At 44.6% G+C, this 72,089-nt stretch overlaps 2 protein-coding genes across 4 annotated transcripts; one reads left to right on the forward strand and one right to left on the reverse strand.

The window, feature by feature from the left end:
* Nucleotides 1-23,524: 23,524 nt before the first annotated feature.
* On the forward strand, nt 23,525-29,720 carry LOC120917615 (actin, alpha skeletal muscle 3). 2 transcript variants are annotated; one of them, XM_040329050.1, is made up of 7 exons: nt 23,525-23,697; nt 25,095-25,242; nt 27,265-27,589; nt 28,308-28,469; nt 28,680-28,871; nt 28,964-29,145; nt 29,485-29,720. In XM_040329050.1, the coding sequence occupies exons 1-7, from the start codon at nt 23,540-23,542 to the stop codon at nt 29,626-29,628; spliced, it is 1,311 nt and encodes a 436-aa protein (XP_040184984.1). In that variant the 5' UTR covers nt 23,525-23,539; the 3' UTR covers nt 29,629-29,720. The 2 variants fall into 2 exon arrangements, with proteins under 2 accessions (XP_040184984.1, XP_040184986.1); XM_040329052.1 differs by having other exon boundaries at nt 23,556-23,662.
* A 281-nt stretch (nt 29,721-30,001) lies between these two features.
* NAA40 (N-alpha-acetyltransferase 40, NatD catalytic subunit) lies at nt 30,002-51,718 on the reverse strand. Of its 2 annotated transcripts, none has more exons than XM_040329053.1 (8): nt 51,561-51,718; nt 43,167-43,262; nt 43,022-43,074; nt 35,410-35,505; nt 33,906-34,064; nt 32,407-32,490; nt 30,406-30,483; nt 30,002-30,329 (listed from the first exon to the last, which is right to left on the reverse strand). In XM_040329053.1, the coding sequence occupies exons 1-8, from the start codon at nt 51,564-51,566 to the stop codon at nt 30,191-30,193; spliced, it is 711 nt and encodes a 236-aa protein (XP_040184987.1). In that variant the 5' UTR covers nt 51,567-51,718; the 3' UTR covers nt 30,002-30,190. The 2 variants fall into 2 exon arrangements, with proteins under 2 accessions (XP_040184987.1, XP_040184988.1); XM_040329054.1 differs by lacking the exon at nt 51,561-51,718 and adding an exon at nt 43,446-43,556.
* Between the last annotated feature and the right edge of the window lie 20,371 nt (nt 51,719-72,089).

The raw sequence follows: 72,089 nt of genomic DNA on the forward strand, positions 1-72,089 counted from the left end.
AGTGATCCCTTTTATAGGGAAGACTCGATCGATGGTGTCAGTCCTACAGCCACACCCCCCTACACTAGTAAACACACACTAGGTGATCCCTAAATGTTACAGCGCCCCCTGTGTTTAACTCCCAAACTGCAACTGTCATTTTCACAATAAAGAATGCAATTTAAATGCATTTTTTGCTGTGATAATGACAATGGTCCCAAAAATGTGTCAAAATTGTCCGAAGTGTCCGCCATAATGTCGCAGTCACGAAAAAAAAAAAAAAAAAAAAAAAAACTGATCGCCGCCATTACTAGTAAAAAAAATAAAAATGCAAAAAAAACGATCCCCTATTTTGTAAACGCTATAAATTTTGCGCAAACCAACCGATAAACGATTATTGCGATTTTTACCAAAAATAGGTAGAAGAATACGTATCGGCCTAAACTGAGGAAATTTTTTTTTTTAAATATATGTTTTTGGGGGATATTTATTATAGCAAAAAGTAAAAAAATATTGCATTTTTTTAAAAAATTGTCGCTCTATTTTTGTTTATAGCGCAAAAAATAAAAACCGCAGAGGTGATCAAATACCACCAAAAGAAAGCTCTATTTGTGGGGAAAAAAGGACGCCAATTTTGTTTGGGAGCCACGTCGCACGACCGTGCAATTGTCTGTTAAAGCGACGCAGTGCTGAACTGTAAAAACCCCTTGGGTCTTTAGCCAGCATATTGGTCCGGGGCTTAAGTGGTTAATCTGCCCGTTGCAATCCTGCAAAAAAAAAAGCCATAAATCTTTCCCATAGTTTGTAGATGCTATAACTTATGAAAACCAATCAATATACTTATAGATTTTTTACCAAGAATATGTAGAATATATTGGCGTAAACAAAGAAATGTTATTTTATTTATTTGGGGGGATATTATAGCACACTTTTTTTCAAAATTGTCACTCTGTTTATAGCATAAAAAATAAAACTGCAGAGGTGATCAAATACCATCAAAATAAAGCGGTGTGCGACACAAAATTTGTTTGGGTACAGCATCGCACGACCGCACAATTGTCAGTTAAATTGCCAAATTGTAAAAAGTGCTCTGGCCAGGAAGGAAGTAAAACGTTCTGGGGCTGAAGCGGTTAAGCTGCATTTTTCTGCACATAAATTATGTGAACATAACACATGAAAGGTTTTTCCTACAGGCCCTGATCACATCATACATTTGTAGTGAACATGGCAGAACAAGCTGTCAGAGCGGGAAAGGAGAGAACAGTGGGCTGGCTCTGAGAAGCTGAAGTCCGTCCCCAACGATGTGGAAAAGCAAAGTGGAAAGTGGCGCGTCTGGGTTTCAACAGCGCCGAGGGGGTGGAGTCAAAGGTGGTCAGTGAACAGTGGCAGGAGCCAAGGGAAGTAGAAAATCTTGTTTTACTGGCACAGCCAACTTTTCCCACACAGAATGAATGATTCGTTGTTTTTTTTTGGACAGTGTAAGGGAGTCTCTTCCAAAAACAGGAAGTGAGCGGAAGTCCCTAGGGGCCCTCAAGGTCACCAGAAATAGTGTCCCTTCTGGAAGTTTTTCTATATTACTATTCCCAGCGTGTGCAGACGATGTATTACTGGATTTTCAGTATAGGCTCCTATTTTTACACGGCTACGCCAATCTCTTTACTGGAGCCATGGATAGCGGTACTCTTTATATAAAGACTTTGGATAGAGTGGAGAGGGATTAGAACACCATGTCAGTTTTTATTGCTGTTTGGCCCCTGTTAGGGAGATTCATCCCCTCGATTTGTCCTGTTTTCCATTATTGAAAGAAAATCCCAAATTTTGGTTTGTCCCCAATGGTTTGTCCCCATTATGGTTTGTCCCCATAATGGAAAACAGGACAAATCGAGGGGATGAATCTCCCTAACAGGGGCCAAACAGCAATAAAAACTGACATGGTGTTCTAATCCCTCTCCACTCTATCCAAAGTCTTTATATAAAGAGTACCGCTATCCATGGCTCCAGTAAAGAGATTGGCGTAGCCGTGTAAAAATAGGAGCCTATACTGAAAATCCAGTAATACATCGTCTGCACACGCTCAGTTGCTCCCTCTTTACACACGCCTGAATTAGTAGAGGCCGATATGCTGAAAGCTATAGAGCCCATTCACGCTCACAGCGCCCGGGCATCAGCGGTAAAGCAACGCTATTTTTAACAGCCGTTTACCACCATTTTAGCATCGCTTTTTGTCCACTTATAGCCGAAAAAAGGGGTTAAAAGCGGCACTGTTCATCGATCTCAATGGGTAGGGGCACATTAGGAGCGGTGTATACACGGCTCCTAAAGTGCTGCAAAGAAGCCGATTGCAGGACTTTTTAATGCCCCAGTGCATCACACTGGGATTTCAGCTGAGGCTTTTTTCAGGCGCTATAGCGCCTGAAAAACCACCTCCAGTGTTAAAGGGGTCTTAACCCCTTCCTTACCCACGCATTGTAAAATGATGCCGGCAGGAACCCTCCCTCGATCCGGGTGGACGTCATATGACGTCCTTTGTTCCCAGCGATCTAGGGCGCGCCGCGGCACCGCTCGTGACCCAGCACGCGTGCCCGGCGGCTGCGATTGCCGCCGATCACGGCAGGAGTGTGGATCTGTGTGTGTAAACGCACAGATCCATGTCCTGTCAGCGGTGAGGAGACCGATGTGTGTTCCCAGTACAGAGGAACACACATCGGTCTCCTCCCCTTGTGAGTCCCCTCCCCCCTACAGTTAGAACACACTTTAGGGAAAATTTTAACCCCTTCATCGCCCCCTAGTGGTTAACCCCTTCCCTGCCAGTCACATTTACACAGTAATCAGTGCATATTTATAGCACTAATCGCTGTATAAATGTGAATGGTCTCAAAAACGTGTCAAAAGTGTCCAATGTGTTTTCCGCAATGTCACGGTCACAATAAAAATAAAACACACACACAGATCGCCGCCATTACTAGTAAAAAAAAAAAAGCCAAAAATCTATCACCTATTTTGTAGACGCTATAACTTTTGCGCAAACCAATCAATATACGATTATTGCGATTTTTTTTTACCAATAATATGTAGAAGAATACGTATCGGCCTAAACTGAGGATTTTTTTTTTTAAATTGTGATATTTATTTAAAAAAAAAAAAAAAAAAAAAAAAAAAAAATTGTGTTTTTTTTTTTTTTTAATTGTCGCTCTTTGTTTATAGCACAAAAAAATTTAAACGCAGAGGTGATCAAATATTTGTCTATTTGTGGGGTGGTGGGACAGATTTCATTTGGGTACAGTGTTGCATGACTGGGGGGGGGGGGGGGGGGAGAACACCTCTCAGGGGCCCCCACACCTCACTCATGGTGTGGGGGCCCCTGAGACACACAGTGGCCCGCTTCTGCTGCAACTGTCCATAGCAGATGTGTGGGTGCCAGACACTGGTGGTAGAGGGGCCCCCCCACACCTCACTCATGGGATAGAGGGGGCGCACCTCTCAGGGGGCTCCAAACCTCACTCATGATATAGAGGGGGCACACCTCTCAGGGGCCCCCCACACCTCACTAACGGGATAGAGGGGGCACGCCTCTCAGGGGCCCCCCACACCTCACTCATGGGATAGAGGGGGCGCACCTCTCAGGGTCCCCCACACCTCACTCACGGGATAGAGGGGGCGCACCTCTCAGGGGCCCCCACACCTCACTCACGGGATAGAGGGGGCACGCCTCTCAGGGGCCCCCACACCTCACTCATGGGATAGAGGGGGCGCACCTCTCAGGGGCCCCCCACACCTCACTCATGGGATAGAGGGGGCGCACCTCTCAGGGGCCCCCACACCTCACTCATGGGATAGAGGGGGCACACCTCTCAGGGGCCCCCATACCTCACTCAGGGGATAGAGGGGGCGCACCTCTCAGGGGCCCCTACACCTCACTCATGGGATAGAGGGGGCGCACCTCTCAGGGGCCCCCATACCTCACTCAGGGGATAGAGGGGGCACACCTCTCAAGGGCCCCCACACCTCACTCATGGGATAGAGGGGCACATGGCCAAGAAATCAGCTCTGCTCAGTCTGTATGACCTCCATAGATTAGACAGTGATGGGCGCCATAGTCAGGTCTCTGGGCTCAGCCCACACAACTTACCTTGGTGGTGAACGTTCCTCCGGCTGGTTTGGAGGCCAGTCCTCTCCTCGGGATGAACTGTCCCAGGCCGGGGAGGCGGAATAGACGGGTCATAGCGGAGGACATGCTGAGCGATCACTGGAATACAAGACAGAGCCTGCAGCAAGGTCGGTGAGATGAGAGGCGGAGGAGGAGTCTTAGTTTTATATAAGACCTCTGTCACATGGCCGGAAAGGACCTCACGTGACGTCACTACCGTGCTACCACTAGAGGGAAACATCCCCGATATAAAGCCGCCATTTTCTAGAAGTCCAGTGATTCAGTGACACCGTTCAGCTGAGATAAAAATTGGATCCCAAAATGATTTTTGTTACATCCTGCAAATGATCTGACAGTTGTTTTTGCACAGAACACAAAATGGCGTACCTCTTAAAATAAATCTATACACAAATTTCGTTTTTTTATTTTCGGCTATTGAGGAAGGATTAGAACTGATAGTTTCCAACACCCCATTCACACTTGTGTGGCTTGTCATGCAACTAAGCCATGTGACAAGTTGCCATAGGTCCTAACTGTTCCCGATTTGGAGGGACTGTCCCTAATTTGGAACAATGTCCCTCTGTCCCTCTTTCCTCCTCATTTGTCCCTCATTTTGGCCTGATCTATATAGTTGTAAATAAAATGCACTTTTTATCTATCAAAAAGTGTTTCCCAGCGCTAAACCTTTCATCTGATTTCTAAATTGCTGCATTTGTAAATTCCAAAAGTCAATATAAAGTGGTAAATAAAGCACTTGTGGGTTTAACCAATCTTGTTTTTTTTTGTACAATTCTCCTTTAACCACTTAAGGACCGCCTCCTGCACATATACGTCAGCAGAATCGCACGGCTGGGCACATGTACGTACAGGTACGTCCTGTACATCTACTCAGTCGCGGGCGCGCTCTTGCGACCCGGTCCGAAGCTCCGGGACCCGCGGACCCGATCGCCGATGGGGTCCCGCGATCGGTCCCCGAAGCTGAAGAACGGGGAGAGCCGCGTGTTAACACGGCTTCCCCGTTCTTCACTGTGGCGGCTGCATCGATCGTGTCATCCCTTTTATAGGGAGACACAATCGATGACGTCACTCCTACAGCCACACCCCCCTACAGTTGTAAACACACATTAGGTGAAACATAACTCCTTCAGCGCCCCCTGTGGTTAACTCCCAAACTGCAAACGTCATTTCCACAGTAAACAATGCATTTTGGTCCCAAAAATGTGTCAAAATTGTCCGAAGTCAATCGCCGCCATTAGTAGTAAAAAAATTAAAATTAATAAAAATGCAATAAAACTATCCCCTATTTTGTAAACGCTATAAATTTTGCGCAAACCAACCGATAAATGCTTATTGCGATTTTTTTTACCAAAAATATGTAGAAGAATACGTATCGGCCTAAACTGAGGAAAAACATTTTTTTTATATATTTTTGGTGGAAATTTATTATAGCAAAAAGTAAAGAATGTTGCATTTTTTTCAAAATTGTCGCTCTATTTTTGTTTATAGCGCAAAAAATAAAAACCGCAGAGGTGATCAAATACCACCAAAAGAAAGCTCTATTTGTGGGAAAAAAAGGAGGCCAATTTTGTTTGGGAGCCACGTCGCAAGACCGCGCAATTGTCAGTTATATTTGGCACCTTTGGGGCGGGATGGGTACCTGTTTTTGACAGGTACCCATCCCCACTTCTGGGAGACCTCACCGCGGGAAGGTCTCCCAGAAGTTCGGCCCTCGTCCTCCTTTTATTGCCGCTTGGCTATTCAGAAAGTGCAGCTCACTTCACTGCCAGTTTCCCTTACAAGGAATGGCAGCGGCAGCACCCGAGAGCCGAATGAAAAATCAGCTGGGGTGCTGACATTGCGGGATCCCTGGACAGGTAAGTGTCCTAATATTAAAAGTCAGCAACTATAATATTTGTAGCTGCTGACTTTTCATTTTTGGAGGCGGTTAGGGGGGACAAAGCAAGGGGACAATTTCGCACTGGAATGTAAGGGACCACTGTAATAGAGACTCCCATATCCTCTTAATATTGTTTAATTATATTCCCAGCTGGCACTAGTTTGTTATCACCAGAAGCAGATGCCAGGTGAGCAAGTAGGACTACTTACTGAATTTTTATGGTTCCAGGCCAGCTCAGTTAGTATCCAATGGAGTGATATATCTACTACCTGCAAAGAGGGAGGCCGCTGTGACATCCCGCTGACTCCTCCTGGCTGCCCAGGTCCCTCTCTGTTGCCCCTTGCAGTAAAAATAAATAAATATATATATTTATTTACTACACCTATCTATACTGGATGGGTCTATGGTTGCTGTGTGTGGTGCTTTTATTGCTGGTCTCTTGATGCTGGCTTCTTACAAATTAGGTCGGCCTGGATAATAAACTGTATCTCCATTCTTGAACTGTTACAATATCACAAGAGTACTTCTCAAAGACTGGGACTACTTGATTTTGAATTGTATTTTCTGTGTCAGCCAGTGGCGTCACTAGGGGGTGGCTAATGTGGCTATAGCCCCGAAACTGGGAACCATAGCCCCGAGTCCAGGGCCGGCCCTACCGTGATAGTGTCGCGGGATGCCTGACACTGCGCTGTCCCGCACAACCGCAGCACTCTCACTGAGTCTGCAATTGGTGCTTCACGGACAGCCAGAGATCAGTGTGAGAGCCAGTCTCTTCCCTTGCCCAGCCCATATCAGAGTCGTATACCCTAGCCTGTCTTCCATATACACTAGCCTCTCTGTATACCCTAGCATGTCTTTTTTACACTAGCCCATCTTCTGTATACCCTAGCCCATCTTCTGTATACCCTAGCCTGTCCTCTGTATACCATAGCCTCTCTGTATATCCTAGCATGTCTTCTGTATACCCTAGCTTCTCTGTATACCATAGCCCATCTTCTGTATACCCTAGCCTCTCTGTATACCCTAGCCTGTCTTCTTTATACCCTAGCCTGTCTTCTATATGCCCTAGCCTGTCTGTATACATGAGCCTGTCTTCTGTATACCCTAATGTGTCTTCTATATGCCCTAGCCTCTCTGTATACCCTAGCCTGCCTGTATACATGAGCCTGTCTTCTATATACACTTGCCTTTCTGTATACCCTAGCATGTCTTCTATATACCCTAGCCTGTCGGTATACACTAGTCTGTCTTTTGTATACCCTAGCCTGTCTTCTGTATACCCTAGCCTGTATTCTATATACTCTAGCCTCTCTGTATACACAAGCCTGTCTTCTGTATGTCCTAGCCCATCTTCTATATACACTAGCCTCTCTGTATACCCTAGCATGTCTTCTGTATACCCCAGCATCCCTGTATACCATAGCCTCTCTTCTATATACCCTATCCTCTCTGTATACCCTATCTTCAGAGTTGCTTCTCCTCTAACTACAGTGCTGCCAGAAATGCCATCTCATCACTATCATCCCTTTGACCAGCTATTCACCTCCATCTTAGCTTGTTTTCTGTATATCCTAGCCTGTATTCTGTATATCCTAGCCTCTCTGTATACTCTAGTCTGCCTTCTCTATTCCCTGCCTCTATGTATATCCTAGCCTGTCTTCTGTATACCCAAGCCTCTCTGTATGTGACAATCCACATCTGGTGGCAGGTGACGTGACAAGTGACAAGCTGCATCTTGTGGCAGGTAACATGACAAGCTCTCTGGTGACCCCGATGTAAGGGGGGCTCTCTGGGGGCCCTGATGTAAGGGGGAGGCTCTTTACGGACCCTAATGTAAGGGGGAGGCTCTCTAGGGACCCTAATGTAAGGGGGAGGCTCTCTGGGGACCCTGATGTAAGGGGGAGGCGGATTTAATGATAATATATAATTATATATATATATATATATATATATATATATATATATATATATATATATTATAAAGAAATGGAGGAGAACTGCACACGGTATATAACGAGTGCCAGCAAACAGGTCTTCCCACCGACCAATATATATATATTTATATTATATATATATATATTAACATACATGTGTATGCCTGCCCAAGCGTATGACTTTCTTTACTTCGCTGCTATGGGCTCTAGCCCCAGATCTTTTGTAGACCTAACAATGCCCCCGGTGTCATTAGAGAAGTGTCAGGCTGTAAAGCCATACAGTCTTCTGTCTGTCATATAACAAAGGGTGTTGTTTGGATTACAATGTACATAAATGTAAATTAAAGCTACACTTGACAGTTCTACTTAAAGCGTGGGTTCACCCAAAAAAAAATGTTTTAACATGACATTCAGTTGTCATGTTGTCAGAATGACAATCGGCTGTGGTTTTTTTTTTTCAGTGCAGCACATACCGTATTTTCACCGCCGCTTCCAGGTATGTAATCTACGGGACTGGGCATTCCTAAGTGATTGACATCCTTCCGTTCGGCGCATACAGCGTGTCACTAGCTGCCGAAAGAAGCCGGACTGCAAGTCGGCTCTATACGGCGCCTGCGCACCGACGTTCGGCTTCTTTCGGCAACTAGTGACACGCTGTATGCGCCGGTCGGAAGGATGTCAATCACTTAGGAACGCCCAGTCCCGCAGATTACATACCTGGAAGCGGCGGTGAAAATACGGTATGTGCTGCACTGAAAAAAAAAAAAAACAGCCAATTGTCATTCTGACAACTCGGCTGAATGTCATGTTAAAATTTCTTTTTTGGGGTGAACCCCCGCTTTAACTTGTTTACCCAGAAAGTGTTGGTTATCAACCCTGAACATTACGAGACACAAGTGCTGGACCTCTGGAGGTTGAAACCTCCCCCAAAGCTTGACAAAGATATTTGTGGATGAGTATGTGACCATTTGGCAGTAGAACATGAGGGCTGATAGGTGCCTTGCCATATGTTGTGGGAATGCACGTTAACACACAAGTGTGTATGGGCCCTAAAAGAAAACCGTACAAACCTGGTCAGATGAAACTTATCGTGATGAAAAAAATGCATCAGTGGAACATATATACAGTAAGCCTTTTGTCAAAACAGTGACTGGGTAAAATAGGCAGCTGTTCAGGGCCTCAGACTCCGGGGGGTCCCATTGGGATGCTAAAAATAGTTTTGCACTTCAGTGCCGTTTATAGCAAGTACATTTCAGGTTTTCATTTTTTTCAGAAGGTAAAAAATTGCAGCTTTTATAGTCCTCTCAGTAATGGTTGCTTTTAAGATAATCAAACTATCATACACAATACACATGCAAACTCCCTGCATGTGAAAGCGTAACTACAGCAAAATCTTTATTTTTCTATCTTTGAATACAGTAAGGAGGTGTATTTTTTGCTGTGTCTCTTTGGGGTTATTTCCCCTAACTTCCTGTCCCAGAGGCACAACTGGATGTGTGGATTCTACAAAATAAGAATTTCTCTCTTAGATACTGTAAGGGCCATTGGAGCATTTGATCCCATAGAATGATTTCCCCTCAACCCTAGTTCTGGTCACATTTTGGATCTTCCACCACTCTGTCTCAGTGATAATGGTGTAGCACTACCCCCGAAGGAGCTGCTGGTTTAAATTTGGGCCTGCCGTTACCTTACTGTTCCATGCGTTCGTCTCAGGGGTTCTCCTTGAAGAAGTGGTTAAAGGAAGAAATGTCTGCACCAAACACCAAGGGGCAGATCCACAAAGCGAGTACGCCGGCGTATCTATTGATACGCCGGCGTACTTTTAAATTTCCCACGCCGTATCTTTGTTTTGAATCCTCAAAACAAGATATGACGGCATCTGGGTTAGATCCGACAGGCGTACCTCTTCGTACGCCTTCGGATCTAAGATGCAATTTTTCGGCGTACGCTGGGTGGCGTTCACGTCGTTTTCCGCGTCAAGTATGCAAATTAGCTATTTCCGACGATCCGCGAACGTACGAGCGGCCGTCGCATTTTTTTACGTCGCATTTTTTTTCAGCGTATAGTTACAGCTGCTGTTTTGTGGCGTATAGTTACACCTGCTATGTTAAGTATGGCCGTCGTTCCCGCGTTTAATTTGAATTTTTTTTTTTAGTTTGCGTAAGTCGTCCGTGAATCGGGATGGACGTAATTTACGTCCACGTCAAAACAATGACGTCCTTGCAACGTCATTTAGCGCAATGCACGTGCGGGAAATTTAGGTTCGGCGCGGGGACCCGCTTCATTTAAATGAAACACGCCCCCCTACTCGCCGATTTGAATTAGGCGCTGTTACGCCGCGAGAGATAGACTACGCCGCCGTATCTTACGGCGCAAAATCTTTATGGATTCTAACCAAACTGCAGTAAGGTACGGCGGCGTAGCGTATCTCAGATACGGTGCGCCGGGGCAGATCTTTGTGGATCTGCCCCAATGTCTCTTTTTCTCCCCCCTTGCAGAGAAGGCTTTTATTAAAGACAACTTCAGGGGGGGCGTGTCCTGGCTATGGAGGAGTGAGGACATGTTCTGCCTCAGCTCCGATCCACCGCCGCCTTTAATGAAGCTACAGAGGGGGTTGCTTCGCTCTGCAGGCTCCCTCCATGTCCCAGCGACTGCGTCAGTCATCCCAGCCGCCGCGAACGACCGATACCCGGCAGGTGCAGCTGGAAACTTACTTCCCCGGGACCGAGGACAAGGCCGCGAGGCCTCCAAAAAAGGCGCCGACGGGGAAAACCCAGAAGACGCTGAAAACACCTCAGCCAGCCGCGGCACCTCTCTCTACTCTACCGTTTCCCCGGCTTCATCCCCAGGGTCGGTGAGTGATTCGGCCCCCCCCCCCCCCCCATCTCCCCTGCATCCCCGGGAGGATGCTCGGCAGGCTCAGATTTCATAGGGGATGAAGAAATCAGGCCCCATATTATGTCCCTCCCCACTAAAGAGGACCTGGAGCGCTTCACTAGCAGGGTGGAGAAGGCATTCACCGAGGACATTGCTCAATTAAAGTAAACTTAAACGTCGTAACTTCACTGCGTCGGTCGGGCGTACGTTCGGGAATTCGCGTATTTTGCTAATTTGCATACTCGATCGGGAAAACGACGTCGGCGACACCTAGCGGCGAAAAAAAAAATTGCAATTAAGATCCGACAGCGTAAGAGCCTTACGCCTGTCGGATCTAATGGCTATCTATGCGTAACTGATTCTATGAATCAGGCGCATTGATACGACGGGCGGACTCAGAGATACGACGGCGTATCAGGCGATACGCCGGCGTATCTCTTTTGAGAATCTGGCCCTCAGTGTTTATTGCTGGGGGATCCCGCTGTTGAGGTATCCAAAATATTCAGTGTAAGCCAGGGGTTGGCAGCCTGCCAGGCTACAGACACACACCGTATATTTATATATAATCAACAGATCACTTTTCAGAGTTCTGACCCTTTACATTTCTTTGCAGCTGAAAGATTCAAAACTGGCTAAGCAAATATATTTTCATGTACAATTCATGTTACATATACATTCATGCTAATTTGGTAACTGTAGCACTTGTAGGTATTTATGATCATGTAAAGACAACTTCGTAAACCTTCAGATACTGCCTTCATCTTTTCCTATCCTCCCCAAAATCCAGCACCATTTCTGTTCAGGCATCATTCAAAGTGAGTATCCATCACTTAGGGGCCAATTTATAATGGAGAGAAGATAACACTATCCACGCTCTCCCATGGCCGGCCCTATGATGGGACCGGGTGGTACCATGGGTACCAGGCGGCACTTTTAGGGGGGCGGCATGCCAGCCCGTTCCGCCTGCTCCGCTGCATGTGAGGAGCGCGGCGCCGGGCTGCCTGTGAGGACACTAGCAGAGGGGGGGGAGCAGTCAGCGAGTGAGCGGGCAGGCGCCACTGCCTGTGAGGAGCCCGGCACCGCTGCTGTTAGTAGTGACAGGAGCGGGCGGGCAGAACATTTCTATATACATGTATAGAGCCATGTGTATAGGAGTGTAAAAGGACCTGTCAGGGCTCTATACATGTATAAAAGGAGTATAAAGAGGACCTGTCATGGCTCTATACATGTATAGGAGTATAAAGAGGACCTGTCATGGCTCTATACATGTATAAAAGGACCTGTCATCAACTCAACTCGTCGTGTTTAGAGGAGGAGGAATGCTGCCTATGTCCCCAAGAACACCATCCACACCGTCAAACATAGAGATGGAAGCATTATGCTTTGGGCGGAAAGGGGTTCTGCTAAGGAGACATGACAACATCATTGCATCAAAAGGACGATGGACGGGGCCGTGTACCGTCAAATCTTGGGTGAGAAACTCCTTCCCTCAGCCAGGGCATTGAAAATGGGACGTGGATAGGTATTCCAGCATAACTCAAAACACAAGGCTAAGGCAACAAAAAGAGTGGGTCAAGAAGAAGCACATGAAGGTCCTGGAGTGGCCTAGTCAGTCTCCAGACCTTAATCCCATAGAAAATATATGGAGGGAGCTGAAGTTTTGAGTTACCAAATGTCGGCCTTGAAACCTTAAAGCGGAGGTTCACCGCTAAAATGCTTTTTTTACCCTTAGAGTGATGCTCGTTGTGTCTAGGGGAATCGGCTAGTTGTTTTAAAATCGAATCTGTACTTATCGTTTACGATATGCATCTTCTCCCCCACTTCCGGGTATGGGCTGCGGGACTGGGCGTTCCTTCTTGATTGACAGGCTTCCGATGGTCGCATCCATCGCGTCACGATTTTCCGAAAGTAGCCGAACGTCGGTGCGCAGGCACAGTATAGAGCCGCACCAACGTTCGGCTTCTTTCGGCTACTAGTGACGCAATGGATGCGACCGTCGGAAGCCTGTCAATCAAGAAGGAACGCCCAGTCCCGAAAACCCATACCCGGAAGTGGCGGAGAAGATCGCCCTCTACAACGGTAAGTACTGCTCGGGTTTTAAAACAACTAGCCGATTCCCCTAGATACAACGAGCTTCCATCTAAGGGAATCGAAGTTAAAAAAAACATTTATGGGAGAACTCCCGCTTTAATGACTTGGAGAGGATCTGCAAAGAGGAGTGGGACAAAATCCCTCCTGAGATGGGTGCAAACTTGGTGGCCAACTACAAGAAACGTCTGGCCTCTGTGATTGCCAACAAGGGTTTTGCCACCAAGTACTAAGTCATGTTTTGAAAAGGGGTCAAATACTTATTTCACTCATTAAAATGCCAATCAATTTATATATTTTTTTTTAAATGAGTTGTTCTGTTTTTTTTGTTGTTGTTATTCTGTCTCTCACTGTTAAAATAAATCTACCATTACAATTATAGGACTGATCATTTCTTTGTCAATGGGAAAACATAAAATCAGTAGGGGATCAAATACTTTTTTCCCCTCACTGTATGCTACCTGCATGAATTACTTTGGACAAGTTTTCCTGACACAGAGAAAAAAAAAGTGGAAGGGGAGGGACCTCCAGCTGATTCACAGCCTCAGCTATATTCCTGTGAGCTGTGTGAAGGGAGGTGTGTATCTTCCCTCCAATCAGATGTAAGAGCTCTCCTCCCTGAGCTCTGCAGAGTGTAATTTCAGCAGTGGCCGCTGGTGCTAAAAAATGTTGGGGGATGCAAACAAACTGAAAAAAAAACATCAAACGCAGCTACTGTGCCCATCAAGCACAGCCACTGTATCATAAATTGCCGCCACTGTGCCATCAAATGCAGCTACTGTACCCAACAATTGCTGCCAGTGTGCCCATCAATTGCTGCCACTGTGCCCATCAATTGTCGCTACTGTGCCCCATCTAGTGTGCATCCCCTGCCCAGAACTTACCTGCCTCGGGTCACGGCACTGTCCTCCACGCTCCGAGTCCTCAATGTCTTTTCACGTCCTTGTTCGCCGCCATCTCTCCCGGAGTGACTTCCGTGTATTGTGGCTTCCGGCGCTGTGACTGGCAGCGCGCGGGTGCCAATAACGGCATGGTCGCCATTAGAAACGGCATGCTCAGTGCGCCTGCACACTGTTGACATCGATGCATGTCCTTTGCAAATATCTCCTAAACCATGTAGGTTTAGGAGATATTTGTTGCACCTAAAGGTAAGCCTTAATCTAGGCTTACCTTTAGGTAAAAGTGGTCTGTAAGGGTTTACAACCACTTTAACATTCCCTAGAAGACCCTAGCCATGTAATGTTGGGTTTCCTGCATCATCTTCCGCTATAGATTTGATGGTGTTTACTCACAGCATGTTGGCAGAACCCTATTGAAGTCCTATAGTGGACTGTTTTGACAATTTATTTTTCTCTGGAATGTTTATGTCTTTTTTTGTGATTTTTGTATCTTGCTTCAGAGCTGCCATTTACAAATAAAAGAATCACAGCCTGCAAAGCTGTGTATCTAGTAGTAGCTGTACACATACACACCCCGGTGGATTGATGACACAGTGCTGTAGCACTGAGTGGTCTTTCAGTATTATAAATGAGCAATCAGTGATTTCAGGCTGTGGTATGCACTGTGCTGGCCCGATATCACCGATTGTTCATTCATAAAACTGAAAGCTTGCACAGCTCTGCAGCACTATGTAATCTTTTACTGTTCTGAATGGATGATCTGTGCTGCTTGCTCACTGATAATAGTAAAAGATCACTCAGAATTGTGGCTCTGTGTAATGTATCTGAGGCTGCTTGTGCACATACAGGGCATCGTATGTCATAGTATACTCCCGACACTATGGGTGGAATACAGGGGATGGAGTGGGTGTATTATATAAGGGGTGGGGCTTATTACAAGTGGGAGGGGTCAAAAAGAAGGGCGGGGTCTGGCGCCCCATCCATAAACTTCACCAGCCACCTCTGCAGATCAATCAGCTTGAGGGGGGGGGGCTTTATGCTGTCTTTAAAAGACTTGCAGGTGTAATTGCAGCAAAGGGTGGTTCTACAAAGTATTGACTTAGGGGGGCTGAATACAAATGCACAACACACATATTTATTTGTAAAAAAAAAAAAAATTGAAAACCAATTTTCCTTCCACTTCACAATTATGTGCCACTTTATGTTGATCTATCACAAAAAAAAACATTTGGTTGTAACATGAAAAAATGTGGAAAATGTCAAGGGGTATGAATATTTTTTCAAGGCACTGTATTGCAGATTTCCCTGATCACTACATTATCTATGGTGAAGGAGTCAGTGCTTTGTCATGTCATCCAATAACACGGACCCCACTTCACTTCCTGCTGCCCGCTGGCTCCATCAGCTGCATGTAGCACTCACCGGTGAGCTAATTCTGGCATCAGGTAGGGAGATGCCGCCTCCGCTCCCCTCACCATCCCCAGCAGTCAGGGTTACCATCAGAAACCACAGGGCTCCATACAGTCTACCTGACAGGGGCCCCCTGCTCCAATTCAAGCATTTGGCCCCCAACTCCAAGGAAGTACTGGACTGGGGGGGAGAGACATAACTTATATCTGTGTGGCTGCAGCCCACCCCAGCACCTATCTAGATCCAACCATGTCTGTGCCTCTCCCTTCAGCAGCTGAAAGCTGGCAGGGAGGTAAAGAAACTGACTTTCCGTCGCTGAAGAGACTAGCACAGTGCATTGTTCTGCATTTGCTCCTCCCCACCCCACGATCCACCTGTCTGGGCCCCCCTATAGGAGTACCGGTGATACCCCCTGATGGCGGCCCTGCCGGCAGTCTCTTGTTCGCCCTGCCTTTTCCTCCGCTACTATCCCAGGCTCGCCTCGCCCTCCCACCAGGCAGTGCCCGAAGTCTGCCCCTGGCTACAGGTTATGAGCAGACCCAAAAACAGATGGGCAGCATCAATACCAATCCCCTGCCTGTCAGTAAGACCCCTTTCACACTGAGGAGTTTTTCAGGCGGTACAGCGCTAAAAAAACGCCTGAAAACTCCTTCACTGCCTACTCAATGTGAAAGCCCGAGGGCTTTCACACTGAGGCGATGCGCTGGCAGGAGAGAAAAACATCTCCTGTCAGCAGCATCTTTGGAGCGGTGAGAGGAGCGGCATGTATACCGCTTCTTCCCATTTAAAACAATGGGAAACCGCGGCAATACCGCCCGCAATGCGCCTCTGCAGAGGCGCATTGCGGGCGGTATTAACCCTTTATCGGCCGCTAGCGGGGGTTAATACCGCACTGCTAGCGGCTGAATCCCGCGAAAAATCCGACGGTATAGCGTCGCTATTTTTAGCAGGACTATACCGCCACCGTGGCTCCCGCCCCAGTGTGAAAGAGGCCTAAGGCAGGGGAAGCCAGAAGCTCCCAGTGCGTCCTCCACCTCTGTCCTGCCCTGGCTGGGAGGAAGGAATCCTCAGCTTCCTCCTACAGGATTGTATACTTGCTTGCAGTTCCTTCCTCTGCAGGCACAGAAGCAATGCCCCGGCAGACAATAGCATGGGAAAAAGGGAACACAGTTTGTCTCTGGCTCTCTCCTGCTCGCTGCCAGAAGCCACTGCCGCTGCTCCTGTCAGCAGTGCTCCTCTCAATGCAGTGCCCCCCCCCAGTTTCAGCCCTGGTCCTATGAAGTGAGAAAATTTGCAAAGACACTAGCATGGGCTTAAAATCTCTCTACAGCAAAGAAATGGAACCACCTGTGTAGCACCAGATACAGGAAGCAACTCAAATCCAATAAGAAGACCTCACTTTTCTTTACCTTAAGGCAAGGGATTAGGACATCCTGCTGATATCACAGCGCTGGCGATTTTTTAGGAAGAGGGGTCAGATCATGACGATGAGCTGCTTTCCACAGGTGTGGGATTGAATGAACATATGTATTTTTGGAATCAAGTGGCAATGAAGCAAGATTAAACAGATTTTTTTAGGGGTGACAATGATTACACTGTATATGCTACTTGTTATATATTTGAAAGTAATTCATAGTGTTCACGTAAAACACTATGACGTGCTGAAAAAAATGAAGTTCAATGCTTCCGAGCATGCGTCGACTTGATTCTGAGCATGCATGGATTTTTGACCGATGGACTTCCACACAGACGATCGTTTTTTTTCCCTATCGGTTTTTTTATCCATAGGAAAATTTTAAAACATGTTCTATTTTTTTTCACCGATGGAAAACAAACCGATGGGGGCCACACACAATCGGTTTGTCCGATGAAAACAGTCCATTTTCATCGGACAAACCGATCGTGTGTACAGGGCTTAATAGAAACCCCTCCCAAAGGTCGTTTTCTGCAGATGCCAAAGAACATAGAAAGATCACGTGACCCCAGAACAGTTTTTTAAATAAAATACAGTGGCACGGTATATACAGGATTTATATGAATGAATGCTTGCTCTTTGAAAAAGTCCTTACTTCTGTATAACGCTTGTTAAATAAATACCGTATGAGTGCTTCCTCCTCTTTTTGGTACAGACCTGCACGGTGGCCAGGCAACTGGCATTTTCAGAAGGTGGGCAAAAACATTCCCCAAATTTCTCTCAGCCCATGATATTTCAGTGATATGTGGACCGATTTAGGTGCACTAGTAAACAGCATCTAAGCACAGAGCTGAATTACATACCACGTGTAGTGAAAGTACTAATAGCTAGATTCAGAAAGAGTTAGGCCGGCGTATCAGTAGATACGCCGACCTAACTCGGAATCTGCGCCGTCCTAAGTTTAAGTGTATTCTCAAACTGAGATACACTTAAACCTATCTAAGATACGACGGCTTGCGCCGTCGTATCTTAGGGTGCAATATTTAGGCTGGCCGCTAGGTGGCGCTTCCGTTGAGTTTGGCGTAGAATATGTAAATGCATAGATACGCCTATTCACGAACGTACGTGCGCCCGTCGCAGTAAAGATACGCCGTTTACATAAGGCATTTTCAGGCGTAAAGTTATTCCATCAAATAGCTGGCCTAGTAATGTTAAGTATGGCCGTCATTCCCGCGTCGAATTTTAAAAATTTTACGTTGTTTGCGTAAGTCGTCCGTGAATAGGGCTGGATGTAATTTACGTCCACGTCGAAACCAAATACGTCCTTGCGGCGTACTTTGCCGCAATGCACACTGGGATATGTACACGGACGGCGCATGAGCCGTTCGTAAAAAACGTCAATCACGTCAGGTCACCCCCCCCATTAACATAAAACACGCCGGCCCCATTTATGCTACGCCGCCGTAACTTACCAGGCAAGTACTTTGTGAATACAGTACTTGCCTAGCTAACTTACGGCGGCGTAGTGTAAATACGATACGCTACGCCGCCGCAAAGATGCAGCAATGTACCTGAATCCAGCTATAAGGCCCCGTACACACGAGAGGATCTATCCGCTGGAATTTATCCGCGGATCGGTTTCAGCGGATAGATCCGCTGGTGTGTACGACCCAGCGGATATTTATCCGCGGATATTTTTCGGCGCCGACGGACTTCCAGCGGATAAAAATTTCTTAGCATGCTAAGAAATCTATCCGCTGGAATCCAGTCCAGCAGATTGATCCGGTGGTCTGTACAGACTCACCGGATAAATCCGTCCGATTCCCTCCCTCGCATGCGTCGTAATGATTCGACGCATGCGTGGAAGTCCTTATATTTTAGCGTCGCGCACGTCATCATCGCGGCGACGGCACGACACGTCACCGCGGAGGGAATTCCGCGCGGATTTTGATCTGATGGTTAGTACAACCATCAGATCAAAATCCGCCAGAGGATTTATCCGCGGAAACGGTCCTCTCGTGTGTACAAGGCCTAAGACTTTAGTAGTAGGTATTATAACAGAGATTTAACCAGTAAATAGATCAGTCTAGTAACTTGCATTCCATCCACTGAAGGTAAAGAACAGTCATAAGAGAAATGCGGAAACAGCCACAGTTACGTTTAGAAGTCTGTCATGCTCATCCTGTGGCTTCACTATTAAGTGAGAAAAGTGCTAGAACAATCATACTGCCAGTGAAGCAAGAAGCCTTGGCCTGCGTCAGCTATTTGGTAAGTGACGCCACAGAATGAGCATGACAGCCTGGGAACTAGTAACCTCAAAAACCGAATTGGAAGCTTCTACTGTATATTTATATCATGCCTGATCCAGTTTAAAGAAAACTTGTACTGAAAAGATATAAAAAGACTGCCAAAAAAAAGATTTGCTTGGTTTTATCTGGCTTCAGTACATGGAGACACTGCTATGGATCAATAATGCAGGTTAGCAAAATCGGAACTTGGTATTTGCATACACCGACATAAGTCAGTCACTTACAAAGTACTGAAGCCACCCATCAGCATGAAAGATCGTGCACACAATACTTCCTCCTGTAATTACAATGTGATCAGACTGTGCCCAATCTTCATAACAAAGGGTCGATTCTAGGGTCACAGACGCCTGGGTGCAGAAATATTTCTGGCGCCCGCACATGGGCATGGACATCATACCAACTCCTCCCCTTTACAAATGTTTCTATGGCAACGACACAAATACAGAGATGCTCCCCTAACACGGACAAGGAGAATACAGTCAGTCGCTGCTTTGCTCTCCTCCTCTGACAGGAGGAGGGAGGGGGGGATGGGCTTGGGCAGGAAACCACAGTGGTGGTGACCGGGAGAGAGTTGCCATTGGACACGGACAAGGAGAGAGGGGTGCACTCTGGTACTTCAGTGGCCCCACCTCTGTGGCGCCCGGGTGCACTGCACCCCACGCACCTGCCTAGGATCAGCCCTGTCAGAATATACAAATGCAGGTCATGGTATAGCTAGTAGTAAGGGTGATGTCACTGTATAGCTAGAAGTAAGGGTGATGTCACGGTATAGCTAGTAGTAAGGGTGATGTCACGGTATAGCTAGTAGTAAGGGTGATGTCACGGTATAGCTAGTAGTAAGGGTGATGTCACGGTATAGCTAGTAGTAAGGGTGATGTCACGGTATAGCTAGTAGTAAGGGTGATGTCACGGCATAGCTAGTAGAAAGGGTGATGTCACGGTATAGCTAGTAGTAAGGGTGATGTCAGCTGGACGACTCATGCCACTAGTGATCTGTCAAATGGGCAGGACCGAGAAGGGGCCAACCGTTTGGTCCTATGAAATCATTCTCTGTAGTAGAGGCAGCAAGATGTCATTCCCATCACTAGTGTTAGAGATTCAGCAGTATTGGGCCTATGACATCTTGCTACAGAGGGGGATATTTTGTAAGGAGACAGGCTTCTTTAGCGCTCGCCTTTCTGACCATACACTGTTGCATTTCTTTAGTTCTGGCTGGAGAACTGAACAATAGACATCAAATAGATCCCTTCATCCATGCTAAACAGCAAGGCTGGACGAATCCCCATACTGGGATTTTAGTATTCTAACAGCCACTGATAGCAGCTGTCAGAATAGCTCAACAGGGGAGGCAGCCGATTGGATGCCCGGCTGTTCACCTAAAAATTTTCCAGCAGGCTGTCAAAATGTAATCAAATGTTTGACTTTTGGCAAACTGAGCTGGATCAGCAGGGCCATCCGCTGAGCGAATATAGGCCAGTTCATTAGGAACCAGCGGAAATATGCTCAGTGTGGCCAGCACAAGTCCAATGCTAGCCACACACCAGTTATAAATTATTCAAATGCGTTTTTGAAAAAACAAACACACGGTCATGAGAGCAAACATAAAACATACTGCCCTCATGTAATGACCAAATTTCAAATGATAAATCATTCAATGAATCAGTTTTGCGTTTGTTTTTTGCTTCTGGGTCATACATGTGCAGTATCAACCGTTACATTTATAAACAGGCGAGAAACACATTAACCGCTTAAAACCCGGAACATTATACAGGTAAAGGATCTTGCCGCTTTTTGCGATTCGGCACTGCGTCAACTTAACCAACAATTGCGCAGTCGTGCGACGTGGCTCCCTAACAAAATTGGCGTCCTTTTTTTCCCACAAATAGAGCTTTCTTTTGGTGGTATTTGATCACCTCTGCGGTTTTTATTTTTTGCACTATAAAACAAAAAATAGAGCGACAATTTAAAATAAATAAATAAAAAAATTCAATATTTTTTACTATAATAAAATATCCCCAATATATATTATATATATATATATATAAACTTTTCCTCAGTTTAGGCCAATATGTATTCTTGATAAAAAAAAAAAAAAAAAAAAAAAACACCTCAATAAGCGTTTATTGATTTGCGCAAACCAAAGTTATAGCGTTTACAAAATAGGGGATAGTTTTATGGCATTTTTATTAATATATATATATTTTTTTTACTAGCAATGGCGACCATCAGCGATTTTTTTCATGACTGCAACATTATGGCGGACATATCCGACACATTTGTGGGGACCATTGTCATTCTCACAGCGAAAAGGGTTATAAAAATGCTCTGATCACTGTGAAAATGACAATGGCAGTAAAGTGATTAACCACTAGGGGGCGCTAAAGGAGTCAAGTGCGACCTATTGTGTGTTTCTTACTGTAGGGGGGGGCGTGGCTGGATGTGTGACGTCACTGATCGTCGTTCCCTATGACAGGGAACAGACAATCAGTGACAAGCCACAGAGAAGAACGGGGAAGGTTTGTGTACACTCACCTCTCTCTGTTCTTCAGCTCCTGTGACCCGATCGCGGGACAACGGCGGCGATCGGGTCACGGAGCTTCGGACCGGGTCGTGAGTGCGCCGCCCACGGCTGGGTTCTTAAAGGGGACGTACATGTATTCCCTTGTGCCCAGCCGTGCCATTCTGTTGACGTATATCGGCGTGCGGCGGTCCTCAAGTGGTTAACCTTTCAATTTATTGTCAGTTTCTTTAGCCGCGTACAGACGGTCGTTTTATGCGATGTAAAAAAAAACGATGTTTTTAAAAACGTCAATTTCATTGACCGTGTGTGGGGGAAAACGTCGCTTTATGTCTTGTAAAAAACGACTAAAAAAAAAATTGAAGCATGCTTTAATTTTATGTGTTGTTTTTCAAAACGTCGTTTTTTACTTCACAGAAATTGACCGTGTGTAGCAAAAAACGACGTTTTTACACCCGCGCATGCCCAGAAGCTAGTTATGAAGGGAGCTTCAATGGAAAAACGTGGTGAACGTAACCTCGCTTTGCTAGAGCATTGTGAAAAAACGATGGTGTGTAGGCAACTTCGTCTTTGAAAACGTCGTTTTATTTCATGATTTAAAACGTCGTTTTTTTTCATCACAAAAAACGACCGTCTGTACGCGGCATTAGATTTTTGGCTCAAAAATCTCACAACCGATTTTTCGATTCATGCCCATTAGCTGGACGGAAAACAAATGAACTGTCCAAATGACAGATTTGTGAACGATTTTTCGTCTGGTGTATGGGCACACTTAGTAAACTGGACTTATTCTATAACGTTACAAATTCATTCGAGCGGGACCTTAAAGGGGTGGTTCACCCTAAAAACTACTTTTTCTTATTCCACTGCCCCCCCACATTACAATACGATTAAGACTCTTATTATTTTTTTCTTGCTGTACATACCTTACTACAGCATATTCACCCGTGCATCCGGGTTGCGAGTCCCGCGGGGGTGGGCGTTCCTCACATGCTGGTGATTGACGTTTTGCCCAAAAACGAGCTCCCCCCCGTTGTGTAAGCCGCGTCACGGTTGGCGAAAGGAGCCGAACGGCGAGTCGGCGCTATACTGCGCATGCGTATCGCCGTTCGGCTCCTTTCGCCAATCGTGACGCGGCTTACGCGACGGGGGGGGGGAGCTAGTTTTTGGGCAAAACATCAATCACACACGTTAGGAACGCCCACTCCCGCGGGACTCGCAACCCAGATGCACGGGTGAATATGCTGTACTAAGGTATGTACAGCATGAAAAAAATAATAAGAGCCTTAATCGTATTGTAATGTGGGGGGGCAGTGGAATAAGAAGTAGTATTTTTTTCAGGGTGAACCACCCCTTTAACTATCAAAATATGTTCAATGTGTATACAGTTTCTATGAAGCCCACTGAAAATAAAAATGTAACCACATTTTCCTGATTATGGCTGTGTGAATAGCATTTCATTCACATCGAAATACACCGACTAGTGTGAAAAAAAAAAAAAAAAAAAATTCTTAAGATCAAGAATCTGCAGCTGTTACACATTAAAGTACAACCAGGCAGAAATACTAAGAAACACTTCCAATGTGAAGCTACAAATTAATTCTGCTTATTTTAATGAATAAAGTATTTCAAAATATTCAGTTCATAGATTTCAACCAAAGTCGGTGATAACCAAATGCATTCAGTAAAATATAGCGTGTTAAACGTTAACAGCAAGTTCTAGAATTTCTTACTACTTCGCAATTAAATCGGATTGAAATTTTTCAGAATTAGCACCATAAATACAGCAAAGCTACAAATAAATAATTATTGCCTTCCGATCTTTTATATTTAATCCTGTTAATCTAATCTGTAAAACTATCAATATAACTCTCTTAAGAGTCTGGATCTATACACACACAGCACTTTCTAAGTAAAGCCTCTCCTGTTCTATATCCAGGAATAGCCATGTGTATGGGCAAGCTGTATACAGGCTCAGGGGGAGGGAGACCCCTCTATATATGGTCAGCACTTGGACCCCCAGCTCAGACCCTCACAAGGCTGCCCAGTCCTGGCTTGTCTCCAAATATGGAGTTGAGTGAGTGTGGGGTTTCCCTGACCACCACTACAGGGGCCATCAATATAAATACACAGCTCAATTCAGCATTTGCCAGCTCACTGCTACACCAACGCCCTCACTGCTGCAGCACGGTGAGTCCTGCACGGGATCATTTGACCCATTCCGAGTCAGTGACTGGTCTTTTTATCCTTCCCCTGCCAGTCTTACATAGCATAGTAATAGCATAGAATTATCAGAACTATTTAACCTTTTAAGTAGAGGATTCCTTTAACATACTACCTTTTTTTTTGCAAGTCCTAATCTAGTTCTTAATTTTTTTTTCCTCTTCTTTAATTTTTTAACTCCCTCTTATTTCAATTTTTAACTCCCTCTTATTTCAATTTTTTAACTCCCTCTTATTTCAATTTTTTAACTCCCTCTTATTTCAATTTTTTAACTCCCTCTTATTTCAATTTTTTAACTCCCTCTTATTTCAATTTTTTAACTCCCTCTTATTTAATTTTTTAACTCCCTCTTATTTAACCTATTCGTTTACGATACAATTTAATAACTAACTAGCAGAAAATGTATCTTTTAGAACCCAGAAAATAGATTCTTCCCTCCCCATTTATTTACAAAATCCATAATTATTGCATTTTCCAAAAGGTAATAATAATTGACCTTTATGCGGGTTTTGCCTTGTAACTTACTACAGGTTGTCTTCCTGGCAATCTTGCTTGGCATAACTAAAATCACACAGGAAATCCCACAGGTCATAACTTAATCATGTTCTTGCCAGTCTTGCCAAGCCTCAGTTTAATCCCCACTTACAAAAATCACTTAACAGCTCCATTAATTTAACTGCAAACTGTTGTTCAGCTAATTCCCTGCACTGATGCACAACCTTTCTGAGAAAATTGAGGTACCAATTAACTAAATTCTTGGTCAAATTCCTTTAAATGATTTTATAGATTTTCTCCACTTACTCCAGCAGTAGCAGAATTAACTGATAATCATAAAACTATTCCTAGGTGGGCCATAGATTGTCACACCTTATCTTTTTTACCCAACTTAAAAAAAAAAAAAAAAAAAATATATATTCATAAATTTAAAAAAATTACATGTGAATACTTACTATTTTCCTAGCTGTAAAACCTTTTTTTTTAATTATTATTTCTTTATTTTTAATTTTGCAAAAAGGAAATGGAGGATCTTCAGGGTTTAGAAGGGACAATTCTCCTTGTCATTTCAAATCCCAAAATGATCGCTAAATTTTATTCCCAAATTAGAATACAACCCCACACTTTTTATAGTTCCACGGAATGTTATTTAACTCCTCGCCTCAGAGATCCTTGCCTTATGGAGTCATTCTGCTGCCAAAACGCTAACTTGACAAGTTCTTCTGAGACGGCAAGGAACAGCTGGGTTCTAAAACAGATGGGACAGCAATATAGACAGGTGGAACAGTCAGACTTGAGAGCAGAGGAAATGATATATAGCAGACAGGCAATCTCTAAGCTATACTCAACTACAGTACGCAAAATGTATTTTTTTTTTTTTTTAACTTATTCAATCCTCCAACAGCCCCTCTCTTGAATCCATCATGTGTGACGACGACGAGACCACCGCCTTGGTATGCGACAATGGCTCCGGACTGGTAAAAGCTGGCTTTGCTGGGGATGATGCTCCCCGTGCTGTCTTCCCCTCCATCGTGGGACGTCCTCGTCACCAGGTAAGTGCACCTAAGATCTGACCAGCTTACACACTTATAATGACTTGCAGGATCACTAAGCATGGTTGTATACAAAAACTAAAGGTTTGTCATTTAGACCATTATACATTTCCCTTTTGGAACTACATTAGATTCCATTTTTTATTTTATTAAAATTTTTTCAAAAGATTCAATTAAAAAAAAAAAAACAAAAAAAAAAACCACACAACACACACGTAGCTCAATCCATTGTAAATCCTAGCAATATGGCTCGGTGCTTAAAAGTTTTTTGTTTTGTTTGTATTGGATTACTTTCCTTTTTTTCTGCAGTTACTTTTTTACAGCTTACTATTTAATTCTGACTTTAATATAAAAAAAAAAAAAACACTCCTGCAGTTAATAACTGGTAATTACCAGGAGCGCGCAATGTCAGCACTATAGACTGCCAACAGCACCACCCAGTGGAGCTGTAAACAGAGTCATAAACTTATAAATTACAAGGATGCATAGATTATAAATGATTAAAGATTATTAATGTATTACTGTTTTTAGCACTTGCACCCTTTCTTTCATAAATTAGCACAGAGCAACTATATAGATCTTACAGGCCACTTATATAATCCCTGAGCCAACATGTTACAGATTTCTAAATTTAAAGGTTCAAAATCAAATAACATAATAAAAACAATTCAAGCCAATTATACCTTTAGCGCCAATTAAGTAGCTTTAACACAAGAATAATGATCTTTGATTTAGCTAAGCGACTATAAATTGCTAATCGCATTGAACTACTATCCAGAATGTTTAGTACTGCTTTATCCAAAGTTTTTGAGCAAAGTGTTACTGTTAAAGAAAACTATGGGGTTGATTTACTAAGAGTGCAAAGTCAGGTGCAGCTCTGCATAGAAACCAATCAGATTTCAGCTTTTTTTGCCAGAGCTTAATTGAAAAAGCTGAAGTTAGAAGGCGATTGGCTACCATGCACCAGATTTAGCACTCTCCATTTTCAGTACTTTAAAGCTAAATCTACAACTCTTGCTGGCATCCTCCCCTGTGTGCCAGGCTAGGTTGGTCAGCACATAATGACATCACGCTTGCAAATGAGGCCGTCATTCTGACACACAGAGACCAGCACAGCACTGTAAGCGGAGCATGTGCAGTTTACAGTGCTGGAGAAGACCACAAGCAGGTAGGGGCATTTTTTATTAAAGAAGAGAAAGTCGCTTCGGCAATAAAAGCCTGTCTGCTTGGAGTTTGTCACAGCGGAACTTTAACTTTTAAAGGACACCTGATGGGAGAGAAATATGTAGGCTGTCGTTACCAATGCTTCTCCTGAAAAGTTTGCTGCCATACCGATGCCATGACTTTAAAACAGAGCTAAAAACGCTCTCAATCAACATTAACCATTTTTAATCTTTATGCTACTACATTAGTAAATGGATAGGAAATAGATCATATTTAATTGTTTGAACCCCCCCCCCTATTTTTTTTTATTTTTTTTAACATTTCTACATTACTTTAATTTCTTCCTGGTTTCTGGCCTAGGCCAAAATTATGTCATACATCCCAGGAGTTTCATTGGAATTTTCTTTTTTTATCTGGAGGAGGGGCTTTCTCAGCTAAGCAAACCCTCTTGTCTGCATGTCTGAGATAATGGCAGATGGGTTCCATGAAGTAAATTTTACATGAATACCTTTACTCAATATGCCATAGCTGGGGGTTTTTTTTTCAACGCGATTTCTCTACAAAATAAAGTATGGAGACATGGATGGATGGGTTCAGTTTTTGGTGATCAGATACAGTTAAGTTCTGCTTTAATACTAGCCTTAGACATGGACCCGAAGTAAAGAGTAGGAAATGTGACTTTTGTTATGCTTAGACGTACTGAAGCCAGATAACTTTAAAAAAGGAGGTCAGTAATGATAGCCCATGTATTACCACCTTGTTGAGGTTATTTACAATTGATTTTGTCAGTATGTCATGTTGTAGCAATTTCAGTAAGCATCTTATGTATTAAACCATATTTTGTTTTTCCTTTTTCAGGGTGTCATGGTTGGTATGGGTCAGAAAGACTCCTACGTTGGGGATGAAGCCCAGAGCAAGAGAGGTATCCTGACTCTGAAGTACCCAATTGAACATGGTATCATCACCAACTGGGATGACATGGAGAAGATCTGGCACCACACCTTCTACAATGAACTCCGCGTTGCCCCAGAGGAACACCCCACCCTGCTCACTGAGGCTCCCCTGAACCCCAAGGCCAATCGTGAGAAGATGACCCAGATCATGTTTGAGACCTTCAACGTCCCAGCCATGTATGTTGCCATCCAGGCTGTACTGTCCCTGTACGCCTCCGGCCGTACCACCGGTAAGATTTTACTAAAATCCAATATATTATATTATATCTGCATGCATGAATAAATAATAAAAAACACACATCCAAACAAGTACACGATTAGAAAAATTGTGGAACTGATTCTCTTGTGAAGGATAGACTTCATGGCAGTTAATTTACGGTTAACAAAATTATAACAGTTTATGCAGTATTTGAGACATAAAACTGGGTTATTGTTAAGACTGAATTATATCCTAGGAGCCCAAAAGTCTGTAGATTATTTCTAAATATTGTCCACTAATGTTCGCGAAGTAGACTGTGTACATGCAGGACAAAAATCGCCCAAAAACAGTTGGTTTGTCAGGAACCGGACGTTTTTCGGCCCGTGTGTACAGATGTCTGTTTTACAGAAGCCAGTCTCATGTCTGGTTTCTGTCGAACAGCCATGCTGAAAAAACAGCATCCAATCAGCGCTGGCAGCCAATGGCTGAGAGTGCTCATTGGTGGGTGGTCAGATCACCGCACTTACATCTCTTGTGTTAGCTCTGTGGTCCGTAAGTTGGGCCAAATTGGAAAAAAAATTAAAACTTCTAGTGTTTACCCTGCAGTAGGATAGTACCCTGGTCTAAAAACTCTGTCTACCTTTAGATAAAAACTATAGCACTTTCTGCAAACATAGTTTTCTATATTCATTCTCTTTAAACACAACTACCTCTTTGCAGTTTTAACAGTTTAATCTTCGCTTTATTAGGTATCGTCCTGGACTCTGGAGATGGTGTCACCCACAACGTACCCATCTATGAAGGTTATGCTCTGCCCCATGCTATCCAGCGTCTGGACCTGGCTGGCCGTGACCTCACTGACTACCTCATGAAGATCTTGACTGAGAGAGGCTACTCTTTTGTCACCACTGGTAAGGACTGTCTCTATCACGTAAACTTATCAATATGGACAAAATTCATGAAATCTAGGTTTGGAATAATACACATTATTTACAATTAAAAGCACCAACAGAAATATTGTACAATGCAAATATATCTTATACAAAGCATCTTTTTAGGCTGGGTGAATCACATCATTGAGTCAATATAAGCCTAACAATGCCCATTTTCTCTCATCACAGCTGAGCGTGAGATTGTGCGTGACATCAAGGAAAAGCTTGCCTATGTAGCTTTGGACTTTGAGAATGAGATGGCAACTGCTGCTTCTTCATCCTCCCTTGAGAAGAGCTATGAGCTCCCCGACGGACAGGTCATCACCATTGGAAATGAAAGGTTCCGTTGCCCAGAGACCCTCTTCCAGCCATCCTTCATTGGTAAATATTGCTTGATTTTTCCTAAATATACATTTACTCCATCTTTAATACATGTACTCTGAAAATAACACACTGTGTCTGGTTTACCCTAGGTATGGAATCTGCAGGTATCCATGAGACCACCTACAACTCCATCATGAAGTGCGATATTGACATCCGCAAGGACCTTTATGCCAACAATGTGCTCTCCGGTGGTACCACCATGTACCCTGGTATTGCTGACCGTATGCAGAAGGAAATCACAGCCTTGGCTCCCAGCACCATGAAGATCAAGGTAAGCTTACTAAAATTTAAAAACGCAACTCCCAAACCTTGTGCTGTATCTACGGAAAAGCCACATAGTCACAATCCAAAATTCATTCTTGAAATATATACCCTTCCTCTAAGCTAGATTGTAGCATAACTAATAGATAGTTTAACAAATCCTGAGGCAATATACAATGCTTTAATAATTCTCCAGGAAAGCATCTACTGCTACAAGTTTAAATCAGGATCTCTCCTTTCCTGGGGCAACATGGCAGAGTAACACCAATGTAGAAAGCCAGTTTATTCTAAACAAAAACTGACATTTGTACTTACGTGATTTGTAACTTTGTTATTCTCTATTCTACAGATTATTGCTCCACCTGAACGTAAATACTCTGTCTGGATTGGAGGCTCCATCCTGGCTTCTCTGTCCACCTTCCAACAGATGTGGATCAGCAAGCAAGAGTATGATGAAGCTGGTCCTTCCATTGTGCACAGAAAGTGCTTCTAAATTATTCACCTTTTTTCTCCCCAGTCCTTTATATGGTACATGGATACATATAAAAATAAATGATTCCTACAAATAAACACATTTTGAATAAACCTATTGTTTTCGTGTCCATTAATACTATTTAAACTCTAAGCCACATTATTCATAAATAAAGTATGAATTTTTATGCTTACATTAAAGCTAATACTACAAAGTACTAAAGAACACAGTTTTACAATGTACAATTGCCTTTTCTAACAGCTTACAATTTCTTCTATACATTTACTACAATAGGAGGTATTTGGGGCACTTAACTGCATATCAAGTAGCTCTCTAATATCTAGTTACCGGTTATTTAAAACTTACATTTCAATGAGTATTACTTCACACTGGCTTGTGGATTCAAAGAGAATTTATTTCATAAAATAACTTGCAAAGGTGCAAGTCAAATGGACGTGCACAAAAGTGCAGTATTGCAACAAACACTACATTTTAAAAAGGGGGGAAAAAAAATAAAAATAAAAAACAATTTTTTTGTCCATTCAAAAATCACAAAAATTCACATGTCCATCGAAAGGTATGTTCAATGGCAGCAGCCAGCACATTGTCCTGAATGTGAATGAGAGGTGTCTCCATACTTTGTCTTGCGGCTCAGAATCTCATAAGTGCAATCATCACTGCAGCACCCCGATACACTGGGAGAGGTCTCATCTATCTCAAACCTGATGGGAAAAGTAAAGAAAGGCATAACATTGGGAATAAATATACCAAACATGGGAAGCAGTAAATCAGACTTACTGTAAAGCATCTCTGAAGAACTGGTAAGCCCCATGATTGTGTTTAAATACTGTAAGGACCACTTTCTTCATCTGTGTGCTGTGGAGACAAATAAGAGTAGTGAGGAAAGCTCACAAGAATAAAAAGATAGCTACAAAACATCGGTGGTCTATCTAAGTCACAGGGAAAGACCATGACCTGTGCACCAGTATGGCAACAGTGTGAAAATGTGTTATTCTCATACCCGCAAAAAAAAAAAAAAGTAGCCCTCTGCAGTCAATAAATCATCTTTAATATGACTGACATCTTTAGATGCTGGCCAAACAGTAATTTTGCAAAAAAAAAAAAAAGCCACTTTCAACCAGTTTGACTGCATTGATATACCCAATCACATACAGCATGGGTGCTCAACCTGTGGCCCTCCAGCTGTTGCAGAACTTCAAGTCCCATCATGCCTCTGCCTTTGGGAGACATGCTTGTAACAGTCAGTAGCTTGCAATGCCTCATGGGAATTGTAATTCTGAAACAGCTGAAGGGCCACAGGTTGAGCACCCATGACACACAGTATGTGGCCTGCAACAATTATGCCATTTAGATAATGTTTGATGATCGAATCATTGTTTTAGCTACATGAAATGTGGTTGCCATTGCCCAGAAGTTGTCATGTGTATGGCCAGTGTTAGCCTCTGACAGCTGTTCTCTGATATCTGTCAAAGCACGTGGTTGGCTATTGCAGTAGTAGATTTGACGATCAAGGAAATCACAGCATAACATTTAATTTGATTGAAATGAATGGTTTCAGATGTGTCCCTATGGGTTAGTGTTCTTTTAAAAGGCACTATATAGTTAAATTCCACCAGCAGCTTCACTCACTATTCTACATCATTATACATATAAACTGCATTGACAAATATGCATATTTCCTGGATTCAAAGCATATATAGAATATTTGAAAAAGACAGAAGACCCTGCATTTGCAGATTCACAAAGGGTATGCCAAATAAAAGCTTCCCTTTAAACCAGGGGTCTCTAAACGTTCAAAATAAAAGGGCCAGTTTACTGTGCTTGGGACTTTAGGGGGGTCGGTGGGAGTAAATAATGTCCTGAGAGTAAAACATTCACATCTTTGGTATATGGGGTGGAATAGTGCCCCATCATGGGTGCCAGTGGCAGTAATTAGCCTTCATTGTTGGTGACAGTGGCAGTAATAGTGCTCCGAGGGCTGGACTACTGCTTTAAACTAAAGCCCTCAGTATACTGAGGAAAAAAAGTTTAACATCTGTGCGCGCACACACACACGCAACAATTTTGGGCCAAACACAGGCCTTTTTCAGTCAAAAGAAACAGATCCATTAGCTGCAAAGATTAAACTGTACACAGAATGATTGGGGTTTGAAGGATTGGACCATGTAGCAAGGGTCATTAACATTTACACAATATAATAAATACTAAATATACTCGAGTATAAGTCGACCCGAGGTACCCAATTTTACCCCAAAAAAATGGGAAAACGTATTGACTCGAGTATAAGCCTATGGTAAGAATGCAGCAGCCACTGTAAGCGTAAAAGAGGGTCAACAATGCCCATTTGCACACCTCACTGTGCCCATTGCCACCTCACTGTGCCCAAAATTTTTACAGGCTGCGGGCGTCCATTCATTGTTTCGTGATAGGCGTTTCCCAGCAGCCTATCACGCACGTCTTTCTCAGGCTCGGATTTCCCAGCAGATACTGTGTTCAGTGTTCCGCCGATCACGGACGTTTTCTTGTCAGAGGATGAAAAGATGTCCGTGATTGGCAGAACACTGAACACAGTGTCTGCTGGGAAACACATCTCACGGAAGGGACCAGGGGGAAGCCGCGACTTTTAAACAATGGACGCTCCCAGTCCTTCAGGTACACCGACTCGAGTATAAGCCGAGGGGGGTATTTTCAGCCCTAAAAAAACTCGGCTTATACTCGAGTATATACGGGAGATATACTAAAAGCAGGGGGCAAAACCGGTACATTGAATACACTCACCTATTCGCCATCAACTGTAAGATTTGGACCAGAAATTTTCCTACTCCTTTCCTGCGGACACAAACTTCTAACTGTACTTCATAACTGAAAAAAAAAAAAGGGGGAGAAGGGGGGGGGGGGGGGAACAGAGTGGGAAACTAAATTTAAATCAGGAAAAGTGTTGATACTGCACAGCTACACAAAAAACAAAATAATTACACTGCAATAAAATACCAAAATGTGATTTACATTGCATTGTTGTACATGCAGACCATGTTTACTAGCAAGTGAAGCCTAGTACACACGGGCCGATGTCAGGCACCATTGGCTGTTTTTATTAAATTTGGCTGGTCTGTGTATGGCAGTCTGTCCAAAAGAAGCTGTATGAGCATCCTGGAAAACCAGCAGCCAACCGTCTCCCGATCAGCCAATGCTGAAAGTGCTGATCAGTGTTCTGGCGCATCGCCCTGTCTGAGCACAACAGTTCAGCAGGGGAGATTGCTGTACCAACGTTGGATCGTCAGTACAGCTGCTCCGACCTGAGATGACAGTTTTTTTTTCCGTTAAACACCTGAGGGTGTGCATCAGGCTTTAGAGTGAAAAGGGATGGGTCAAATTTGAACACTGGTTGTAATGCAGAATTTTCTGAACCCCCCCCCCACCGGTGTCACATTTGGCACCTTTTAGGGGGTGAGGGGGATGCAGATACCTGTATAATAATACAGGTATTTGCACCCACTTCCACGTCCCCCCCACTGTTATCTGGGAAACACAGATCCCAGAAGACAGCAGGGACCAGCGAAGACGTGCAGCGCGTCCCAAACAGGAAGTAAATTAAAAGGGAATTTCTTAGGAACCCCCAGGACACCAGAACTAGTGTCCCCATTGGAAGATTTCCCCCCTACATACTAGCTCATTATGTTGCCACTTATCTGAAATTGAAGCCCCCGAAGTGCTCCTTGTTCGCCGCCGCCATGTCACCTCGTAGATTCTTCCTGTTTTCGCCGCTCCAGCGCTGCGATAGGCCGGAGCGGCGATGACTGGCAGATCCCTGCGCATGTGCGGGAATACGGCATTAACCCAAGTTATGCCATTCACAAAAACGGCACGCTCAGACATCGGCGCCTATCATTATTGTAACCATCTCCTAAACCATGTAGGTTTAGGAGATATTTCTTGCACCTACAGGTAAGCCTTAATCTAGGCTTACCTGTATGTGCAAGTTGTGTGGTTGGGTTTACAACCACTTTAAATGATAATGCAGGATGTGAATCTCCCCAACGTGGACAGACAGAAATAAAAACAGACACAGTTTCAAATTCATCTCCATTCCATAAAAAAAAAAAAAAAAGGGGGGGGGGGGGAGGGAGGGAAGTTTTGCTTTTAGTTATACAAAAAAATTATGGCATTATAATGGATGTACACAGATCCTATGAGCTTAAAAGACTGGGAAAAAAAGAAAGAAAAAGAAAGCCACCATGACATTATCTTGAAGTCGTATACATCAGCTACATTCTTACCAATAAAGAACCTCATCTCCACACTCCACATCAAATCTGAAGTGCACAAAGGCGACGGGTGATCCAAGTTCATCTCTTGCAGTAAGATACCAGGCACGCTCATCTGTCAGTTCCTCTCGCTTTTCTCTCTCTTTCCATCCCCATTCACTTTGCTCATAGCTGTAATCAGAGAAAAAAAAAAAAACATTCTCTTTGAATATTGCAACTGTAATATCCTCTTTCAAACCCAGTCAGCATCCATTTCATTAAGATGATAAAGGTCTATCAGAGAGTGCGTGAGTGTATCTATACAAAACAATTGCTGCATTCATAAATCAGCAGTACAACTCCCGTAAACTGAGAAAACTGCTTCCTTACCATTATACATTGCCTTGAAAAAGTATTCATACCACGTTAAACTTTTCCACATTACAACCATTTTTGCAGAATGTGAAAGATGAAGTTACGCTGAGTAAATAGATACCCAATATGTCACGCTTCAAAATTGCACGTGCTCGTGGCGCCAAACTTCGGTACTTAAAAAATCCCCATAGGCGACGCTTTACATTTTTTGAGTTACAGAGGAGGGCTAGAATTATTGCTCTCGCTCTAATGTTCGTGGTGACACCTCATATATGTGGTTTGAAAATCATTTTTATATGTGGGCGGGACTTACATATGCGTTCGCTTCTGCATGCGAGCACACAGGGACAGGGGCACTTTAAAAAAAAAAATTATAATTTATTGTTAATTTTACTGATTTTTTTTATTTTGACACTTTATTTTTTTAATCACTTTTATTCCTATTACAAGGAATGTAAACATCCCTTGTAATAGGAATAGGACATGACAGGACCTCTTTACAGTGAGATATGGGGTCAATAAGACCCCACATCTCAACACTAGGCTGGGAAACCGCATCACAGCCGAAGCGGCGCCGTTTTTTTTTTTAATGAAGAGGCCGGGCGTGACATCATAACATCACGCCCGACCTCCGACGATCATAGAGACTCCGGCGACCATCTGGTCCGCCAGAAATCTCTGTGATCAATATCCGGGGCTGGCAGATCCTGTCACTGATTTACCGCTCGCACAGGAAGAAGCACTAAAGGGCGGCGGGAGGGGACGTCCCCTTCCGCTGCCCGTAAGAATGATCAAGCGGCGGAACAGCTGCTATGATCGTTCTTTTGGTGCAGGGAATAGCTGGCTGAAACTAGAAATATCTGAATGATGCCTGTAACTGCAGGCATCATACAGATAAACCACCACAAAGCCTAGGACATCATATGACGTCCTCCGGGCTCCATTTGGTAATATTTTTATCTGAAAATGGGGGGGGGGGGGGGGGGGGGGGCTTCCTAAAATAAACATTTTTCAAAGGATGCCTAGGTAAAAAGGCTGCTCTAGGCAGTTCCTGAGTTTATCTTTCACATAATCAGGAATGGTAACATGTCTGTATGACTGACAGAAGCTATAACTGGAAAATCTGAACCTAGTGAAATAACAGTGTGATTATTAAACTTACAGCATCTGCATATTTGTCTTTGTAAGTTCAAATGCCCAGTCAATAGTCTTCTGGTCCAAGTGTGTTACTTTGCTGCATTCAATTGTCAGATTCAACCTGATGGGAAGAAAGAACAAGCATGTGTGAGGAAGAAAACCAAAGTACAATGTATTCAATAAAGAGCTCCCATTCTCAAGTGCAGCAAGTCAGAGCAATCAATTAGAACCTATTGTATACAGGTTTAGTCACTTCTAAACCAGTAGCCTGAATAAAAAAAATAAAAAAATACTGTATTTGCTGGCATATAAGACTACCTTTTACACTTAAAAAAACTGGCCGAAAAGCAGAGGTCGTCTTATACGCCGGGTCAGCTGCTCGGATGCCTACTGGATGTTCAGTAATACTGCAAGTAGCTTCGTCTTCATACAGTATATACCGCTTAGCCAATCCCGGTGAGTGATGTACATACAGTAGCCTGCTCGGATTGGTTTTGAGAGTCAGAGAGGCGTAGGCTGATGATGTTACAGCCTCTGCCAATCCAAGCAGGCTTTGTATTCATTAATAGAATACATTGCTCTCTGTGATTGGCTCCAGGCTCCAGCAAGAATGAAGAATATGGCTCCAGAAGGAAGAAATATGAAGCGTCGGAAGCCTTGGAGGGGGGGGGGGGGGGGGGGTTGTCGTCCTATACGGTAAATACAGGCAAAAAAAAACGTAAAAAAAAAAAAAAACACGATAGAATTAGGGGGTCGTCTTATACGCCCGGTCGACTTATACACCGGCAAATACGGGTAATATTTTTACCTTTGCAGCAGCTTATGCATTACAGCTATACAAAAGAAAGGTACCGCGCTAATTAATATGTGAAAGTTCAAAATGTGTGAACAAATGAAAAAGGATGAATACCAAATAAATGAATATTCAATAATGTTGAGTGATAATAAAAATATAACAGTCCATAAAGTGTCCAATAGTGAAAAAACGAGATTGATAATCTTCCACCAAGAGAAAGCACCAGTGTGGTAAAAATCCAATCTGCTTACCAGATCCACTGACCGTTTATTACAGCGGTCAGTTGAGCCCAGAGATATTTATAGTCCTCTCAAGCAGACTGATATCCAGCAGGTGGAAAGAGGAAGAGTCAAATCATCAGCTTCAAACTCCAATGAATAAGAAATGAACGCTCATATGATAAAGGAAAAAAAAAAAGATCGCAACGCCTATATTCCTCTTAATAGTTGCCATCATCCCCAATGGCTTAAAGCCATCCCTAAGGGTCAACTCCAGAGGATTAGGCGAAACTGCACATCAGACGATTATTTCCAACAGGCCCGCATTCTGATAACAAAATTCTTGGAAAAGGGCTATGATCAGGGCACCATTGATGAGATCAGGGCCGTCTTTAATATGGTTTGGGCCCTGGGCAAACATTTTTTTTGGGCCCCCCCTCCAGCTTATTTTGGGCCTGGCTGGTTCACATGTATGTGTTTTGCGGCCCTCATTTGTGCAGGTACAGCAGCCCATTGATTTGAATGGGCTGCCATGCCTTTGTTTCCTGCAGAAAAAAAAGGTGCATTCAGCATTTGAAAAATACTGTTGCCTTGAAATCCATTCTGCTTTTGCGCCATGCTACTTACCTGCAGTTCTTGCACACACAAACGCACTGTGTTTTTAAAAGCGTGACCTAAACGTCTAAAAATGCAGCAAGTTTGACAGTGCGGGAACTGCAGATAAGTCACAGCAGAATGGACAGACAGTGCTGTATTTCAGTGCTTGATGGGCATAGGCGTGCCGTGTGCGCAGCCTATTACATGAGGCATGCGCTTTTCTTTGCAGGAAACGCAGGCATGGCGGCCCATTCAAATGAATGGGCTGCTATGCCTGTGCAAATGTGGGCCGCCAAAACACATACATGTGAACCAGCCAGGCCCAAAATAAGCCCATCAAGCAGTTAAATACAGACAGTAATGCCATGTGCTCTGAGGCCTTACTCAGCCTGGACTGCAGGCCTGGTCTGTGATTTAAAGAGTTCCTCTATTTTACACATGGCATGGCATGGGGTCCCATGGTGCTAAAGCAGAATGGCCAGATGGTGCTGTGACCCCCCATGCCATGCCATGTGTAAAATAGAGGAACTTTTTAAAACACTGACCAGACCTGCAGTGAATCATCAAATATTATAAAGACTTTGGGCACACTCTACAGAAAACTTCTATTTACAATATAGATTAGCAAACAGTGACATACCTTGAGGAGCAGGACATGAAGAAGTCAGCCTCGGGAAGAGCAAACTGGGGATGTTATAAAATCACATTCTAATTCACTTTTATATACAAGCAGCACCCAGTGGCAGGAAGGGAGAAGTGCACGTCTAAAGGGAAGCCAGGGGTGCTGTACATTTTAAAACACTGGGAAGGGAAGCAGTACTGTCACTGGCTGCGTGCCGCTGATGATTTTCAGCCTGATTTGTGGGCAGCACAGAGGCTTAATGGGCGACAGGGCCGCCATCAGGAATTATGGGGCCACTTACACAGCTTCAGGCATGGGCCCCCTGGAGCAGAGAACCAGGATGGGGGGGGTGCTGCCGCCTGAAATTGAGAAGCAGGGGGGGGGGGCTGCCACGAATTTAGAAGCGGGGGGCCCTTAAGAAAAAAGAAATAAACAAAAATATATATAAAAAAAAGGGGTATAGCCATCCTCTGGGCCCTTTAATACAAAGAAAAAAAAGAAATAAAAAATATATATAAAAAATATATTTTAAAAAGGGGGTTGCAATCTGGGGCCATGGGGACCTCTGGGCCCTTTAATAACTTTTTTTTAAATAAAAATAAATTACAAAAAAAAGGGGGTTGCCGTCCGGGACCTCTGGGCCCTTTAATAAAAAAAAAAAAAATATATATATATATATATATATATATATATATATATATATATATATATATATATATATATATATATAAATAAAAGAAAAGTTTATAAAAAAAAAAGGGGGGGGTTGTCATCCAGGGCCCTGGGGACCTCTGGGCCCTTCAATAAAAAAAAAAAATATATAAACAAAAATAAAAAAATAAACATTTATAAAAAAAAAATAAAGGGTGTTTGCCACATGGGGACCTCTGAGCCCTTTAATAATAAAAAAAAAATATATATTAAATTTTTTTTTTTAATTTTATTTAAAAATAAATAAAAAAAGGGGCGTTGCCATCTGGGCCCCTGGGGACCCCTAAAAAATTGTCCCTTTAATAAAAAAAAAAATATATATTAAAAAAATATATTTTTTTTATTTAAAAATAAATAAAAAATTGGGGGGTTGCCATCTGGGGCCCTGGGGTTTTTTAAAGGGGGTTGCTTTGGGCCCCCAACAGTGACAGGGCCCAGGGCACCTGCCCCATTTGCCCTGTGGTAAAGACGGCCCTGGATGAGATCATCCAACAAGTGGGTGCACTTGATAGAAATCAGTTACTTGTTGCCAATAGAGTTCCGAAAACCAGTATAGATCCAAAATTTAATTTTGCCTTGATTACTGGTTATTCAAATCAGCATTTTTCTGTTAAAAAATATTCTAAAAAAAACATTGGAACGTTTTGAAAAACGACCGTGTTTTGGGCCCAGTAATCCCGGATCAACCAGTTGTCATTTTTAGAGGAGCACCGCCGTTACGTTTGAGGGTTGCCCCGAATGTGATTGATCCACCAAACACAATACAGTTCTTTCAAGACATGAAGGGTTTTTATCCTTGTAGAAAGTGCAATATTTGTAAAATTAATTATTTCCGTGGACGTAAACTTTTATCATTTCAGTCCACCCAGACCAATAGGATATATAACAGACTCATTCATCACATGTACTAGCGACCATGTAGTCTATCTTATACAGTGTCCTTGTTCTAAACAATATATAGGACGTACAAAACGAGCGTTACATGTTAGACTGGAAGAACATGTTGGTAATGTAGGTCGTGGCTTCCCTAAGCATAATCTGTCAAAGCATTTTGCTAAATACCACAACAAACAGATTCATGGAACCTTATTCCTCCCTATTGAAAAACTCAACGCTCCCTGGAGAGGCACAAATAAAGTACGCTCTATATCTAAATCTGAAACCCAGTGGATCTTTAATATGAAAAGTTTTGTTCCTTTTGGGTTAAATGTGGAGTGGGACATCAATTGTTTTCTTAGTAACGCATAGTTTCCCTCCATGTTTATAATAACAAAAAGTTTTTTTAATAAAGAATATTAAATAATATTTTTTATTTAATAACATTTTAAAACGTTTTTTAATAGTAAAAATAAATTTTATTCCGGTTTTATATTGTTATATTATCATAAAGGTTTTATACTGTCATAAATTGTATAGATTGCACATGCATATATTTATTTATGTAATTATTTATTTAAATGATTTGTATAATGTGTATATTGTTTTCCCTTCGTTTCCTATTGCTGTGTCTCCATGTGATGTAAGACTCTTCTCCCATTTCTCCACAAGATGGCAGTCACTTGCATTTTGTTTTCCATCAGTCTCATGTGTTTATATGAGCATTCTCCAGTGTATTAAGCCGTTCCGATTGCCCTTAGTCTTTGCCCATAGTTAAGATGGCGATTCGACACTATTTAAAGTCTTTGCGATGGCGTGCGCGTCATTTGGTCCATCCCCGACGACGTCTTACGACGAAACGTATGTAGGAGTGGCCAACGCGCATCTCGTCATCGCCTGTACGGAAGAGAGCCACACACACGGAGAACAGCTGTTAGGATTCGATTGACCGCACACGCTGTGTTCATTTACAAGCCATTCTATTTCTACTGAATTGTAAGTGCAATACTTTACATTAAAGACCTTTTACTCGCAGTACTTCACCATGGAGCATCCCTGTTCTTTTTTTTCCTTTATCATATGAGCGTTCATTTCTTATTCATTGGAGTTTGAAGCTGATGATTTGACTCTTCCTCTTTCCACCTGCTGGATATCAGTCTGCTTGAGAGGACTATAAATATCTCTGGGCTCAACTGACCGCTGTAATAAACGGTCAGTGGATCTGGTAAGCAGATTGGATTTTTACCACACTGGTGCTTTCTCTTGGTGGAAGATTATCAATCTCGTTTTTTCACTATTGGACACTTTATGGACTGTTATATTTTTATTATCACTCAACATTATTGAATATTCATTTATTTGGTATTCATCCTTTTTCATTTGTTCACACATTTTGAACTTTCACATATTAATTAGCGCTATACCTTTCTTTTGTATGTTATTTTTTTGCTTTAGGTATTTTGAGCAATAGGTACCAGCTGCTTTGTCACTTATCACATTTCAATATATTTGTATCACTAGATAGCGCAGTGTTTTTCCTAGGGTTTTTCCCAAGGTTTTTTTCCCTTCTATGCATTACAGCTGCTGGGAAAAAAAGAGTAACTGTGGCGTTTCAAATTTTCAACCCTTCAGGTGGGTTGAATACCTGCTCCCCCCCCCCCCCCTGTGGTTCCTCCTGCCAGCTCTTGTGTTCTATAGTACAGTGAAACCTTGGATTGCGAGTAACGCGGTTAACGAGTGTTTCGCAATACAAGCTTTTTTTTTTTTTTAAATTAGGACTCGGTTTGCAAGTGTTGTCTCGCAAAACGAGCAGGATTTAAGCCACAGTGACGTGCAGTACTGCATTTGACCAGATCCTGAAAAGCTCAGTTCCCGAGCCTTTCCAAAACTCTCCGGCACCCCCCCCCCCCACCTCTGGCCACATGCGGTATTGCATGCCATAAAAGTCAATGCGGAACAAATTATTTTCGATTCCATTCTATGGGGAAATTCGCTTTGATATGCGAGTGCTTTGGATTACGAGGATTCTCCTGGAACGGATTATGCCCTTAATCCAAGGTTCCACTGTAATGTCTATAATAAACCTATAAGAGGAACCACAAGGTGCAGCAGGAGAGCAGGTATTCTACACACCCAGAAGGGTGTACAAATGGTCTGTTGGAAAGGTAAGTATATTCATCCTTAAGCCTCATACACACGATCGGATTTTTTGCGGACAAAGCGTAGGACATTTGTCCGAAGGGTGTTGGCCAGGAACTTATCTTGCATACAAATGGCAAAGAACGGTCATCCAACAAACACAAAACTACGTGTTTTTTCAGCTCTTTAGTGCCACCCTTTAAGAAACTTCTGCTAATGCTGTGTTATGGTGAGCATTGCTTCTGAGCATGGGTGTTTGTACTTTAATTTTACACACGACCGGATAATCCAACAACACACATTTGTTAACAAACAATTTTAAAGCATGCTATCCCACATTGTCAGAGGAAAATCCAACAACAATTGTCCGATGGAGCATCCAAACAGTTGGATTTTCCGACAACAGCCTGTTATCAAGCTCTGGGACTTTCACACTGGAGTGAATGGAGCGGCTCTTTCAGGGCGATTTGCAGGCGCTAGTTGTAGCGTTATAGCGCCTGAAAAGCGCCTCAGTGTGAAAGGGGTCTTAAGGTGAGTGAATAGTGGTCAAGTACTATCGGTTTGCTGAACTTTAACCACTTAAGCCCCGGACCATTTTGCAGCTAAATGCCCAGGCTTTGTGATTCGGCACTGAGTCGATTTAACAGACAATTGCGCGGTCGTGCAACGTGGCTCCCAAACAAAATTGGCGTCCTTTTTTCCCCACAAATAGAGCTTTCTTTTGGTGGTATTTGATCACCTCTGCGGTTTTTATTTTTTGCGCTATAAACAAAAATAGAGCGACAATTTTTAAAAAAATTCAATATTTTTTACTTTTGCTATAATAAATATCCCCCAAAAACATATATAAAAAAAATTTAATTTCCCTCAGTTTAGGCCGATACGTATTCTTCTACCTATTTTTGGTAAAATAAATTTAAAAAAAAAAAAATCGCAATAAGCTTTTATCGATTGGTTTGCGCAAAATTTATAGCGTTTACAAAATAGGGGATAGTTTTATTGCATTTTTATTAATTATTTTTTTTTACTACTATTGGCGGCGATCAGCGATTTTTTTCGTGACTGCGACATTATGGCGGACACTTCGGACAATTTTGACACATTTTTGGGACCATTGTCATTTTCACAGCAAAAAATGCATTTAAATTGCATTGTTTATTGTGAAAATGACAGTTGCAGTTTGGGAGTTAACCACAGGGGGCGCTGTAGGAGTTAGGGTTCACCTAGTGTGTGTTTACAACTGTAAGGGGGTGTGGCTGTAGGACTGACGTCATCGATCGAGTCTCCCTTATAAAAAGGATCACTCGATCGATACGCCGCCACAGTGAAGCACGGGGAAGCCGTGTTTACATACGGCTCTCCCCGTTCTTCAGCTCCGGGGAGCGATCGCGACGGAGCGGCTATAAATGAATAGCCACGCCGTCGTCCTGGATCGCTCCCCGAGGGAATCCGCCCGCCGCGGAGGGGGTCCCGATCGGACCCCCCACCCGCTAGAAGGCAGGGACGTATATATACGTCCTTCTGCCTGTCCGTGCCATTTTGCGGACGTAAATAGTCGTGCGGCGGGCGTTAAGGGGTTAAAAAAAAAAAAAAAAAAAGGAGCCCAATCCCTATTCAGTTATGAGTTCCGATTCCTATCTCATATACTAGGTTATTTGACAAATAATTTTTATCTTACCCATTTCTGTCAAATTTCTTAAAAACTGGGAATGCACCAAGTGGGTCTCCAAGCTACGGAGAGAAAATGACAGACATTTAAAAAAAAAAAAAAAAAAACAAGCAACTTAAAAAACATCAGATTCATATACAGAGATAGCAGTTACCTGGTTGGCGGCTTGCACCTTAGCAAGCACTGCAGCCATGGCCGCACGCTCCTCTTGGCGCTTTTGCTTCTTCTCTTTCGCTCTTACAGATTTTCGCTAAGACACAAATGAAAAACAGTGTAAACATACAATTTGAAATGAATGTAAAAAATTGTTGTGATAAATAATGTGTTTGAAGTGCATGTAAACCCATTTGCACCAGTTTACTCCCAATGTGAAGTGAATAAATACATAAAAATACTGGTCTGTATATCACAGCAGTTCAATTATTGCAAATACCTATGTATTTTCTTCTTTACTGAGGTTGCCTGATCATTTTTCGGTTCCTCCACATTGCATGATATGTGGGCACTATGAGACGGGTCCTGCAGATGCTGCAATGTTTTCCCGTCCCTTGTCTGATCCACACAGAGCCGACAGGTGCTCTTGAAGTCACGTGGATACATATAAAAAGTTTTAAAAGATGCTATTTCTAGAACTATTATTTAAATAATGCATATTTTAAAGTACATTTAGTGATAAATAGGATGTTTTCACTTTGTTCTTGGATACTTACCTTCAGCGCTGTATCCTGGCCTAGGCCAACAAGGCCCAGGCCTAGGGCAGCACGGAAAGAGTCTCCGCCGGCTTGCGCTACACTGTTAGTGTAGCACCAGTCTTATGGGGGCGATCTGGGCAAAGAGGCAAATTAGTCTAGTGCCCCATAAAGCAGCCGCACGGTTTCCGGTATGCAGGCGGCCAGCATTCCGCAACTGTGGGGGGGGGGGGGGGTGGAGCTTCTAATTTTGACTGTCCTATCATCCAGTGTTGCCAACCTACCAGATTGAAATTTACTGGCACGACACCCGAAATTTACTGGCGCAGCCATGTTTTTACTGGCATTTCACAAAAGTTACTAAATTACATTTTTAGGTGCAAATTTCAGTATTTAGGCTAAAAAACAAGTACGCTGGGCAAATAGCAATGTGATTTAAGGTAGAAATTAAGGTAAAAAAAAAACATATTTTTGTTATTTTCGATATAATAAGGGCAAATTATTTAGTCACATCGCCCCCTGCCTCCATCCCCCTCCGCCACCAACACCCCCTGCCTTCACCCCCCTCTGCGGTGCCACAATCTCCCCCTGCCTCCAATCTCCCCCAGGCCCTCTGCCTCCAATCACCCCTGCCTTCATCCCCCTCTGCCACCAACACCCCCTGCCTTCTTCCCCCCCTGCGGTGCCACCAACAACCCCTGTCTCCCCCTGCCTCCAATCTCCCCCAGGCCCCCTGCCTCCATCCCCCTCTGCGGTGCCACCAACAACCCCTGTTTCCATCCCCCACCCTCTGCAGTGCCTCTAATCAACCCCTGCCACTAACACCCCCTGCCTCCAATCTCCCGCTGCCTCCAACCCCCTCTGTGGTGCCACCGCAGCCATCATCACCCCCTGCCTCCAATCTCCATGCGCAGTTCCAAGCCGAACCGATCTCGGCTATTTTTACTGGCACATTCCCGCAACCACGGACATTTACGAACAGGGAAAAAAAGTACCCGTTTTTACGAACTGTCTGCAAAAATACGGACGGTTGGCAACACTGCTATCATCCATGTATTTTCTGCTGCACCATTGGCATGGTTATATCTTCTTAGTCCTCTCCATAAAATTATCAGAATTCTGTGCCCAAAGTAGAACTATAGGAACACCCATTTTGGATAGGAGTAAGGGAAGGGCGGGTCTTAAACAGCAAGGGGTGTGGCCTTGACAGGAAGGGGTGAATTAGGGGGATGCATGAGTTTAGTCAGGCCTAGGGCAGCACAAAACCTAAATACACTACTGCTTACCTTGCAATCCCACGCTGCTTTATTTAGTTTTGGATCGAACAGTAAGGCTCCTCCATGGAGGAGCCTCTGTCAACCCTCAGCAGAAACCACCCTTCAAGAGTGCCATGTGGGGCAGTGCTAGCTCAGGGGAAAAGAGGAAGTCATGGCAATAGACCCATTCCCTAGAGATAAAACAGGAGCATGCTCAGACAGGGTGGCAGCGCTGAAGACTGTGGATCGACTTACAAAGCGTTGCCGACCTCAGGAAGGAAGTACTGGCAGGATCACCATATATTTACTATAACGTATCTTTCAAATAAAGAAAGAGCACAAAGTTCAAAAAAGAAAACATTTTTAAGCCTCTGCTAAAAATAAATGTTTTGGTTTATTGAGACAGTGAACTAGTGAAGCAATCTTGGATGGACCAACCCATTTAAAAAATAATAAACAGTTTCTAAATCATGGCTTAGGGCCCTTCCACATGGGTGATCTGATCGGGTCTGCGCGCTAGTTTTTCAGGTGAACCTGATTGGAAGGTCTATGTTTATACCCGCATGTTAATAGGTATGCAGACTTGTCTGTTTACCCATCTTCCTCTTTGATCACACTATCCAGTCGTCTAAGGGATTAAAAAAAACAAACACACACACACACACACACACACATCCTTCCTCTTCCATTTAGGCGGATTGGATCGGAGGGTAGTCAGGTGTAAACAAACAGCAGAGTCCATTTACTCTCAGCCAACCATAGAGATGCGTCATCTGCTCTGATTGGCTGGGGATCTGCGAGCAGATCGGAATGGAATCCGCCTCATGTGAAGACGGCATTATGTGAACCTTTTAAGGCTCGTACACACGATAGGTTAAACCGATGAGAACGGTCTGATGGACAGTTTTCATTGGTCCAAACTGAGCGTGTGTGGGCGCCATTGCTTTTTTTTAACCGAAGGTTAAATAACCTAACTTGCTTTAAAATTTAACCGATGGATTGCTAACCGATCGGTCAAAACCGATCGTTAGTATGCAAAACCAATCGGTTAAAAACCTGCGCATGCTCAGAATCAAGTCGACGCATGCTTGGAAGCATTGAACTTCGTTTTTTTTCAGCACGTCGTAGTGTGTTGCGTCACCGCGTTCTGACACGATCGGTTATTTAACCTTTGGTGTGTACGCGTGACGGACCATCAGTCAGCTTCATCGGTTAACCTAAGACAACTGTCCTTCAGACCGTTTTCATCGGATGGACTGACCGTGTGTACGAGGCTTTAATGCCCATCGTGATTTAGTAGGCTGGTTTGATAAGAAAATAATTTAACTGCACAATAAAGATGGCGGAAGAAACCATTGAAAAAGATGCCATCGGACCATTTAAACAGAGGTAAGCATTATGGACTTTAGTCCCACACTTAGATTAGGTTCACAAGATTTGTAGTGGGAACTTGCGTTCCTGCTCGCATTTTTTAATTTATTTTTGGGTGTATTGGAACATTTTCGGCTCGTCACACATAGGGCAGTCTATTAACTTGGGATGCCCTAAACTTGACAAACACCCCAAAACCTTTTTTTGGAGCAGGACATTATAGGTTTTTTTCACCGCAGGCTTGCTACGCAACAAAGCGCATTGGCTGCTACCCACTCTTGGGGTGTCATTAATTAGTGGCACTGTAAGCATGACACGCGTTTTCTGTGCACTTTGTTGCATGTTCCAGAAATGCTACGTGTGAATGGAGCCCAAGTGCCCGTTTACACCAGATGTGCTTGGCAGTCTGGGCCTAACACAGACAAAGCAAAAACCCAATGTTCCCCATTACATCTGTTCACACCACCGCAACGTGGTGATGTTGCAGTGCTCTTTTTCAGCACAGCTTTATTCACCACATCACACCGCAGCCAATAAAAAACTTATTAGACCAAGTTAATCTTTTATAGAAAATAGAATACAGTCAAGGGGCCTAAGAGATAGTAAAAGACCGAGAGCTGGTTCACACAGGGGCGACTCGTCAGGCGACTTAGCTGCTGACAAGTCGCGCTCTGCACTATGGAACCATTCTAATAGGAGCGACGCAAGTCGCTCCGACTTAGAAAAAGGTTCCTGTACGACTTTGGGAAGACTTCAGTACAGAAGTCATTTTGCAAGTCGCCTCTGAAGTCGTGCTGCCCCTGTGTGAACTGGCTCTGAGGCTTTGTCATAGGCTTATTCATTTTATTCTCATACCTGTAGACCATTGTACCTCCCTGGAAGCCTGTCTGAATAACTCCCAGTTAGCAAACCCCATGTCCTGCCTTGTTACTAGGGCGCAAAAAACAGGATGCTCACTCCCAACAGGACTGAAAAGCCCCTCAACTATTTTTTCTGGAAAAGGTGAACTTAACCTTTAATGAAATGTCAATAATGTTAATTCAATATAAGAAAAAGGCACCAAGTGAGTTTAATTACCACCTTAATCAGCCACAGAACCTGTGTAATTCATATGGGTTTGGTTTTAGGTAAAGCTGCACGATTCTGGCCAAAATGAGAATCACAATTTTTTTGCTTAGAATAAAGATCACAATTCTCGTGGCGTAAAATCTTTCACATTATACAAAAAAAAAATATGTGCGTTAGAATTAACCGAAATTAGTCGATCGAGAAAAAAAAAAAGAAACGATCAAACACGGAAATTTTAATCAGTAACAGCCGGAATTTATGCATATAAAATGTGCAGATATATGCTTGTAGATGCAGCTGTGTGTATGGCCTCATTACGCTTCATTTAGATGCATACAACATTATACACATCTAGATGCCCATTTGAATGAGCCCTTAAAGCGGGAGTTCACCTATTTATTTATTTTTTTACCTTTTCCCCTTAGCTTCATGCTCGTTGTGTCTAGGGGAATCGGCTAGTTGTTTTAAAATATGAGCCGTACTTACCGTTTTCGAGATGCATCTTCTCCGTCGCTTCCGGGTATGGGTCTTCGGGAGCGGGCGTTCCTTCTTGATTGACAGTCTTCCGAGAGGCTTCCGACGGTCGCATCCATCGCGTCACTCGTAGCCGAAAGAAGCCGAACGTCGGTGCGGCTCTATACTGCGCCTGCGCACCGACGTTCGGCTTCTTTCGGAAAATCGTGACGCGATGGATGCGACCGTCGGAAGCCTCTCGGAAGACTGTCAATCAAAATAGGAACGCCCAGTCCCGCAGCCCATACCCGGAAGCGACGGAGAGGATGCATCTCGTAAACGGTAAGTACGGATCATATTTTAAAACAATTAGCCGATTCCCCTAGACAAAAACGAGCAGGAATCTAAGGGGAAAATGTGTTCTCTATGGGTGAACCTCCGCTTTAAGCAGACCTTGCATCAAAAATCGAAATTACCGCTAGGGAAAGCCCCACCCAAGTAAAAATATTAGAAATATGAAAAATAAAAAAGGTGGGGAAACCAAAAAAATATTTACCTCACCGCACCCCCCCCCCCCCCCTTGCATAATAAGCACCATGTATGGTACCCAAATTGTGAATGGACACTATTCCAGATATCCTGACTCCACCACCACAGCCTCAGATCTCAGGTGTTCACTACACCTCGCTGCCCTCCTCAGACAGCGGTGGTCCATGGGCACTACATACAGAAAAACAAAAAGCGGGCGCACCAGCCTAGTGCATTAACGTAGGACACCATTTACTGATTTGAGTTTAAAATAGGGGATTGTACTCACAAAACGGGCATAAGAATAAAAGCTCATCAAAAATATCCAGAGAAAGGATGACCACAACCACTGTACATGCCTCCAGGTGGACTGGGAAGATGCCGCAAAAGCCAGCAAAGGCTGACGCGTTTCAAAAGTGACCCCTCTGATGAGAAAAACCCTTGAAACGCATCAGCAGGCCCTTGCAGCATCTTCCCATTATATCTGGAGGTCTGGCCTGTTTCAATTCAATGCAGAGTGGATAAGAATCAATGATTTTTTTTAAACAAAAAAAAATAATAAAAAACTGTTTTTTTTTTTATTATTTAAATCTGATTTTTTTTTATTCTTATTACATTTATTTTAATAAAATGCCTTTGGAGTAAAAAATAAATAAAAAATCTATCTAAAAATTGTTTCTGTATAAGATACATTAATAATTTAGTTTATTCAGCATGAAGTGGAGCTTAGTTATGTAGCATGAGGCTCTACATTCAGCAATATTTACATGTTTCGTAAACTGATTCAATGAATCCAAGCTCTGCAAGCTGAGAGAACATGCACTGCATTGATGCATTCACACAATTTCACAGTAACCACGAGATAAAACAAAGTTCAGGAATATTCCTTTATCCCATTGTTATCCAAATCTATGTACACTACAAACTGTATGATTGAATCAGTTCTGATAATTGCCGTTTTACTAACCTCACAGCTTGTTACTCTAAATAGGAAACCTTCACTTTGTCTGCAAATATTAAAGATTCTAACTACCAGCAAGAATAAGTCCTAACCTGCTGCCGCCACGTCCCTCACCTTGTTGTGTCACTGCCGCGTCACCAGCCGTCCCATTAAAGTGAATGGGACTGTCGGTGAGTTAACAGCGGGTCAGAGGAGGAGCCACTGCGGGACAAAGTTATGTAAGTTAATTATGATTTTAAATCAAGCCTTTTTTTACTAGTGATTTAAATCAAATCCACCCTGGTTGGATGTGCAAATCCAGCAGCCGACCAACTCCCAATCAGTTCTCTAAGCCAATGGCAGAGAGCGCTCATCAGTGTTCTGGTGGGGGCATCCACCTGTCAGAACACAACAGCTCAGCATTTTAACCCCTTGGAGCTGTCACCTGCCAGCCCTTTAAGGGGTTTAGGATGCCGGGAGGTGGCGCAGGGTTTATATTCATGTGACCGCCGTGCTTAGCGGTCACATGATCCAAAAACTCCTGACTGCAAGCAGCAATTGGGAGCCGTTAGCCGCCAGTAAGGGGCACAGCTGTATTTGCACTAATGAACACAAATACGCAGCCGCCTGGCGCCAAGGTCCACATATTTGCATACAGCCAGCACCAAGAGGTTAAACAGATCAATAAATGGGGTCATAAGATAACGCACATACCAGTGTCCTCCATTCTGACGCTATAACCGCCTATTCTGCATTGGGCACCATCCACTGAGCATACACACTAACGAAGAACCCCGGGTGTCGTTATGCCATGTGTAAAAATGTACATGTGCATTTGGAGTTCCAATAAGAATTAGGCTGCAGTCACACTTTCATGTAGGGGGAACAAGCGGTCCCGCTCGCGATTTGCACGATTTTGCGTGTCGCACACAGTGGTAGCCCTATGCACATTTGTTGCCTGAAAAGAAGCTCATGCCAGAATCGCATTGCGTTTCGGGGTGTCATTAGAGAATAATGGCACCCAAAGGCAAGTTGCGCGTTCTGCAGCGAGTTGGGACTGCGGCAATCCTGCCCACAATACCAAAATCGCGAGATGTGAATGGGATCTTAATGGCACCACATGCCATGGGTGGTGCCATTAAGATGGGTTTTTCGCACATTCTGGAACATGCAGATGTAAATGCAGACTTAAAGGGCCATTGCCATACACAGGTACACTTGGCAGTGTATTTGTGTATGCCCTGTGTCTGGGCAGTGGACCTGTGTATGCCATGTGTTTGGGCAGTGGACCTGTGTATGCCCAGTGGACCTGTGTCTGGGCATACGCAGGTCCACTGCCCAGATACAGGGACACTGGGCATACACAGGGAAACTGGGCATACACCGATACACAAAGCATACACTGCCCAGACACAGGGCATACACGGGTACACTTGGCATACACTGCCCAGACATAGGGCATACAAATATACATTGGGCATACACTGCCCAGACACAAATACACTGGGCAGTGTATTTGTGTATGCCCAGTGGACCTGTGTCTGGGCATACACAGGGCATACGCAGGTCCACTGCCCATACACAGGTACACTTGGCATACACTGCCCAGACACTGGGCATACACAAGTACATTGGGCGTACAGTGCCCAGACACAGGTACACTGGGCATTCACAGGTATATTGGGCATACAGTGCCTAGACACATGTACGCTGGGCATACAGTGCCCAGACACAGGTACACTGGGCATTCACAGGTATATTGGGCATACAGTGCCTAGACACTAGGCATAAACAGGTACACTGGGCATACACAGGTACATTGGGCATACAGTGCCCAGACACAGGTACACTTTGCATACAGTACCCAGACATTGGGCATAAACAGGTACATTGGGCATACACTGCCCAGACACAGGTACACTGGGCATTCACAGGTATATTGGGCATACAGTGCCCAGACACAGGTACATTGGGCATACAGTGCCCAGACACTAGGCATACACAGGCCACAGCTTATAAACTTGCAGCCACTCTTGGTATTCTACCCACACAGGAGGAAGCCAGGCACACAACTTGTTGTTGCTCTCCCCCCACCCCATCACTCTTAGATATCCTCCACTCAGGGAAGTTGTGCCCCCCCATACCCAGTGCCCTCTACCGGCACCCATCCCATTCATCAATCACAGCCCAGCAACTACCCTCCACCCCCGATTCTCTCCATCTACCCAGCCCCTCCTCCTCACCCCCATGACGTAGCTGATGACATAAGACACTCAGTCCCGGTTCGGTTCGGTGTTGGAGGGGCAGATAGAAAAGCAAGGGGGCAAGTCCTAATGATATCATCACGTACGGTGCCCAGCACGCCCCCTCAACAGCTCCCCCAACTGATTAGAAAGCGGTGGCACGCACGTGAGCTGCGTGTGCGCTCCAAGCCTCGCTGAGTCTTGGCGGGGAAAATGAGGCCCCGCCCGCTTTCTTTGAGGCTTTGTTTGGGTGAGAAGAAACATGCGGGGAGGAGGGCTGTGAGGGAATGCTTTGTGGCAGTCCTCTGCATCATGTGCTGTTATTTCTAATGGGGAAGTGCACTGCTGGCTTGCAGTTAAAGTGTATTTATAGCCAGAACTTCCTGAACGGGTTTATCTTTTGGACAAGTCATGAAAGGGTTAAAATCTCAGGCAGTTTTTATTTTTTTGCTATCTGTGTACCAATTGGCTCTCCACTTCCTGTGAGGTAACTTCCCCAGGCTCGCCACTTTTTTTCAATTTAATGTGGAGTCCCACCCAAAAGTGTCTGTCTCCCCCTTCCTCCGGTGCCACTGTTTTGCCACCCGCTGGGGCGCGCATGCACGACGCCACCATATGCGATCCAACACTTTTACGAATGTGACGAAGAATTTACCGGAAAGGAATTTGTGAACTTTTTAGTAATTGCTATTTGATGAGAATTTAGCATTTGTAAAAGTGTTGGAACACATATGGTGGTGTCGCGCATGCGCACTCCGGCAGGTAGCCAAATGTGATGGGTCGCCATATGTGATGAAACGCCACATTTGACAGTTTTTGGGGAGGGGAGTGGATACTTGTTTTTGACAGGTACCCGCTATCCAATTCTGTCAGACCTCGCTGCAGCAAAGTGGGTCAGAAATTCGGCATCCTCCTTCCCCTGCTGCTGGGCCAGTAAAAGAGAGCAGGTCTAGTGCTAGAATTGTTGCACACGCTCTAAGGCATACGGCGATACCTCACATGTGGGGTTTGAACGGCGTTTACATATATGGGCGGGACATAAATGCATGTTCGCTTCTGAGCGCAAGCTACCGGAGAAAGGGGCGTTTTCAATATATATTTTTTAATTATTATTTTATTTTTACACTTTTTTTTTAACACTTTTATTCCTATTAGAAGGAATGTAAACATCCCTTGTAATAGGAATCACTGTGACAGGTCCTCTTTATGGAGCGATGTGGGGTCAACAAGACCCCGCATCTCTCCTCCAGGCTTGAAAACATGAGATCGTGAAAAAAAATTCACCAATCTCATGCCGACAGTCACGACTGCGGCTTTGTTTACTTCCGGGTACCCGGGCGTGACGTCACAACGTCGCGCCCGGGCCTCTGACGGTCATTGAGATGACTGGTGACCACCTGGTCACCGGAAATCTATCATCATGAGCCGGTGTCGGCCGATTCGTTCTCTGTGCCCCCGATGGCACGGGAGAGCCCGGAGAAGCACCGGATGGCGGCGGGAGGGCCGCCTATAAGAACGATCAAGTGGCGGATCGTGCGCAGAATCGACGGCAGAAGACAGTGATATCTGAATGATCCCTGTAGCTGCAGGCATCATTCAGATATCACCGCACAAAGTCGAGGACGTCCTCGGGGGGGCAACTGGTTAACCACCTAAGGACCCCTTCACGCTGATATACGTCGGCAGAATGGGGTGGGTTTGCACGCCACTGGTGCGTGCATGCGACCCGGTCCGAAACACCGCGGACCAAATCGCCGCCGGTGTCCCGCGATTGGTCCTCCGGAGCTGAAGAACGGGGAGAGCTGTGTGTCTAAACACACCTTCCCTGTTCTTCGTTATGGCAGTGTCATTGATTGTGTGTTCCCTGATATAAAAATGCTAGAGGATCCTGATATTCAGAAAAAAAAAATTTCAAATACAGAGGAAGTGACCCTCCGTAGGGCAAGTGTGTCAAACTCAATGTCATAGCGGGCCGCATAAGAATTATGATTTCCCTCAAAAGGGCCGGTTGTATCTGTATCTTGTATCCTTACATTAGATGTCAAAAGCCACCCCACCATCAGAAGTTGAGTCCCCCACTCTCCCTTACAACACAGTGCACCCCCCTTTCCTTATGCTGCTGCTGGGAATAAGCTGGATGCATTGCTTGAAAGCGGAAAGTAAGGGTCTGAAAGAGGACCGGAGGAGGGCTGGAGCTCTCCGGCAGATGCAGGAGAGGTGTGAGGGCCACATGATATGGCCTGGAGGGCCGGATTCGGCACGCGGGCCTTGTGTTTGACACCTGTGCCGTAGGGTAATGTACGCTGATTTTTTGAAATTTTGTGACTTGCAACATACCAACAACAGAATTGCCAGTCAGGCATGGCCTAAGGAAAATGTGTACAAAAATATTTTTGATTTTTTCATTGGATATTTTGTGAATGTTTATGCTGAATTTGTCAGCAAAAGTTTATAAATATGTGTCCGAATTACCTAAAATGATGTTTGTTTCTTCCAGCAGGGGGAGATGCAGACTCTTTGTGGTAATGCCTTTATGGGATTTGGTTGCAGCTATTGTTCAATCTAACACGTACAGAACCCCTCCCCGCCCCTTTCCCAAAAAAAGGCACACTTTCCATTTAGGCACTGGTAATTGGATACAACACACCCACATGCCACTGTTTCCACTTAGGCACTAATAATTAGATACACTTACACAAAAGGGCACTCTTTCCATTTAGCCCACCTTCACGCTGAAGCAATTTTCTGCTTGTTTCCCTATGCCTGACTGCTCAAAATGCAGAATCTCATTCTTTCTAAATGTCCCTGTGCACACTTGTACGCTCAGCCGCTCTACATTCTGTGCTCTACAAAAAAAAGTATATGGGCTTTTTTTTTTTAGGGCAATTTAATAAGCATGCAATATGTGCCTCTTTGCCTTAATTTTTTCACCTGAAGAAAGCCTTTCCTTTTATAGAGCTCTTCTCCTCTTAAAGCTTGATACACATAATAAAATGATTGTAATATGCCTAAAAACAGAAGCTTCAAAATTACTAGGAATACACTCTACTCAGACTTGAATGCAGGCTTAAACTTGGTGCGGCACATGTTTGCATGGACACAGCAGCCATTTTCTGCTGTGTGATTCCCTGCACTGGAAAACGCACTTCGTTTTCAGATGCGCTGGGGTGCCATTAAGCAGCACGGTTTGCCTGCGGGTGCCGGAATGTGTGCGATGACCTTGTAATTTTACATCCATGTTTTTAAACAGAAAAGGGAAAACCAAGGGAGGCCATATACAGGTTAAATAAAAAGCAAATGGCTCTATTTCCCCATCAATATAGTCGGTGTTAATGGGGTAATCCCTCCCGCAGTGCTGTTTTGTTCTGCCAGCAGGGAGTCTTCCCCACTGGCAGAATATAATAAAATGGTGAGCAGGCAAAAAAAACGGACAGGATGGTTCAACTTTAGTACAACCAGCCTACCCATAGGTGGTTCGAGATTCAGCCGATTCTAGGTGAACCCGGCCAAATTTCAATCCAACTATGGCCAGCAAAGCAACAGTGCCTGGAGACAGAGGAATCCCTATCTCGACGACCCCCCCCCCTGTCTTTCCCCGTCTTTCCCTATTCATTTTTTGCCACCATTGTTTTGCAATTTCAGAAAGTCAGAGCATACAGAAGAAAAAAAAGTCTGAAACGGTTTGAACACTGTATTCAAACTGAATCGAATCACTTCAATATAGGCATAGGTTTGCTATGTCTAAAACAGATTTTGGATCATGCTTGACAACAGATACAAAAAAAAAAACAAGTGCATGGTGGAGAAAACCACAATACAAAAGATGCAATCACAATTTACTCCACATGATGGCAGTGTAGAGTCACAGCTCTGGGCATGTCTTGATTACTAAAAAAAAGTTACATTTTGTTTGTTACAGTAAAGCATTGATTAGTGCAGGGGTTGACAAATTTGCTTGGAATCTAGGAGCCAGCTAAAGTTAGGAGCCAGAAAACGCACCCCGTCCCGACGAGCTTGCGCGCAGAAGCGAACACATACGTGAGCAGCGCCCGCATATGTAAACTGTGTTCAAACCACACATGTGAGGTATCGCCGCGATTGGTAGAGCGAGAGCAATAATTCTAGCCCTAGACCTCCTCTCTAACTCAAAACATGCAACCTGTAGATTTTTTTAAACGTCGCCTATGGAGATTTTAAAGGGTAAAAGTTTGTCGGCATTCCACGAGCGGACGCAATTTTGAAGCGTGACATGTTGGGTATGAATTTACTCGGCGTAACATTATCTTTCATAATATTAAAAAAAATGGGGATAACTTGACTGCTGTCTTATTTTTTAATTCAAAAAAGTGTATTTTTTTTTCCCAAAAAAGTGCACTTGTAAGACCGTTGTGCAAATACGGCGTGACAGAAAGTATTTGTAAAGGTAAATGTTTTTTCACCTTAATGTATCCTCTGCATTAAGGTGAAAAAACATCCGACAGTACCGCCCCCCCCCCCCCCCCCCGAACCCCCGTTTTACTTACCTCACTCCTCGAAAGTCCTGCGCGCGTCCCCGTGGTCCTCTTCGGTTCCCAGCCTGGCCTTTGATTGGCTAGACTGGACGGATTGATAGCAGCACAGCCATTGGCTGGCGCTGCTGTCAATCACAGCGGATGATGCGGCGCACCGGGGGGCGAGGCCGAGTGATACAGTCGGCGGCTATGCCCGCCGCTGTATCACGGGAGCGCACCCGCAAAAGCTTTCCACCATGCGAGCTCGCATGAAGGTGGAAAACTCTTGCGAGGAGGTGACGAGACAGCCGCCGAGGGACCCCAGAAGACAGGGTTCGGGGACACTCTGTGCAAAACGAGCTGCACAGTGGAGGTAAGTATGACATGTTTGTTATTTTACAAAAAACATTTTTTAACTTTAGTGTTCCTTTAATCTTCTGGGCCGTATCAATGTGCTGAAAATGCTCTACCTGCCTAATTTTACCTATGTGTTTCGTAATTGTGCCGTTTGGCTCCCAGCCTCTTTGTTTAAGTAACTGGATAGCTGTATCGGCGCATTTCTCTGGAAGGGCACTAACCCTAGGATGGCCAGGTCGACCCTACAACTCCCAGTGAGCGGTGGGGGTCTCGCCTCACCCAACTTAAAAGTGTACTTCTGGGCGGCTGTGTTAGTCACCGTATGTTGGTGGTTTGAGCAATCTAGGTCCAATGCGGCCACATGCCTAGAGGCAGACATTTTGGGCTGGTAATTTGGTATATAGGGGTGCTGCGGCATACCCCTCACTCCCGTCCCCTACTAGAGTGACCTTGAAGGTGTGGGGGGTGGCTAGGAAGCGATTTCTCCATAATCTTTGCTACTCTCCCTTCTGTCCGTTGTGGGGGAACCCCACGCTTCCACACTTCAGGTTGTTACCTGACCCGCACCTCTGGGCCCGATTTGGGATCAAATCTCTTCAGGTTGTTATGCCCCAGGGGACGCTCCTATCATTTAGTGATCTCTCAATTAAATTTGGACTCCCGTGTTGTCACGACCGAGGTACTGCCCCTGCGTGGGCAACTGTTTGGCCCCTGCGTGGGCTAGTTTTGTATGTCAATATAAATTTCAATAAAAAAGATTTTGCAAAAAAAAAAAAAAAAGGCATGCTGTGAGAGCAGTTCCCTCTCCCCATAAGACTGGAAGCTGATGCTATTGAGGGACTTTTAGCACAGGAGACTCTAAAAAAAAACTCTCTCTACGCTGTACTTAGCCCTCCTGAGGGTAGACCCACCTAGAATGGAGACCCTGTGGGACTGCTTTGAGAGGCTGCTGATCTCCTCTCGGGACAAGCTCATACATGCCAAATTTGTACACCAAGTTTATTTTACACCGCAGAGGCTACACACTATCTACCCGCAGAGGTCCCGAAACTGCCCCAGGTGAAACTGCCCCTTAATGCATCCTATTCATTAAGGTGAAAAAACATCCGACGGTACCGCCCCCCCCCCTGAACCCCCGTTTTACTTACCTGACCCCTCGAAAGTGCCCCACGCATCCACGTGATCCTCTTCGGTTCCCAGCCTGGCCGTTGATTGGCTAGGCTGGATGCTGGCGATGCTGTCAATCACAGCGGATGACGCGCCGCGCCGGGGGGCGGGCCGAGTGGGCAGGTATGATAAAGTGTTGTGGTGCTGCGGTACCATGAATTTCTAATGGCACCTTAGGCCCCTTTCAGACAGGTGGACTGCAGGAAAACGAATCGGAAGGGAATCTGTCTGCTGATCCTCACTGAGCAGGCAGATGACAGGTCCGCATATGTAGAATGGACACGGACACAGCTCGCTGTCCTCTATGGGCGGTCAGATGGACAGGGACTGCCTATCCATTTCCATCCGACTGTCATCTGATTTGCCAGATAGATGGCGGGATCCCAATCCATCTGTTTGAAATGGACAGAATTGCATGTCGGCAGGTGTCAATAGACACATGTCTGTTGACATCCGCCACTCCATAGAGGGCAATGGATGGTCTGCTTGGGTCTGCCTGTCAGTTTTTTAGGCGGACCCGATCAGCCCACACGTGTGAAAGGGGCTTTAGTGCATCTCACCAAGGCTCACGTGCTTTAGCACCCCACGCTACCATATATTGTGGTGGGCTGCCTTTTGAAAAAGCAGTACATGCACCTATTTTGATGCATTAGGAAGCCTTCTTAATCAAATGGGCTGCCTTAACCCAACGCACTTCAACTCGGCAGCATGCTTTCCATGATTGCTGATTGTTTGATGCACATTTTTTTTTTTTTTGCAGATCCAGTTGAGGTTTCCATCTACTTTAGCTACAATACTGATGCTAGTCAGAATAAATGTTGACCATTAGCATTTTAGCCACATGTAATTCCCACATTTCCAAATTTCAATGATTTATCTGGCAACCTGACTTCATTTTATATTCCTAGTTCAGATCTGATGGATAATATCACCCATGGTTTCTACTAGATGGAATTCCATGGAGAAGGAAGGAGTGTGTTTTACGGAGGCCTGCATCCGTTTTTGTGGATTACTGAGCCTTAGAGGTTGAGGGGTTCTTATGGAAGAAGAAGTCTGTGCAGTCACAGATACCAGCAGGTGAGGAAGATTTCTAAATACATAATTGATCACACTAGAGAACAAGGAGTCAGTCATATTTGTATGTGGGGGAGGGGACCTAGTAACAGGAAAGTATATATATATCCACATGTCTGTGTCTCTAGCAGACTGCTGTCGGTCCATATAAGCCACATTACAGAGCTGTTTCCTGTAGTGGGGGGAGGGGGGAGCTTGTCCCTACTGGGTGTCTGGGACAAGGACAGCTCAGGGGAAATGTGAGTGGGGGGAGGGCAGGACAGCTGGGTGGTGAAAGTCCTGAATGATCAGTTCTATTAACCTGTTCAATGCTGGCAACATATCAAAACAGAGAGCAGATGGTCTTTTGTGAATCATAAAGCATTTGTGTTACAAACAAAGAAATAGTAAACCTGCGGAGTCTGCTAGGTGACCCTTTATCTGCTCAGAGCCCTGGAAATGTATTGGTTGATTACATGTCCTCTAACATTCAGTGTACTTTTCTTGGTAACCGTTAGAGGGGATCAGCGTCCACACAAGAGAAGTATTCTATGAAATATGCTTCTACGTATAGGGGCGCTCCAAATAGAAGTCGGCGGCCCTGTAGCTAGTAGTGGGTGGAAGTGACCAGAGTGAACAATAGGAAACACCCCTCCCCCCACCAATTTCTTTTGCCATTGTTCTGACATCTTATGGTCACTCTTTTTGCTTTTTCCCTTTTATGCATATGTTCTTTTAGTTTAAGTTCTTAGTCTAGTGTATTTTCTCTGCCTACTTGAAATATATATGTCATAAAATTGTGTCCAATACTGAAGTTAACACGAAACAGGGCCCCAGTCAAGGTTTATTGTACTCCATTGCAACAACTTATCAGATAAATTATGCTCTTTAGTAACAACACAAATAATAGTAAACACCAAATTATGAGATGGGTGTTCCTCTCTTCGCCTGGTACCCTGGGTTGAATAAAAAAAAAAAAAACTGACAGCACAGGTCGGAACTTCTTTACTAACAACCTGACGTTAGTACAGCAATCTCCCCCTGCTGATCTGTTTTGACAGGGGGATGCCCAGCCAGAACACTCCCATCAGCGCTCTTTGCCATTGGCAGAGAGCACTGATCAGGAGCCGGTCGGCTGCTGGTTTTCCAGCATGCTCATCCCCTTAAGCTCAATGGTGACCTCCAGAGTTAAGGACAGCTGACATCCTTTAGTGTAGAGTGGGTTACAAGGCATGGTGGTTGTAATGCAAGATGAAACAGGTGGGCGCCAGACACTTTTTGAATGCAAAGAGATTTAGCCCTGGTTCACACTGGGTACGATTTGGAACGATTTGAGATGCGATTTGACATGTCAAATCGCATTTCAAATCGGCGGCAATTGTCGGCAATGGCACTGTCCTAATCAGTGCGACGCCGCATCTGCGATTTCAAAAAGTAGTTCCTGTACTACTTTTTGCGATTTCGGGCCGCGATTTACATTAAATTGCGGCCCAAATCGCGGTAAAATTTTACCGCGATTTTGAATCCGCAGCAGTGTGAACCTAGGCTCACTGTCTCTTGAACAGAACTGTTGGAGAGAGGATTAGGGCCAGGACGACCTTAGGTAGAAGCAATGTTAATTGGCAGACTCCGAGACTTCTATAGGTAGACAGCTATATAGATGCCTCCAGCCGGACACCACTTCTGTATAGGTAGGACGCCGTCTCCTATGGCAACAATCTTGTAGCTGTTGTACAAACAGTAAAGGTATTCACTATCTGCAACACAAACAGTTCTCTTTAGCCCAGTGTGTTGAGTGAAGACCGACATTGAGTGAGTGTCACTCAATGTCGGTCTTCACTCAACGAGCTCCAAAGTCTCTCTTACTAGACTTCAGATCCATGAGCCACTGGATCCCTTGAGCTCTTTCACTGTAGCACTCAGTATCTTCCTCACTGTCACTTTACTGCTGGCACTCACAGATACTCGTAAAGCTTCACCCCTGCTGACAAACTGGGTCCCTGGCTTGGCACTCCACAAGCGTCACCTCTGCTTTCCTGCTGGGTCACCGACTTGGCACTTGCTGATGCTTTCCTACTTCTTCACTGTCCCTGGCTGGCGAGAAGTCTGCTCTGGTACTGGCCTCAGCTCACTCGCTGTGGTCTCCGGTAGCAAGGTGGATGGTCCCTTTGTGGTGACAGCTTCCCCTCTACTAGGGTTGTCCCGATACCGAGCATTTGTGCGAGTACTCGCACAAATGCTCCCGATGCCTGAGCCGATACCCGGAAGTCGGCGGACGGAGAGGGGGCGGAGCCAGTGGGGTAGCGTGGGGAGCGCCGTCGCAGCGGGTGCAACATTTAGGGGGACGCCAGGCAGTGTGTGTCACTGCTGGATCCGTCCCCCGTTTACTTCCTGTGTCACTGTCCATGGCTGGTGGCCTGTGAATGGTCGTAAACGGCGGCGGGGCTATTACAGCATTGCTGGCCTATCCGTGATCACGACAGGGCTGGCCAATCCACGATCACAGCGGGGCTGGTCCCGCCTTCGCCTAGCACTCCGGACCGATGTTGGTGAAGTCAATTTGCCTTTTCTACGCACAAGGTATTTCTGCACATTGACCATGTGTCAAAAAAGTTTATTCTTTTAATGGAAAAAAAATCTGTAATAAACTACTCAGCAGAAGGTGGTCCTCACTGTATCTCTTGGGCCCGGTACACACGAGCAAACATGTACGATGAAAGCGGTCCGTCGGACCGTTTTCACCGTACATGCCTGCCAGAGGGCTTCTGTACGATGGTTGTACTAACCATCGTACAGAAGTCCGTGCGTAAACAATACGCGGGGCGTGTCCGCGTCGTCGCCGCGGCGATGACGCGGAGACGTGGGCGGGCCTGCCATTTAAAGGCTTCCACGCATGCGTCAAAGTCATTCGACGCATGCGAGGGACGGCGGGCGCTCGGACATGTACGGTAGGTCTGTACTGACGACCGTACATGTCCAAGCGGGCAGGATTCCAGCGGACGGTTTTAAAACACGTCCAGGAATATTTGCCCGCTGGGAAAAGGCCCGGCGGGCAAATGTTTGCTGGAATTCGGCCCGCTCGCTCCTACACACGACCGAACATGTATGCTGAAACTGGCCCGCGGACCAGTTTCAGCATACATGTTTGGTCGTGTGTACGGGGCCTTATACATATTTATATGAGAGGTCTTCTTTCCACCCTATTTAAAAACATTTTAATAATTTAGAAAATCAAGTAACATTTCTTACATTTTTATTTCATCCAGCCAATGTAGTAACAGAAGGTTCAGTTAACCACTTTAGCCCCGGGCCTGTTTTTCAGAGTCGGTGTTTACGAGACTAAAACATTTTTTTTTATATAAAATTACTTAAAACCCCCAAACATTATATATTTTTTTTTCTAACACCCTAGAGAATAAAATGGCAGTCATTGCAATACTTTTTGTCACACCGTATTTGCGCAGCGGTCTTACAAGCGCACTTTTTTTGGAAAAAAATCACTTTTTTAAATAAAAAAATAAGACAACAATAAATTTGGCCCAATTTTTTTACATATTGTGAAAGATAATGTTACGCCGAGTAAAATGATACCCAACATGTCATGCTTACAAATTGCGCCCGGTCGTGGCATGGCGTCAAACTTTTACCCTTAAAAATCTCGATAGGCGACGTTTAAAAAATTCTACAGGTTGCATTTTTTGAGTTACAGAGTAGGCCTAGGGCTAGAATTATTGCTCTCGCTCTAACGATCGCGGCAATACCTCACTTGTGTGGTTTGAACACCGTTTTCATGTGCGGGCGCTACTCGCGTATGCGTTCGCTTCTGCATGCGAGCTCGTCGGGACGGGGCGCTTTAAAAAAAAAATTGGGGGGTTTTCATATTTATTTTTATTTATTTTACAATTTTTAACACTGAAATAAAAAAAAAATAATTGATCACTTTTATTCCTATTACAAGGAATGTAAACATCCCTTGTAATAGAAAAAAGCATGACAGGTCCTCTTAAATATAAGATCTGGGGTCAAAAAGACCTCAGATCTCATATTTAGGCTTAAATGCAAAAAAAAATAAAATTTGAAAATGTCATTTTTTCAAATGACAAAAAAAAAAAAATGTTGCTTTAAGAGGCTGGGCGGGACTGACGTTTTGACGTCACTTCCGCTCAGCAGAGCTATGGGGACAGGTGAAGGAGATTTTTCCTTCACTCGTAACCCCGCTCAGCTGCCGAACACATCCGATCGCCCTCTCCCGCCACGATAACGGCGATCTCGCGGCGAATCCGCCGCAGAGACCGCCGTTATCGTTTACACGGCCGTCCACTGAAGAGATGAATATCTCGGTTGTGGCAGCAGCTGCTGCCGTTACCGAGATATTCATCTTTAAAGTGCCGACGTAGAATGACGGTGGGCGGTCGGTAACTAGTTAACGTGCTGTATTGCATTCCATTCATACTTACTATAGGATTCATTTGCTGTATTTTGAAAACAATCCTGCTTGATCCTGCTGTTCATTGTCCCTCTCTTTTTGTCCGTGCCTCCACTGCAGCCTGAGAATCTGTAGATCAGCCATTGCCACATCTGCTGAGTATGCTCCAGTTTCAGTTACCTTCTAAGCTGTTTATTTACCCATAGGAAATGGTTGGAAAAGAGCTGGGTCACTTGAAAGTAGGGTTGTCCCGATACTAGTATCGGTGTATCGGTATCGGGACCGAGCATTTGTACTCGCACAAATGCTCCCGATGCCTGAGCTGATACCCGGAAGTCGGACGGAGAGGGGTCGGAGCCAGTGGGGTAGCGTGGGGAGCGCCGTCACAGCAGGTGCAACATTCAGGGGGACGCCAGGCAGTGTGTCACTGCTGGATCCGTCCCCGTTTACTTCCTGTGTCACTGTCCCTGGCTGGTGCCCTGTGAATGGTCGTATACGGCGGCGGGGCGGGGCTATTACAGCGTTGCTGGCCTATCTGTGATCACGGCAGGGCTGGCCAATCCGTGATCATGGCGTGGCAAGGCTGGCCTATCCACGATCACGGCGGGGCTGGTCCCGCCTTCGCCTAGCCTCCGGACCGATGTGCTGAGTGCTCTCTTCCCCTAAATTTTTGGCACAGCACAGGAAAATCGCACAGTCCACTTTATATATTTTAGCTTCATTTACCAGCTCAGCACTACCTCAAAATATATATATATTGTGACGGTATGCGAGGTGCGATACATGATAATAGGTACATTTCACCTCGCATTCGTTCCATTATAAGGGACTGAACCGGAATCCGGTCCGGGTTTTACAGCCTCTGGGCCTGGCTAGGGTTCCGGTCCGGGTGTTTGGGTCCACTGGAGTCCACAGTCAGCTGGACTTTAAAAGATCAGGAAGAGAGCACAACAGGTGTCTGGCTTTGAGACTCAGGAAGGGACCTGAGTGAGGGGAGCGCTGAGTGCTGGACTAAAAAGGTTTGCTTTACTGCATGTTTTGTGGGTGACGGGGACCAGCCCTGCACTGTATAGAGAGGAGACTATTTGTTTAGTTAGCGCCAGACGGCAAGGATTTAATTTATTGTTTTGTTCATTTTTAACCTGCAAACCATTTATAAATAAAACCTGGCATCCGCCAGACTTAAAAAGAAAGTGCCTGCTTGCTGTTTCTCATTCAGAAAAGGTGATCCCCACGAGCTAATCTCCCGCACGTGGTGGATTCACTTTTCTGAAAATGGAAGAAATGTTAAAGGCCCTGCTACAGGCTAATGCAACCGCCAAGTCGCAGAGGCCACTGCAGCACGAGAGGCCGCTGCAGCACAACAGGCTGCCCAGCAGGAGATAAACCGCCAAGTCGCAGAGGCCACTGCAGCACAACGAGAGGCCGCTGCAGCACAACAGGCTGCCCAGCAGGAGATAAACCGCCAAGTCGCAGAGGCCGCTGCAGCACAACACCGCCAAGTCGCAGAGGCCGCTGCAGCACAACACGCTGCCCAGCAGGAGATGAACCGAGAGTTCGCCGAAGCTGTGGTGGAACTGAAAAAGGGGTCCGCACCTCCTGTGTCAGCAGAACCAAAGATAGTACGTGCCTCCTACCACCTGCAAAAGATGAGATAAGGCCCAGGACTATGAGACTCTAAAGACAGAAATACTCGCACGCTTGGGTGTCACCATGGCAGTCCGGGCCCAGCGCATGCATCATTGGTCCTACTCCAGCAACATGCCACCCCGGTCACAAATGTTTGACCTGGTCCACAACACTAGGAGGTGGTTGCAGTCAGAGACTCTGACCAGCCCTCAGATTGTGGAGCGTTGGGTAATGGACCGGTACCTGCGTGCGCTCCCTGCTGCCCTGAGAAAGTGGGTCAGACAGGGGGACCCCAACACTGCAGCCCAAATGGTGGACCTAGTGGAGAGGTACAGTGCTACCGAGGACTTGGTAAATCCACCTACGCCCCACTTCGATGTGTCTAGGGGTGCAAGATCTCCCAGCGGTTTGGGTGAGACTGTTCCGGGGTTCAAGAGCTTAAGGAAAGTGGATAAGACTGTTGTTACAGCAGATGAGACTGTAGGTCCTAGACCTGGAGACTGGCCAAAGAAGCCAGGAAGGTCTTTGGGACCGTTAAGAGGGCTGGGGGTGGGGCAAATACGGTGTTTTCGTTGCCATGCATTAGGCCATATTGCTGCAGACTGCCCTCTAAATGATGAACCTATGCAATGTGATTATGCTGATAGGAAAAAACGCATCTCTCTGTTTGCACAGGTCGCATGTGTTGCGGTAGGTCATAGTCGCCTTAAAAAACAGATGTGCGTTATTTCAGTGAATGGCAAGCCTTTCACAGCACTACTAGACTCTGGTAGTGTGGTGACCCTAGTCAGGAGTGCTTGTGTAGACCCCGCAAAACTACACCCCAGTAGCATTTGGGTAATTTGCATCCATGGGGACACTCGGGACTACCAGACAGCGGTGGTTGAGATTGATACACCCTGGGGCAGTGTAACACATTCAGTGTTGGGGTCTGGACTTTGACTAGGCCATTCCAACACATTTACATGTTTCCCCTTAAACCACTCAAGTGTTGCTTTAGCAGTGTGTTTTGGGACATTGTCCTGCTGGAAGGTGAACCTCCGTCCTAGCCTCAAATCACACACAGAGAGGTACACGTTTTGCTCAAGAATATCCCTATATTTAGCACCATCCAACTTTCTCTCAACTCTGACCAGTTTCCCAGTCCCGACTGCTGAAAAACATCCCCATAGCATGATGCAGCCACCACCATGTTTCACAGTGGGGATGGTGTTCTTTTGGGTGATGTGATGTGTTGGGTTTGCACCAGACATATGGTTTTCTTTGATGACCAAAAAGTAAAATTTTAGTCTCATCAGACCAGAGCACCTTCCTCCATACATTTTGGAAGTCTCCCACATGCCTTTTCGCAAACTCAAAACGTGCCATTTTGTTTTTTGCTGAAAGTTATGGCTTTCTTCTGGCCACTCTGCCATAAAACCCAACTCTATGGAGCTTACGGCTTATTTTCATCCTATGTACAGATATTCCAGTCTCTTCTATGGAACTCTGCAGCTCCTCCGGGGTTACCTTAGGTCTCTGTGCTGCCTCTCTGCCTCTCTGATTAATTTGCCCTGTCCATGAGTTTTGGCGTGCGACCGTCTCTTGGCAGGTTTGCTGTTGTGCCATGTTCTTTCCATTTGGTTATAATACATTTAAAGGTTCAAAGATTTGGATATATTTTAATAACTTAACCCTGACTTGTACTTCTCAACAACATTGTCCCTTACTTGTTTGGAGAGTTCCTTGGTCTTCATGGCAGTGTTTGGGTAGTGGTGCCTCTTGCTTAGGTGTTGCAGCCTCCGGAGCCTTTCAAAAAGGTTATGTAATGACGGATCATGTGACACTTATGTAGCGGGATGTCACCCTTTTTAATGTGATATAAAAGACTACCATTGCTGATCGAGAAGGTTCTCAGCTCCCTCCTGTGGCCGAGATGAGTTAGAGCCTTCTGTTGTTTACCTTTTGTTCTGGTACCGCAATGAATGTTGGGAGATAGAGTACAGGAGGAGAAGAGACTCAATTTGGCCTGTAATAGACTACATTACCCAGGATGCTTTGCCTTCCGCGCAGCCTACTGGGGGAGGTAATTTAAGGGAGAGGACATGTTTGGCTCGCTCTCTCTGGACCCCCTCTTAAACCCAAGAGGACACCTGTGGAAGTGTCCCCACGGATAGTAGGCCGCAGCTGAGGCCTACATACGCCCGGGCGGAGAGCCTTTGAGACGGAGAGACGGAACTTCTGACGGAGTGATCGGACGGACTTCCAGTATCCCTGCAACCTGTCTGAGAACCAGAGGCTGCCGTCTAGCAGGACTGGGACCGGAGATCGCGGACAGAGTGTCACGGAAGGACAAGGCCTAAACTGGTTGGGTGAGACGGGCACCTGCCCAAAGACCTACTGACTGTGTTGTTGGAGGGTGGATTGTCCCCATTGACCAGCGAAACTTCACTGTGTGGGTTATTTTGCCAGTTTATTTATTACCATATTGGATTACAAATTACCCCTTGCGTGCCAACGCATGCCAACGTATCAGTGCACGGACTCTTGGGATAATTTGAACTGAGGTTTGGCCTGGCCCGCCAAACCACGTTAGTTAGGGATACTACTTAAAGAACTGCCTAGTTATCACAGAGCATTGACCAGCGAAACTTCACTGTGTGGGTTATTTTGCCAGTTTATTTATTACCATATTGGATTACAAATTACCCCTTGCGTGCCAACGCATGCCAACGTATGAGTGCACGGACTCTTGGGATAATTTGAACTGAGGTTTGGCCTGGCCCGCCAAACCACGTTAGTTAGGGATACTACTTAAAGAACTGCCTAGTTATCACAGAGCACGGATATCCATTTTATATTTTTTAATTGAGTAACTGGTTTATTATATTGTGCAGTATTAGAAAGAGAGAGCTGGGTGAGGCTTGGCAGGGGGGTGCTTCAATGTGGATGCCTTGTTAAAGCGGATGTGCCACTAAAAAAATATATTAAAAGCCAGCAGCTACAAATACTGCAGCTGCTGACTTTTAATATTAGGACACTTACCTGTCCTGGAGTCCAGCGCCGATCGCAGCAGATGACGAGCCGATCGCTCGTCACCCTGCTGCTCCCCCCTCCATCCACGGTGAGGGAACCAGGAAGTGAAGCGCTCCGGTTCCCTACGGCGCATGCGCGAGTCGCGCTGCGCCCGCCGATTGGCTCCCGCTGTGTGCTGGGAGCCGAGTGTTCCCAGCATACAACGGGGGACGGACGGGAAGCAAGGGAAAAACCCGTCTTTTTCCCGCATCGTAGGGCCGGAAGTGGGTGCAGATACCTGTCTGTAGACAGGTATCTGCACCCCCCTCCCCCCTGAAAGGTGTCAAATGTGACACCGGAGGGGGGGAGGGTGCCGATCAGCGGGACTCCACTTTAGAGTGGAGATCCGCTTTAAAGAAATACCCTTGCTGTGTGCTTACACAGGTCTGTTAGACATTGTAGTTAAGCTTACATCTATGTGTTATTATTGTTACTGACTTTGCAGGGCTCTGCAGGTATTTTATCACTGTTTTACCCCTTGTTTCTTTGCTTTATTTTCCATGTAAAATATCACTTTGGTTACGCTGAAATCTGTGTACAGTCTATCTGTCATACTGCAGGATCCATTCAAGTTTAAGGTAACCTCTAACTTACATACTTTGTTGTACTGTAAACGGGATATTGTGCCCTCCAACGATTTATTGGGGCCCACAATTTCCACTTTACCAATTGTGCCAAGGGAGGGTTTTGAGCCACTTTCAGGGGTTGATCACAGAGCGTAGACCCAAAACAAACCAACAGCTCCTCCGGGGGTAGTGCTACACTTAGATTTCTCACAGGTGGACATCATTTCACTAATTATGTGACTTCTGAAGGTAATTGGTTGCACCAGAGCTTTTTATGGGCTTCATAACAAAGGTGGTGAATACATACACACATGCCAATTATCATTTGTTTATTTCTGAAAAACAGTTTTATGTATATATATTTCTAATTTCACTTCACCAACTTAGACTATTGTGTTCTGATCCATCACATATAATTCAGATTAAAAAAACATTGAACTAAAGGCTGTAATGTAACAAAATTGTTAAAAAGCCAAGAGAGGTGAATACTTTTGCAAGGCACTGTGTGTGTGTATGAATATAATATATGAAAATCTATCAATCCTGATGTAATTACGGTAAGTAATTTTTTGTATTAAAAACTTTATTTTTCAATGTTTTTTCAAGCCATTCAAATTAGAGGCAGTCAGTAAAGCGGACTTCCTTTTTTATGGAAGATCTGCTTTAACCACTTTCCCCCCACGCCATAGACAAAAGACGTCTACAGTGTGGTGGAGTTATTCTGGGAGGACAACCCTGGGACATCCTCCCAGAATCCTTCACTCGCGCGCCCCCTGGGGCGCGCTCCCGGAATCATCTGTGAGCGCCGAGTCGCATCACAGATCGCGGTAAATTGCCGCTGATAGCGGCCGTTTACCACGTGATCGCTCCGTCAAATGTAAACTTGTAAACAAACATGTAAACAACATGTCATGACGCCGGTTCCTCCCTCTCCTCTCTGTACCGATCGGTACAGTGTGAGAGGAGAGGGGTGGAGAGCGGAAGCAGCAGCAGCACTGTGGGCTGGATCTGTGACAAATGCAGTCACAGATCCAGCCATCCCTCCCTGCGCAATACTCTGCAATATATGGTGCAATAACACCAATACTCTGCAATACCCCCCATACTCTGCAATACCCCCCTTACTCTGCAATACCCCCAATACTCTGCAATACCCCCAATACTCTGCAATACCTGCTAATATGACAGAAACAAGATTTTTATTTTTTTTTTTACAGAATTTTCAGTGTTTTTTCTTTTATAGCGCAAAAAATAAAAAACCCAGATGTGATCAAATACCACCAAAAGAAAGCTCTATTTGTGGGAAAAAAAAGGACAAAAAATTCAGATGGGCACAATGTTGTATGACTGAGTTATTGTCATTCAAATTGTGAGAGCACCGAAAGCTGAAAATTGGTCTGGTTAGGAAGGGGGTTTAAGTGCCCAGTGGTCAAGAGGTTAAAGTAGTTCAATGGATTTCAATAATAACACGTATAAAAGGTGCCATGCACATTTACTGCACTGCACCTAAAATGTGCAGATGTCAACGGGGACTGATGGTAGTAATATACCTCCTTACCAGGGAGAGTTTGGTAATTGCTATGTCCTCGTTTGCTCTGTCTGAATTGCGTTTTGCCTGTACAAGCCATTGTGAATGGAAACAAAAGCAACTCTAAAGCATACCAAATTTAGGCCTTTTTTCCAAAAACATGCTTTTTTTTTTTTTTTAACCTGCTTCTGTATCAATAAGATATATTGCAAAGTCATTTACGTTAATTTTGAAAAGCTGAGCTTTAGCTGAATTTAAATTCTGAGAATGTACAGTACTTCACTGACTTGCAGCCTGTCATTTTGACTGAGCCTGCATTCTAGCTGCACAAAATGAAGCCACTAGGTATACAGAATTTCCTTTCACTGACTAGGTAGAACCAGTAGGGACACTTCAGGCAATGTTTCCTGTGAAATGTATGTACGTTAGAGGAGAAGATTTCTCAATAAATGCAATTTTTACAAGGCAGGCAGGTAAATGAATTCACCTCCCGCTGGGTTTTTAAAACATCACACAGCCTTTGCTGACTCAGAACCATGGGTGTAGGAACCCTTACAAATCTGGGGGGGACAGCATTTTTACTCGCCAGGTATATTCGTATCTGAAGCCAATAAATCAAACTAATAAAGCAATCCAGAGAGGGTAATGCGAAGAGCAAAATCCAGCAATAAAAAATTAAACCATCATAGCATTAGTAAAAATAAACCGACATATAGCATTAGTAAAAACCAATGAATCAAGCAATGCTATACTGAAATGTTAGTTGATTTTTACTGATGTCCTCCTGATAGTATCAGTAAAACTCAACTGACACATGGCATCAGTAAAAATCAACCGGTATAGCATTAGTAAAAACCAACCCACATGGCATCAGTAAAAATTAACCCACATGGCATTAGTAAAAATCAACCCACATGGCATCAGTAAAAATTAACCCACATGGCATTAGTAAAAAATCAACCCACATGGCATCAGTAAAAATCAACCCACATGGCATCAGTAAAAATCAACCCACATGGCATAAGTAAAAATTAACCCACATGGCATAAGTAAAAATTAACCCACATGGCATAAGTAAAAATTAACCCACGTGGCATCATTAAAAATTCTTCAGCAATAGGGCCAGGGCAGGCACTGGCAGCGTATTCTCTCTCGTCTCAGCCACTGCATGCCACGCACCTGTGGGAGGAGCCGTCGCCACGCCGGCTGAATCGGCATCGGCATAGGCATAGCAACATACATTTACACAGGCAGGCATTGCACCACAGGGGGCAAGTCAAGTCAGTGCCATCTAAGACCCCATTCACACCTAAGCGACAAAACGCCCGACGCGGGACGCTTCTGTCGCTAGAGGGGAGAATTCCCATTGCCGTCTATGGAGATGGTTCACATCTCATAGACGCGCAACGCCTGTCGCCTGAAAAAAAGTCCCGGACCCTTTTTTTCACGCGACAGGCGCGTTTTCCCATTGACAACAATGGGAATACTTTAGGAAAAAAAAAAAAAATGAAACATTTGTAATCGCGGCAAATCTGCCGCTACACGCGAACGCGGCTGTCGCTTAGGTGTGAATGCAGCCTTAAGAGCATTATAAGCCCCTGGGCAATAAAGTGCACTGGGGCCCCCGGCCCTGTCTACATAATCACGCATGAGAATAAAAAGTAAATTAATTCATCTGTGACCAGTAAAATCATTCATCAGCGACCCGTGACAAGTGCAGGACATTCATACATGAGTTACTACTATGACCAGTGCAGGACATTCATACACGAGTTACTATGACCAGTGCAGGACATTCATACACGAGTTACTATGACCAGTGCAACACATTTACCCCCCTCCCCCCGCCACATATTAAAAAAATCAGTCATCACAGTTAATAATCTTCAGACTGCATCATTCCGTATGGCATGATGCCATACGGAATGCAGTCGGAAGATTTCTTTAATATACAGCATGGCGGCGAGGGGGAGGGGGTAAATGTCCTGCACTGGTCATAGTAACTCCTATTAATGTCCTGCACTGACATTAATACATGCGTTACTATGACCACTGACCAGTGCACCCACCTGGCACTTTAAGGGTATATATATATACAAAGAAAAATGTGAAGGTTTTTGTTGCCAATCCCCTTAAAGCGGGAGTTCACCCGAAAATGTTTTTTTAACATTAGATTGAGGCTCATTTTGTCTAGGGGAATCGGGTAGTTTTTTTAAAATTGAAGCTGTACTTACCGTTTTAGAGAGCGATCTTCTCCGC

Source organism: Rana temporaria, chromosome 11, assembly GCF_905171775.1.
Source record: "Rana temporaria chromosome 11, aRanTem1.1, whole genome shotgun sequence".
Lineage (NCBI taxonomy): Eukaryota > Metazoa > Chordata > Amphibia > Anura > Ranidae > Rana > Rana temporaria.

Excerpts from the sequence above, each read along its gene's own strand:
- NAA40 (XM_040329053.1), bottom strand. Across the intron at positions 34,065-35,409 it reads AAGACAAATATGCAGATGCT|CTATGAGCAAAGTGAATGGG; the intron begins GTAAGTTTAATA and ends CTCTGATTACAG. Across the intron at positions 30,484-32,406 it reads TTACAGTTGATGGCGAATAG|CACACAGATGAAGAAAGTGG; the intron begins GTGAGTGTATTC and ends TTGTCTCCACAG.
- LOC120917615 (XM_040329050.1), top strand. The coding sequence starts at position 23,540 with ATGGAGTTGAGTGAGTGTGGGGTTTCCCTGACCACCACTACAGGGGCC. Across the intron at positions 27,590-28,307 it reads CGCCTCCGGCCGTACCACCG|GTATCGTCCTGGACTCTGGA; the intron begins GTAAGATTTTAC and ends TCGCTTTATTAG. Across the intron at positions 28,872-28,963 it reads CTTCCAGCCATCCTTCATTG|GTATGGAATCTGCAGGTATC; the intron begins GTAAATATTGCT and ends GGTTTACCCTAG.